This window comes from Clupea harengus, chromosome 7 (assembly GCF_900700415.2).
Source record: "Clupea harengus chromosome 7, Ch_v2.0.2, whole genome shotgun sequence".
NCBI lineage: Eukaryota > Metazoa > Chordata > Actinopteri > Clupeiformes > Clupeidae > Clupea > Clupea harengus.
In genome coordinates, this window is record NC_045158.1 from 20,352,046 (window position 1) to 20,414,545 (window position 62,500).

The window sequence follows — 62,500 nt, forward strand, 5'->3', positions numbered from 1 at the left end:
CACACCAGAGTATAATCAGCCAAGAACAGCGCCATTTCCTTGGATGCACTTTGATGCGTGTACAGTAATTGACAACAATCGACTCAAGCCAAGGTAGAGAGGCGACTGCTGTGCTTTTTTCTGTGGGTTGAACAATGACACTTCCCATGTGAAGTGTGTACTTTCAGCCGAGTGATAAAAGTCCTATGCTTTTGCCTTATTTCTGCCCCTTCCCCAATTCTGCCCCCATACGCTTACGTCCAAATTCATATTAATTTCTCTGCCAAACAGAATAACTAATTTTGAACAAGGTAAGCTGTCAGGTTTTTCAATTATATGTGTGCAAAGATGTACAGTTGTATAGCGTAGTTAAGTGTGCTAAACATTCATTAATTTATGTGTACAAGCTGATATGGAACAAACTAAACAAATTCAATTTCATAACGGATTTGTGTTGAAATCGATATATTAATTACTGTAGGAGACCTTTAGTGGCCAATGGCAATGGATGGCAATGGACTAAGTTGTACACAAAAAACAACATCTACTTCACTGATGAATATTTTTCAGAACAGGTAGTATGTTGAGCAAAGCAACTCTAGATTGCTAAAAAAAGTACTGTGATTTCAATATGCATGGGCCAGTCTAAAAACAAAAAAAAATGTGACTTGCTGGTGTAACTGATCAGAAATATGTTTTCCCAAATGAAACATTGGGCCTCATTCTCGAACGCAGTTAAGAAGAATTTAAGAGGAATTTAAGAGGAATTTAAGAGGAATTGGATTTAGGACAACATTCGGCATTCATGAAAGTTTTCTCATCTGGGATTTGCTCTGAACTTCAGAAGACTTTCCGAACTCGAAATAGCAGTCGTAACTCGGCCAGAGTTTTCTCAAATGCGATTCCTTAAAAAACCACAAGATGGCCCCGTTGGCCATCTTGTGGTTTTTTGAGGAATCGCATTTAAGAAAACTCTCCGTGTTAATGAATTTGTGAGAAATCGTTGGTGATTGCGTTCACATCAACTCTACAGATCCTCGGATTAAAGTATCATTAACAATTACGTTTCACATGTAGGCCTATAGTCATGATTCTACGAGGCACCGTGATGTCATAAAATAAATAAAAGGACTACACCGGAATGCTGCGCTGGTCTAGTGAGCGTCGTTTGGCACTGCCGTCTGTGCAAGTACGGCAATCCAGAATTTTCAAGTAGTTCCACGTTGGTGGAACGAACTGCCTAGCACTACCAGAGCAGGCGCGTCCCTCTCTACCTTTAAGAAGCTTTTGAAGACCCAACTCTTCAGAGAGCACCTCCCTTCCTAACTGGCACTTCCACTAGTGCTTAACTTGCACTTATAGCAGTTACATTCCTGCACTTCGTTTTTATTTCCTATTTCGTTTTTCTATTTCTTATGTAAAGTAGTATTTATTGTTACACTAGGTCTCTATTGCTCGTAGCTTGACTGTTCTATCCCTTGTACGTCGCTTTGGACAAAAGTGTCTGCTAAATGACTAAATGTAATGTACACGAAACCGCTTTGACATGACTCGTTTACGAGTTGCTTTCGTGTAGATTCGGTCGATTCCGACTGCACACGTCACTACGGTTGCGTGCCCTTATAAGGAGCTGGCAGGGCGTGTATGTATGCAAATTCAGGAGCACGAGAACGCGCTTTCAATTTAAGAAAACTCTTCCGGGGGAGCACAGCCCAGAAAACTTCTGCTGCGTAGGACCGCATTTTCAAGCGTGCATGAATTTGGCGGATGTCTTTTGCTTACGTTGTTTTTCCGAAGCCCGTAAGAAACATTTCAGAAGAAACTTCAGAAAATGTTCGAGAATGAGGGCCATTGTGTCTGATGTCTTTTCCATGAGAATACTTAAGCCATGACAGCAGAAAGAGATGTAGTTTTAGTGGCTTTGACAGATTATGGGTGTGCCAATGCGTCTTAACAAGTCACTCTCGGTAACTTCCTCTAATTATAAAATCACTCTCTGCGACTTTCGAAGCTTATCCCTAGAGACAAAAAGTTCCAGAAGCATTTGATGGTACTGAGGGGTACAGCCTGATGGCAGTGAATATATCAGCATTTTAATGAGTCCATAAATTTAGAACTAGGAGTCCTTCCTTCTGTTATCATCTTGACACCTAAATTTACCTTAAAGTGCAAAATGACCTGAACTATTTAAGTTTGTTCTGCTTTCTTAAACATCTCTGTGAACTCCTTTGGCAAGAGAGGACTGTTAAAAATGCAGAACTAATTGATTTCAGAGAAAGAAGAAATGGATTTGTAGGCCTAATGTAATTTAATTCCGATTATTCATTGCTCATTGTACTCTGAAACAGTGAGAGTACTGACCTTGCATAAGAGGAAAAGTTGGGGGGGGAAAAACCTGTGCATGGCATTTGTGAGTCAATTTTGAAGTAATATTGTTTCCAAAAATGTTTGTTGTTTAATGCATTTTGTCTATAACCGTTACCTGTCTTCAGGGTGCCAGGTTTGAATTAATAAGTCGCCTAAACAATGAATAACTGAGATGATGTTTGACAAGAGAATGGCTCTGTTTCCATTTTAGTATTTTGATAACTTCACTTCAGGGTTTATAGTGTTAGGAACTGGGAAACAGAACGGTGGGGTGTACATAGAGGCCAAGCTACTTGGGAAAAGCATGGGTAAGAGTATTGAGTGTGTTTGAAATCTGGTAGGATGGTGTTGGCCAAGCATAAACAGAAAACCTTGAGGGATGGTATTCTGAGAAAGGTTAGTTGTTGATAGGGGAGCAATTGGTTATTGTTTCTGACCAAAAAAGCATGATGTGTTATGTCAAAGAGCCTGGACAAAGCAACTGTCATGGGAGAAAAGGTGATTGATAGGGTGGTGGGTTCGGCTCTCTCACCAGGCCTGCGACTTCCTCCTGGACATGCTCTTGCGTAGCCACTTGGAGTGCGGCGTCAGGTGGTAGATGAGCTGCCGGCAGATTTTATCCGAGGACTTCAGAGTGTCCTGAGCATCCTGAGGGAGAAATCATGACGCATATTAAACCACACAAGCGCCCAGAACTCTGACATATTCTATGTTTCTTTTACCCTGGATACAATAGAATAGAAAACAGAATAGAAGGCTTTTACCCTGGATACAATAGAATAGAAAACAGAATACAAGAATAGAATAGAAGGCTTTGGCATCTATCCTCTGATCTTCAGCATCTAATGCAGTTCAATTTTCCTTCTAGAGACTTTGTGCCTACGGGTGATTTTGAATACACTGGCAGCTACACTGTGGTTCCTTTGTTGCCTTCAGCCATCTAAATGTATTGAAAGTCTCATCTGCGTCACCTATTCACAATCACAAAAGATAAAATAAATAAGATAATAAAAATAATAATCAGATAAATAAGATAATTAAAAAAAACATCAAAGTACGAGTGGTAAGAGAGTGTTTTGGGGCACATGGGGTTCATGATGGCTGTCACAGATTTGGTAGGGTCAACGTGGCCTTGTGTATTATGTTGCAAATAACTTTCTTTCTTTTTTTTCCTGTTTGCTGCCGGAAAAAAACTGAAAAAAAGACCACATGGTGTTGGCTGTTTCCAGGCTTTCTCTCTGAGTTTTAGCTTGAAGCCATCTGTTGGGTTGGGTGCCTCTGCAAAGCGGAGGAGAGACTGATGAAGAGGTTTAACTTATACAGAACCACTCTCTTCTTTCAGTCTTTCAGGCCTTAAATTATGCATGCCAAAATGAATAATCCAAGATGATGCCAGTGAGAGAGAGAACCTGGACACAGACCATGAGTCAGCAAAAATCCTTTCAGAGATCTACCTAATTATCTAAGACTAGCAATTACACAATCTGAAAAGCAGAACTTACTGCCTGTATATGGTAATTTCACCTGTATCATTTCATAATGCATATTATCTGCATATTATCTCTCTTTTGATCTATCTATCTATAAAACTTAATATGTCTCTGTCTGCTTCCCTGTCTGTCTTTCTGTCACTTGTCTATTTATCTTTCTGTCTGGCTATCCTTCTTCTGTCTTGTTATACAGACAGATAGCACACTAAAGTCAAAGTGGGATTATGAGAGGTGAAAAGGGGTTTTAATTTTTTCTTTACGTTGACAGGAGACATCTATCCCCATTAGTCATATTACTAAAGCGCCTAAAAACAATGGAGATCCGAAAACATTGATAATTCTCGGAGGACGTTTTCCTTTTTATTATTATCATTATTGTGTTCCAGTGTGTCGTGTGTGCCATTAAAAACCTAACAAAGGTCTTAATTATTAAAAACCAAATTTAGGGCTTATCTCTAAATCTTTCATGAATTATTACTGGGCAGATAATCACAAGGGGAAATCAAATGAGAGTGAACATGAAGCCAAGACGAGGCAACTCACACTCACACACACACACACACACACACACACACACATAAAGTAATACATACACACACACACACACACACACATGCAGTAATACATACACATACTCACTCACACACACACATGTGTTACCACAAAGAGCTACATTTGTGGGTGTGAGATGGAGGAAGCATGCTGCATTATCCTGAGATCACTCTTACACACACACACAGACACACAGACACAGACACAGACACAGACACAGACAAAGACACGGACACGGACACGGACACGGACACGGACACGGACACGGACACGGCCACGGACACGGACACAGACACAGACACAATACAGCATGTATAGGAGAGAAACCATTCACGGAGGTGGCTAACAAAGACACACAAACACACACACACACACATTGTATAAGCCCCATTTGAACCATTCAGGGAGGTGGCTAACAAAGACACACAAACACACACACACACATTGTATGAGCCCCATTTGAAACACCATAACACCATTCATAACCTCAACATGCAGGCCTATAATCAAAAAGGACATTTTTAATATATATGACATAACACACATCCACACAGAATACATTCAGAAACTGTCCTGATTCAATAATCAGAATACAGATACAGAATATTTGCATGATTTATTTTATTGTTATTTTACAAACAGACAAACAAACAACCAAACAGAAGAATAAAAGAAGAATAAAACCATAAAACCAGGGCAGCAACAGAGACAGAGGGGAGGAAGGGGGGGGGGGGTATGCAAGTGAATAATGCTGATTGATGACGGGCGCAGTCTCAACAAACTAGATAGTCATACAAATGAGAAGGACAGACAGGTAGGCCTGACAAATACAATGATGGATCTGGCAAATGGGCCAACAGACAGAATGACAGACAGATGCACAATGCAGAGAGATGATAGACAACAAGTAAAACACAAACACACAAACAAAAGAGGTCTGAATGAGAAAGACAGTGGCAAGAGAGAGAGGGAGAGGGAGACTGGAGGAAACAGACAGAGAATAAGAGAGCAAGACAGATGGAGAGGGAGAGGTTTGGACATGATGAATTATGTAGAGAAATGAAATGACGTGAATGTTTGGCCTACCTTCTTTGGGCACTGCATATCTCTGGCCAGACTTAGCAGCAACTCATGTGAGATGGGATCCACCAGATTGAGGAAGGCTGCATTCTTATATAAGATATCATTCAGGGATGTGCCCTCCAAACCCAGGTCCTGCCAAAACAAAAACACACACGCACACGCACACGCACACGCACACGCACACATACACATACACACACATTCAACAAGTGGCTTAGAATAGATCACTCAAAAGTTACTTCATTCACTGACATTGAAATAACAAAGGTTGTGACTTTTTTATCAGTGTGCACCACTGTGTTGGTTCCAATTCTTCAATATTATTCAGTGATATCTGAACAGTAAGAGCGTGAGAGAGAGAGAGTGAGAGAGAGAGAGAGAGAGAGAGAGAGAGAGAGAGAGAGAGAGAGAGAAAGAGCAATCGGCTTTGCATGGATAACTCAGTAATTATTTTATTCACCAACAGCTTGTCACTTCATTGTGAGGCTGCATCATGGTTTGTATCTGATTTTACAGTCCCCAGTCATGTGGCACTAATGACAAAACTTGGGCAAAGAGGCAGTGCTTAGCACCAAGACTTAAGTGTTACTACTCTGTTATATAACCCATAGACAAAGATGGTGTCCGCTTCAGTGGAATGTAGCGATGTCACGACAACCACAATAAATTCTTGTGTGACGGGAACTGGTCTTATAAAACCATTTTTCGATGTCCCTGGTTTATTAATATTCAAAAGGCTGAGGCTTTTATCCGAGGTGACTGACTTGCATATTCTGACTGGTACAGATCTTTGCACTTCAGTTCCAGCTGAGCGATGGGCTTTCATGTGCTTTGCTGCGGGCCGTGTTGCTACTGCTGCTGTTGCTCGGTGCTTGGGACTATCCACCCACACCTCATCTTCCTCCTCCTCCTCCTCCTCCTCTTCCTCTTCTCCAGCTCAGAAGCCCGGGACCTCCCCTTCACCACACAGGCTCTCATCGCAATGAAAAAAAATACGCACTCCCAGGGCTACTGAGTGCATGGCTCCCTGCTGATATAAATGGTTCATTTAGCATACAAGTATGGTGCTTACTGCATAGGGAACATTGGAGTTGTATAGGCGAGGACCACACAGAGGTGTTGTGCAGAAAGACTTCTGGGAAATTATTGTAGTAAGGCTTGAAACGTCCCTTTAGCCTTTCCTACATCACAAAGCAGTAAAATAAACTTTCAGGTAGATTTTACTGCTGCAAGCCATGAAGTGGATTTGATGCGTAGGGGTAGTCAAATCAGTGTTTGTGATGCCTTAGAACAAATTATTCATGCATATATAAGTATGGAGATATTGAATCTCGGGTAAACTTTTAGTCACCTCACTTGGGGAAACCCATGTATCGGCTTGGAAAGACAGTTGGCAGGAAGGAGAATAGACCCCACCAGGGCTGCTTTGGGCTAGCGACCCGTAGTAGTAGCATCTATGTTAAGTACAGCCAGGTAGATGCACTGAACTAAACTACAAAAGAACACACTAACAGAATACCCCTAGAGTCAGCGAGAGCAGGGGTGGAGGAGGACTCACAGGCAGACCACATGGCTTTGGACTTTGGCAGGTTTCGACTATGAGAAAGGGGTAAGAACATGGATATGGCCAATATGGGGGTTAAGGGTAAAGCTCTTTAGGTTTGTATATGTGGATGGAGGAAGGAAACTTCACTGAAAGGCTTGATGATCCACCAGGGAAAGGAAAAAAATGCCTAGAGGAAAGTACAGGGGTTTCACGTTGACCACAGGATATCAGTAAACCTGCTACAGCTGAAGGAGGACCTGGCACACTTGCACAGAATGGTGGACATCATGCCGCTGGTGAACAGCAAGGACAAATCAAGCAGACTAGGAAGGAAACATGCAGTGGACAGAAACCAAAGGTCTGAAGGCTAGGGGCTTCTGAAGTCAAAGTATGGAGTTGCAATAATGATGATTTTAAAGGAATTTTGGAAAGATTGAAGGGTACAGAGTAAATGCAATCGCATGGGTGAGGTCATCTATAGTTATGGCATGGAAAGATATAAAGTGTGTCAGAAAGCTAGAAAGGACAAGCAAGGTCAAGTCAAGTTAAGATAACAGGTTGAAATAGAATGGCTGATTTGAGAGAGGAGGCAGCTGAAGAAGCAATGAAAACGAGCAGATGCCTCCTCTCTAAAATCAGCCGTCAGAGAGAAGGTATTAGTGTGCTACAGACAGGGAATGAAGAGTAGACTGGCTACACCAAGGAGGGTGGAATGGAAGGAGAGGAATGCCATGACCAATTAAAAATATGTCTTCGTAATGTGGAAGGGAAGATCTTCTTTAGTGTGGTAGCAAGGAGGTTTGTCCCCTATTTTAAGGAAAATAGCTTGACAGATACTGTATGTCTGTGCATAAAGTAGGAATCCCAGCAACATAGTAACATGAGTCAGGCAGCAAGGCCAGAGAGCAGAAACCTCTGTGTGGTATTTTTGGACCTCACGCATTTTGAGGATATTCAGTTGTGCTGCAACACAAGTAACTACATCACATCCTGCCAGAGATTGGTATCATGGCTGGATGCACCATTGCACCGTTGGCTTTCACCATGGCACAATGGAGGTAATTATAAGGGCATGAGATGTTGGTGTTGAGAGGCTGCAGGACGGCACCCGGTTACCTCCCATCTGAGTTTATATGGACAACATGACGATACTTAAAACAACTGCTCCATGTACCCGTTGGCTGTTAGCCAGGTTGACGGACAATCTGAAATGGGCAAGGAAGAAATTTAAACCTAGCAAGTGTGTATCTATCAGTAAGGGAAAGCTGGTGGAAGAGTTTTCATATTGATGATGAGGTGATTCTTTCTATTGTAGAGAAATCAGCGAAGAGGGTAGGCATGTGGCACAATTCTCAACATAAGTTTGGGTTAGGGTTGGGTTGGGTTAGTTGGAAAGCCTGGGGTTAGGCTACATTTCTGGAGTAGAGGCAGATGATAACCAGCTATGTTCGCGAGCAAGTAGTGAAAACTAGACAAGCAGCATATATAGGTTGGCAGGATATACAAGACCAGTGAAGATAGCTGTTAGAGGCTTTGTAGCAAAATCAACCACAATGCTTCTGCTGGATTCTGGTTTTCGAGAATGGTCACTCAATGGAGCTTTTAAGGAGTTGTCTGAGGCTGCTGAAAAAGCAAGCCAGTGGTTATAGCTGAGGTGCTCACTGACTACTTGGGGACATGTGAATTAACCTGGGCCAGGTTTTCCCAAAAGCTTCACAACTTAACCCTCTGGGGACTAGGGGTATTTTCAGACACTCTGATGATTTTGTCTTGCTCTGGTATTTTTCAAAATGTAAGCAACTTTAAATAGTGGTTCCAAAGTCAACTGTATTTATTTATATTCAGGTAGTACATGAAAACAAATGTATGTGTGCTCTGGGGTAGTCACAGACAGCTAAGAGCTTCTTAACAGGGGCTTTCACAGGGTCACCAGCAGGACGTACAGGGAAATTGTATTCACTCTTAGTCACCTTTTCATTCTGAAAATCACCTTTTATGTTTAAAGAAAGAAGTTTAAAGAAAATGAATCTTTTCTAAGCTCAAAGGATTATGATTATGCAAAGTTATGAAATAATACAGTCGTTACTGATTCTATTTGTGTAAGCATTTTTTTGGAGGGGGGGGGGGGTTTGTTGTCTACTTTCAATAGGGCGTAAACCTAGTTCATAAGTTTGTGCAGAAAGTGGGGAACGATGTTCCATCAAAAAGAAAAAAGAGAACAAACATAATAATAAATAAGAGTTCGAAAAATAATAAATAAAAATGGATGGGGCGAGGAAAGCTGCGAACATGTAGCATACAAAACCTGTGCTGCGTCAAAATCAGCCCTAGGCCTATATTTTTTTACCAAATTAGGTGATATTTCAGTACTGTTAACGTGGTCAGCGTCCATTAGGTACAACTTAAGAGCAGGGCATGCAAATTCACGTTACGTAGTTGTTTGGGAGTGTGTAGGAAACGTACATTTGTAGAATCAGCCAAAGACAATATCCTTTACCTCTAAGATGCATCGTTATTGGGAAACCTGGCTGAGTATCAAGTGAAGAAGCCTGTTGTTTGGGTGCCTAAAGCGACCAGAGTTTTGTAGCCCATTTTATTCTCTTACCCTAATCAGGGTTTGTGATCCCAGGGGGTCCTCCAACCCCTAACCCCTTTCTTTATCCTAACCCTAGTTTGTAGGGGGTGCGTAGGGACACTAGACACCACTGTTGAACCTTCTGGCTGTGGCGGGCTGGGCCTAACTCAAACACTGACGAAGAAAGGTGCACACTTGACAACCCCAAGGAAATGCACATGAAGGCACCCTTGTTGTTGTTGTGGTTAATTATTAAGCATTGGTATGGTGGTTGTAGTGCACACTATTGTTGTAATACTTAGGGTAGGTTGTTGGGTATGAGTATTTGCATGTGACAGTGAGAGATTTGGTCTACGACTAATATCTTTTCCTGTGTATAACTAAAAAATGCATCTCTTTCATGTTATGAGGTTGTCTGGTCGTCTCTCTGGTTGTATCATTGTGTGTGTCTGTCTCTTGTTTGTGGACATACTATCTTGCGAGCACATGGATGTGCACACATGCATGAACAAAAATATAAGCTCAGTCGAATCCATGCATACGAACTCACACTCCCGCCAACACAATAATGGTGTCAATAACACCATTAACTAGATCCTTTCACAAGAGTCTAACACAAATAAAAAGTAAATGGCTCTCACACCCACACACACACATGCACAAACACACACACTTCCTGAACGTAGTGAGGGAAAAATAATTCATGTCTTCCTGTGACCTACATCCATCTGTGCTGACATCGCCATGGCAGCAGTTTCCGCGTGAATCACACGGAGACGACGCAATGTCAGAGGCAAGTCATTAGGATGCCCTAACCGCACACTTCCTCCCTGAGCAGGATTCAGCGTCTATTAAACATTTACTTTTTAATGGCTCTTTCATAGCACTCAACCTTGCACAACACTGTCTATGTGAGTGTTCATACATGACTGCATCGGCAAAACTAGCATTCGATGATCACTTGACCATGGTAGCCCTTCCTGATCATGCCTATTTAGACAAGCGCTCTCAAGCCCTTTGGTAGTTCCTGTTCCTTTCCTGGCATTATACAAGGCTTGTGAGGAAAATAAATCTCATGCATTAACTTCCATTCAAGCGCTGCCTGAAGGTACGAAACGACTTTTCTCCATTCTCCACGGCTCGTAATTTTCACCAGCGCCTTGACTCCGCTAAGCCTGGCTGAACACTAACAATAGATGTTTCTGGAATTGTGTTGGACACTGAATAAGTGTTTGCCCTGCCAGTGGACTCCCTAAATATCCCGTTCCTAGAGAAATGTGTAAATGTGTCTAAATAAAGGGAGACAAGCGTGTAGCCCTGTTACCGGGCTCAGGCAGAGTGTGTGTGTGTGTGTGTGTGTGTGTGTGTGTGTGTGTGTGTGTGTGTGTGTGTGTGTGTGTGTGTGTGTGTGTGTGTGTGTGTGTGTGTGTGTGTGTGTGTGTGTGTGTGTGTGTGTTTGCGTGCCTGTGTGTGTGTGTGTGTGTGGTGTAGCAGAAATCCCATGGGCCACCTGACGGTGTTGATTAAAAAGCCTGCTTCCCTCTCACCTCATACCTGTCAAATCCTCAAAGTAATTAGCTACAGTGAGAGAGGGGAGGTGGGGTGGTGGAGAGAGATGTAGAGAGTGAAAGTAAGAGAGGGAGACAAACAGAGAGAGAGAAAAAGAGAGAGAGAGAGCAAAAGAGAGACAGAAAGAGAGATTGCAGTGAATTAGGGAGAGAATGAAGCAGGTAAATCCAGATATAGAGCAAATTACTACTAGGATGAAAGCTTTGCAGCTTTTACAGCTTTGCCAGTATATCTTCCTCTAACTGTGGAACAAGATTCCCTAACCTCCTTTGAATCAAGGCAACAACACAATAAGCACCTTCAACAGGACCGTCCATGGCAACAGGTGATTGTGGTTGCCAGTGCTTATAGAATATTTTCTGGTAATTGCAGCAGAGAGCCCAACCTCTGATCAAATTCTGGATCTTTCCATTGAGCTTGAGGATCTGGGTTACATATAACGTAATTATTCCCCCATCTCCACAACGCAACCACCTGCTCACATCTCATTTTGGAAGTCGTCACCATACTCAAGAGAGTAGGTATACTCAGTCTGAAGCCCATCTGAGATGACAAGTCCGCCTTTTTTCCACTAGAGAAATCTGTTTGTCTCTTTTATCTGTATCATTTGATGATTTTGAGTTTGTTAATGCAATTTTTTTAAAGCTGATGCAAAACTCTAAAACTGCTGCTCTAGAACTGGTTTAAATGGAAAGAAACAGACGTATTTCACATAGGTGATGTTTGGGGAAAAAAGTAATTAAACATTTATTTTTCTTCTGTGACAATGTGCTTCTTCTGGCAGTGGGATTTTATTGTCATAAAAAAAAGCATCTTCCTGTGAAGTAAACCACAATCACATTCTTCTTTCATGAAACATGTGGGCAGTACGCCCTGCTTTCACAATATGGCCACTGCTAAAAGATGCATGCACAATGCCAAATCATTTCAATAAACACAGGCATAGCACATTTGAGCAATGCGGGCTTTCTGAGCTAACGTCTTTACAATCAGTCCTGTTGTTTTCACAGGGAGAAAAACTAACACTGTGAGTGAGAAAGGATCACTCTATTTCTGTTAAAGTGACAATTGCATCCTGTTCACTCTCTTGGTGTTATGAACATTGGGCGTACAATGCTGGTACGGTTCCACCTGGAGGGTTCATCACAGAAGCAAAAGCACAGGCTGAGGATGAACCAATGATATACTACCTCCTTTTTTCTCTCTAACTGTTTTCTTTCCTCTATCATCTTTCCTGGACCCTGACATCCAGACATTTGGGGCTATACCATGGAGTGCTTTACATTTACATTTCAAAATCCTAATAAGACGTGCAGAGACCATTTAAGGCTTTATTTTCTCTCACCTAATATCACTGGTGAAAAGCTGTAGTGCGGAACAGAATGACCAGGTAGTGACCTTTGCTTTGCTATACTGCTCCATCACTAAATAACATATGCAGGGCCCAGGGGCTTGGCAAGGGACTCCCGGAATGTCACGGCTGCCGATTTTCAAATATAAACTTTCAGGACTTTTTATGGTATCGGTTATTAGGCCATGCCAGTGGGGCGCGTCGTTCACAGCTGTCTGAAGGTTACATTGATTGACAGACTGACAGAACAGGACAGAATAGGAGGTGCAAAAGGTCTTCCCATTGTGGCTGTCTAAATGACAGACTGTCAGTAAAACATGTCACGTCAAGGGATGTCTTTATTGTGGTTGTCAGAAGTTAAGGCCCTCAGTCGTCTACCAATACTACAGATTTCTCTCTTTATTGTTAAGTTGTGATGCCAAACCACCTGAGTCATGCACTGGGTAGTCATACTACAGTAAGTGCTACACTTGTTTGCATGGTGGAGATCTTGCGTGTTGTTATATCTCAAGAGAGAACTTGTGATGCATGTAGCTGGTGGAATGACAAAAAAAAATTTGTTTTGGTACAGCTCACTTCAGATCACGTTTGTTGTAAAGGTTGGGTGTCGCAGAGAGACTTATCTCTTTGAATGGAATGGAATGCGGGGCAGCTGCGCTTACCTTCCTCAGTAATTTCAGCACGTCGGTTGCTTGGTCTAGCTTGCGTTCGCGGAGCAGTTTTTGGATCTCACGGATCCAGGTGACTCGTCGCACGTAGGGACTGTGGTTGGTTCGGCGCAGCATCCCCGGTAGCTTGTCCGACTTCAGCATCAGTGATGTAAACAAGAAGTCTCCGCTGCCACGACTTCCACTCCTATCGCTTTCTCCCGTGCTGTCGAGATGCTTGCGGCGCCTCCTTGAAAAATTCTCGTTGTCCAGACTGTTCTGTCTGCTCAGACGAGAACCCATGCTGAAGCTTCGGACAGACTAGCCTAAATGTTGCACTGGCGGGTCAATGTTTTGACTCCATGAGTAATGGCCATAATAATCACACCGTCATGTAATGTTATTTTTTTCTGCCCGATTTAACTTAAGCCCATCACTCGTGATCTACTCGGGAGTGCGCATGCAGCAGTACTATTGTCCAGCCTATACACAAACGTAAAATGATACAAAGACTGTCAGTGCTCCTATGTGGTGTAGATATCAGCCATGATGTGGTGTCAGTTTAACAAGCTGACATTTCCATCTTTTGGATATTCCTGAGATGTACTACTGTTAGGTGTGTCGATGCTGGAGGCTCGTCTCGGTTTGATATTCACTGCTTGTCTGTTGATGCTGTTTAGGTCTCCACAGCACCACGCGCCGCTTGCTAGACACGCACCCAATCACAGACATCCTCTACTGCGCGTGGACATGTGTGAACGCCCTATTCGTCTAGCATTTAAATGTTCAATATCTAATCGTTGTAGAACGCGATGGTGGAAGAAACCGCTTGACAGATCAATGTGCTTACTCAACAGTTCAAGACAAATTTAATTTGGAAATATTAACTTAAAGCAGACTGAAATACAACCTATAATACAGAAACCAACTCTCTTAAAATAAATATCTGTTAAAGAGGATTGAAAAGGAGATACCTGGCCGGTGACATAATGCACTGGCCATCTGTTGCACACCCATACTTGATAAAGTAACAGCCTTGACAGATAAGATCACTGAATGGAATGAAAATCCGTGGAAAAGAGTGTGCTCTGTGAGAAGAGAAAGCACTTATAACTGAAGGGGGTGGGAGAAGAGAGAGAAAGGGATATTTATAGCTCTGCACAATACGAACTGATGCATGAAAAAAATGAGGAAAACTCGGATGACACGCCTTACCAATATCTGGCAGAGTAAGAGTGTGGTATATGAATGCAACACTATACATCTGGATGGAAACGACGAAGTGCAGATGTCACATAATCAAATCTACGAATGTGCAATGTTCATTCAACACAGTTTACGTTTCGTTTAATTTAATCATCATATTTTGTCTTACAATAACGCGTACGCGGAAATCATGATTTACTTTATACTGACACTTACACTGACGTGGGCACAACCAACTAACACAATGAACTAATACCGACTGAAATCAGCGTAACACACAGATGAAAAGATAAACAGTCACAAACACTAACATCAGACACAAAAGCGATACATAAAGGGTACACAGCCTAATTGGTACATGTTTTTCGTTGGTTTAACACAGACAGAGGCCTATGGCTTTTAGTTATTGTGAGTTCACATTAGTTCAACGGGTGAAGATGTTATCTTGAAAGGGTAGGACGAACAGTCCTAAATAGACAGGTGAATGCTATGTTGCCGCTTATTGAAATAAAGTATTGTATTGAGGTCAGAACTAAACTAGATCATTAATAGTACATGGTATAACAAGTGGAGGGACGAACACCGTGTTTCTTTCCTTGTTCAAGAAGAACATGACTGAGGAACTGATAGAGCCATGGTTGTAATCTGCCACAATTAATTTATAGTGAAACTGTATTATTAATTTATTTATTTGGCTTGGTATGTATATATTTTGATATACATATTGCATATTATAGTCTGTGACAGGTGTCTTTAACTCCCTTTATATTGTCACTGACTTAATACACACCAAACAATAATTTCCCTCTAAATGCATGTTTTGAAGCTTGCTAGTGACGATAATGACTCTAATTTCACTGACTCAGCATACAGGGTGTGTAGAATAAAAACACAGAGCTGCCAGTGCTCACCCAAACAAACACTCATGCATGCACTTAACACGAAAGAGATAGTGGTGGAAACTTTGCAAAGGTAGAAATCAGATTTTGAGAAATTTCAAGAGCTTAAAAAATGTGACCTGCTGTTGTCCTATCCAAACCGTGATGACAGCTTTACAGAAAATGAATTTGCTCTGCAATCAGTTTAACTCTCCTGCAGCTTTAGTTTGTTGTCAAGCAAGATGCCAGCAGAATAAATGTGAACAATTTGTATGCAGAAAATTCAGGTTATTTGGATTATGATGTCACACACAATGTTACACACACAAACACACAATAGGATGAGATTGGCACAGTGAGAAAGGGAGAAAGGATAATTATAACAACTCTTGCCTCTCCTCTCTGTAGGAAAATGGTCAAGAAGTCCCTCGTTGCTGGGCTGGTGGTCTTACTGGTGGCTGCAGTGGGGTTTTTCTTGGGCGTTTATTTGGGGGTGGGGAACAAGCGGCCCACTGGTCCCACTGATCACTTCTACTCCAAGGCAGCAGTGGCCGCAGACGCGGGGAAGTGCTCGGAGATCGGGAGGTGAGGAAAAAGCCCTGGAACTTGTGTAGAGAGCAAGTAGGGTACCTGTATTTGGCTGGTGATTGAAAAGTAACATTTTACTAGGGTCTTGATTGCATTGTAATCTCAAATAGAAAGCAGTGCTTGAATGAAGACTGGTTGCATTGAATGGCATAGCCTTGTGAGGCATGACTTTTGAAAGAAACACTTTCAATGTTTATGATCAGTGCCAATTTAATGTTACATCTAAATGATTAATGTTGAAATAAAAGCTATAATTATCACATTTAACTGTCAGCGTTTATATCACAGTGACACTTGCTTCACATAAAAACATTTTATACTTCTGTTCGAACTGTGTAGAACCCATTGGTACCCTTGGGCTGTGAGAACCTCTTTTGTCAGAATGACTTCTCTGTATGTCCTTTGTATGTTCTATGTCATTTGTGGCCCACCCTAATGACTCTCTAGGAACCTATCTGTTACCCCTAATCCATTGCATTTGTTAATAATATTGCTTGTCAGGGACATCCTGAAGCGTAACGGCTCAGCGGTGGATGCCTCTATTGCTGCCCTGCTCTGTGTAGGACTTCTGAATGCACACAGCATGGGAATCGGAGGCGGGCTCTTCTTCACCATTTACAATGCATCCACAGGTGAGTCTGATTGGGGTCCAATCAATCAATCAGTTTAACCCTCACGTTGTGTTCTGGTTTAAAATGACAGTTTCAAACTTTCGTCTTTGATAAGAATCTTTTATTTAATTTTAAACTCCTGAGGTTTCATTACATCATTTTCCCTACATAAATAAATACATTATAGTAAGATTCATGAAGCCCTTTAAAGGCCTTCAAAATGAATATCCAAGACTGTAATGTTTTATGGGTTAAAATATACTTTAAAGTTGTCAGATGTCACATTAAATGCAGTCAATTGGTGTTGGTATTAATAGGAGTGTATTTTCCTAAATCACACCAAAGTGTTTTTATGTTATCTGTGAAATTACGGATTTTATTGTGTATATTTTCTGCCACTTTTAAATGTGTGTTGTTAATTGTGAAATACATTGTTAACTCCACAAATATGGTCACACTTTATTTGGATAGTCTGCAGAGACTTCACATATGGCTCTGTGAAATTCAAGTTCAGTCTTCCTAATTGTTCACTAAACATCACCTTTACCAAACCCAATCCCTAACCATAACCATAACCATACACTGCAGTTAACAGAGTTTCAACAGATAGTTTGGTTATAATCTGAGCATCTGTAGATAGTCTATAGTGACCCAAAAATACTAATAATTTGTCAATTTCCCTTATTTTGAATAAAACTTAGTGGTACTCATTAAAAGGAGGCTTAAAAACTAGAAATGATATACGTATAATTGTTAAAGATCTGTCATAAACCACAAGAAGTGTAATAATGTTGCAAAGACAACATGAGGGTTAACAACCAAACAATCAAATAAATACCCATGCATTCATTAATTCAATCAATCAATCAGCAAAATCTCTAAATGCCATTAAAAGAGTTTGGCATTGAGCGGTTACAGTAACATGGAATTACACTGTTGAAATTCAAATGACATAATGGATGATAAGTTCCTGTCTGTAGTTTGTTACAATGCCACGCTACTGCCGCGCAATGAGCCAGTGAAGAATATTGTCTCTCATAGGAAAGGTGGAGACCATTGATGCAAGGGAGACTGCACCCATGAATGCAACAGAGGACATGTTTGGTAACAACACCCAGCTGTCTCGCAAAGGTATGGCCTCCATATTGTTAGCCTGGAACGTGACTGACTGGGCTCTGAATGTGTCACCGCACTGATAACCAGCGGAGGACGGATGTGTGGCGATGTTAGTGTTGTAGTCTGCAGTCAGCTCAAGATAAGAGCAGGAATGATCTGCCAAAGAGGCCACTTCCTCTGCTCACTGATAAAGGATGTAATTTAAAGAGATTCTCCTATGATAATAGAAATCCATGAACTCACAAACTCTAAACTCCTCACCAGATATGTGGCGAAAGCCTTATACTTATAGGCCTGAAATAAAACTCTGTGCAAACTAAACACTGTGTTTTTTAAAATAGTTATTGGATTTACGGATTTTTTAAATACAAATCTTAATATGTGATTGATTGGATTTGCAGGCCATTTAAGCACTGCGGTAAGTTATATAAAACATATTATTTAGTATGTGCTTTTCAACTAAGTACATGCATGTGGTACTGTGTGATGCATGTGCATGCATGTGGTACTGTGTGATGCATGTGCATGCATGCGGTACTGTGTGATGCATGTGTATGTGCATGTAGATGCATGATGTGTGATGTCTGATGCCTTGTAGTCACATGTGAAAGTACCACATTGGAACTTAGCCAAGGTTTTGTTCAAATAAAATTGCTGCATACTACTGGATACTCAAAAATATGTCATGGCCAAATTACACACACACACACAGTCAGTGAAGCGGTGTGTATGGTGGGTCCTCTGTGGGCAGGTGGACTGTCCATCGCCATACCTGGAGAGATCCGGGGCTATGAGATGGCCCACCGGCGGCATGGCCGGCTGCCCTGGCGGGAGCTGTTTGAGCCAAGCATCATGTTGGCACGCTATGGCTTCCCTGTGGGCAAGGCCCTGGCCAACGCCATCAACAAGAACAGTGAATCCATTCTCAGTGATGTGGCCTTGTGGTAAGTCAGGCAAAATGGACCGACTGGTGTCTCATCACATTTTAAAAGACTAATAAGAAATGTAGAGGAAGAGTTGAAATGAACAAGATCAATGATGTTTTGTTCTCATGCATAAATGTGTCAATACATAGTGATAGCACACTTAAAATTTGCCACAATTGAAAGAAAATATTTAAAAATAGAAGTCAAAGTGATAGTGCTGGAGGTCACTGGGATAAAGATTTTTCCCTAGAGTGTTCACATTCAGTGATACTGAAAGAAACTGTAAAACTGATAAATAGTAAAGTATTTTTCTCACTATGTTCTGACATAATTCAAGGAAACTACTGGACTTGTGTCATTGACTCAGTCCATTACAGCGGACAAAGAAGGGACAGGTAGTTCTCAACACTGCCTTTTTTCTCTTCTCTCCACGTTCCAGCGAAGTGTTTTGTGACTCATCAAAAAACCTCCTGAAGGAAAATGATATTATTAAATTTCCAAAGCTCGCCGACACCTACGAAAGAATAGCTGAGGAGGGGCCCGATGTCTTCTACAACGGCTCGATGGCTCAGAGCATAGTGGATGACATCCAGGCAGCAGGTCAGTCTGTTCACTGTCCTTCTCAGACCTGTGATACTGAAGGACTGATGATTAAGGTTAAAAGCCTCCAGAAGTGGCTCTTGTAGTTTAGTAAACTGCAATGAAAAGCAGTGGTGCCTTGAGATTAAATCTTACTGGACTGTTATTATTACAGTAATATTTCACATTCTGACCCTACTGCTTATATAATAAAAGCAATGTTTTATATCTTGGAAATCAGACGCATTGCCCTCTCACAGTCTGCACTATGACACACTTGATTTGCATGTTTGCCAGTGACCTTTTCTATGTTCATTTTGTATCGACACAAGCGACCATTTCACTGATTGCAGTGAAATAAAACCAAGATCATGAGCTCAGTACCCAGGGAGCAGAAATACTGATAAAAATGTTTTGTAACTGCACTGTAAGTTTTGTTGCTCAAAAGTGCTGTCGACGTTGCTGCAAGTTGCTGACAGCATCTGCTAAATGACAGACTGTAAATGTGAGTTGCCAGTGTGGTTCTGAGTCTCGCTCGCCATCTCTAGGTGGGGTAATCACTCTGGAGGATCTGCTGGAGTACACACCGGTGCTGAATGAGAGTCCCCTGAGGCTAAACGTGGGCGAGTACACCATGCACGTTCCCGACGCCCCCTCCAGTGGGCCTGTGCTGGCCCTTATACTCAACATCGTAGATGGTGAGGAGAGGGGTGGGGTGGGGTGGGGTTCGGGGCATTCCCTGAGGTTCAACTCAGAAAGAGACGTGACATGACTGACAACTACTCATGTTTTTATTTCTTAATATGGTGTTGGTTTTGTGTTTGAAATTTGTTTTATTAATGTTTTCAATGTAGTCTTATGTGAAGTGTGCATCTTTATTAATGTGAACTGTTTAATGCTAGCCAATAAAAAAGGCTAAAATACCATTTTGACAGGAATGTTATGACTGGGCATGTAAAAATTAACTAAATAAAGTAAAGTAAATCAATGAATGAGCATGTTACCACATGTGTCGATGTTCTCTGTTATGATGGGACAATCATTTTAGTTTCAGTTGTTTGGTTGTCCTCCAGAGAATTGTACAGTTCATTTGGAAGGGCTAATATGGCATGGTCAGACTGGAAACTAAATGCCATAAAATGCAGATAACTTGCCGCGTCACAGATTGCAGGAAGCGACCACACATTGTGATGTTTCAGACTTTCAGACTGCGCTCATTTCTGGGAAATCATGCACACCAGATAATGCACTTCCATCTTCTCCTTCTGTCAGCATGCGGTTTTCATGCATTTCATGCGGCACCCTGCATCCTGCCTCTAAAACAAAACCCACCACTTAAGCGAGTATCCGAAGCTTGCTTTCAAATGCGTCATGATTTAATCAGGCAGCTTTGTTTGTTTGTTTGATCTTCCACTAATTGGGCTGAAATTGTGAAACGGATACATTGTAAGACACCTGCCCTCTTGTACCAGAATTGAATGTCAATCCCTATTTACCGTCCTGACATTCTCGCTCTCATTAATGTTGAGTTTGAGTGCGGAACACAATTGAGCTCATGTATTTGAGAGATCAAACACCACAAAACAAACATGTCTAGGCGTTTGAAGAAGAAAAGAAACAAATATTGAATCAGAACCCCTGAAATGGGTTTTAAAGCACTTGTGCTTCCCAAAAGCATGATTGTGCTATGACCATCGCTGCCAAGAGAGTTAGTCAAAATAGTAGTTTCTCTATCCGTTAACAATGGTTATAGAACAACACTTTTTGAGAAAGGCAGCTGTTTTTAGACTATTTTTTATATTTTCAATGGAATTTAACTAAATTGCATTGACCTACAGGCTACAACTTCTCAGATATGAGTGTTTCCACATCTGAGAAGAAAACTCTAACTTACCACCGCATTGTGGAGGCCTTCCGTTTTGCCTATGCCAAAAGAAGCAGGCTTGGAGATCCACGCTACCTCAATATCACTGACGTGAGTCGAATCTTAACTCTCCACTGTATACATTCAATTCAATTCAATTCAATTCAATTCAATTAACGCCAAAACAATAAAATTGTCTTAAGGCGCTTTACAGAGCCCAGGGCCTGAACCCCCTTAGAGCAAGCATAATAGCGACATGCATCTACAGGCAATATAAAGGACCCATTGAAATCGGTCTCGACTTCCTTTCTTCCCCCTCCAAAACAAAACTTTCATTACACAATGTTCACTTGAAGTGACATTTGATGATTGTATCCTTATTTAGTTAATTCTACCAGAGTAATGTATACATTTAGATCACTTCACGTCTACTTCACCTCTGTGTCAAATGTGTTATATGTAGTACGTGTATATAATGATTTTCTCGGGGGTCGCGGAGGAAGTAAAGTGCCCTTTATACATTGAAGTATACCTTTAAGTTTCATGTCATGTCCATGTAGTGTTCACTCTGACATTACTCATCCATCTCCCACCATATATTTACCTCTCAACAATACCTCTCTGCCTCTCTCTCCTCTGAAGCCAACGTTGCTGTCATTTTCTGCTTATTTGTCTGTTGTTGTTCTTTCTCCTTCCCACTTCTCTCTCTCTCTCTCTCTCTCTCTCTCTCTCTCGCTCTTTCTCTCTCTCTCTCACTCACTCATTCTTTCTCTCTTTTTCTTTCTCTTTTCCCCCTCACATCCTTCCCTTATTTTGTTTCCTCAGCTTATCCATAACATGACCTCAGACTACTTTGCAGACGGGATCAGGAACAAAATCACAGATGACACCACTCACCCCGACAGCTACTATGAGCCTGAATACTTTGTCCCTGACAACCATGGGACAGCCCACCTCTCTGTCATTGCTGAGGATGGGAGTGCTGTAGCAGCCACCAGCACCATCAACCTATAGTAAGGAAACCCCCAAGTCTAGCTGTATTCGTGTTTACATCGTATACGTACGTGTCCTCATGACATGACATATGTAAGAAAGAAAAAATATTATGATCTTCTTAAGTAGGTAGGATACACATTATGACTATATTTTCCTACACCTGACCCAAACTTAATCATAACCACTCACAATCAATACAATTTGAAAGGCTAATGTAAATTGTGTTAATTTTTTGTGTTTAATTTTACAACTATGCAATAAGTTAGTGGAGTGTTAGTCTTGGTTCATAATTGTGCCAAGTTATGGTTATTGATCATTACAAGCATGGAATTTTCTGAAATAGTTGCTCCATCCTATTAAAGGGTTATTTTCAAGTGAAAATAATAGTGAGATTCATATTCAAAAAATATTGTCAAACCTAGTCACAAACACTGATACCTATTCAATACAATATTTCCCCATTTTATCACAGGGATATCTCACGTAATATCAAACTGATATTACTCTTTCATTATCCTGAATCTCTCTCTGGTGGAAACCACATGCTATTGTAAATAACATGTTGAATATTTCACCCAGCTTTGGCTCCAAGGTTATGTCCCGCTCGACTGGCATCATCTTCAACGATGAGATGGATGACTTCAGCTCTCCGTACATGACAAACGGCTTTGGTGTGCCTCCCTCTCCCAGTAACTTCATTCAGCCAGGTACACATCACACAGTGACCTACTAACACAATAGCGAAGGAGCCAGGAATCCTGAACCTCAAATGACTGTGCCGTGCTCCCATGCTCACATTCTGAGACTCCTGGGAGATATAGTTTAATCCATTTTAAGCCGGCCTCACATTCTGCGCCTGAGGTAAACTGGACCGGGAAGAAGCTGAGGACACCGGTTAATTCTGAAAAAGAGATTTCCTCCTGATTAGCACTGCTTGTAACACTAGGGTTGTGTGTGGCTTGCTGTTTATTTATCTCCTCGGACTAATCCGTGTTTACGCAAAGTGTCCTTCCTCTCTTTTGTTTCGATCCAGGCAAAAGGCCTTTGTCTTCAATGTGTCCCACAATCATCTTTGACAAATACAACAGAGTCAAAATGGTGGTCGGAGCTTCTGGTGGGACAAAGATCACCACAGCAACAGCCCTGGTAACCATGGATGTGTGCACAGATATTGAGAGGCAAACTCTTCCTTCGAATATCTCATGCACACTCATACTTGACTCTTGCCAATCAGTCTGTGTTTTCTTCACTGTCTGCTCTATATCGGTATAGGTTTGATTTGATTTGATGTGATTAAAGTTTGATTTGATTTATATCGGTATAGGTGACACAATCTTTTAGATATTGAGAGAAACAAAATTAGATATTCAAATAAAGTATGATCTGTTGTGGAATCCTGTACTCAATTAGTTGATTAGTTGACTTCTGATCTGTGCAATTATTTTACGAAAAGCTTAATATTTATTGACATTCATTACAGACATGTTTTGTATAATTCATCAAAACATGTATAACTTTTACATTAATATTCCATGTGAGTTGAATGACTTCTCTGGATAGTAGGCATGCAACTTGAAGAATGATGTGTTATGTGTTGATATCCCATCCGTCCCTCCAAAATAACGACAATATTATGCTTTATTGCCTGTGGTTGCAAGGTTTGGAAACCCTTTCATTAAAAACGAATTTGTGGTATATGGCACTGATGTGTCTGTTCTTGTTGTTTCCCCGCAGGTAATTCTGAACTCTTTGTTTTTTAACTATGACCTGAAAAAATCGGTTACCGAGCCAAGAGTTCACAATCAGCTCAACCCCAATATGACAGTTGTGGAGCAGAACTTTGAGAAGGTAAGACATTCCAAGAAGACTGTTAATGGTTAGTGGTTCACCCTCACAAACACAAACAAAACAAACAAGTTTCAACATGTTCTGACACCAGACACAAGTGCGAGAGAATGCCCTATTATCATTCAAAATCTGCATTTCAGAAACTTGATAACACGTGAAAACTAAACAGATAAGTGCAAGCCAGGGGTTACACTGTGATTTCTGTGTGTGTGTGTGTGTGTGTGTGTGTGTGTGTGTGTGTGTGTGTGTGTGTGTGTGTGTGTGTGTGTGTGTGTGTGTGGGTGGGGGGGGGGGTATGGTTGCCATGGATGCACATGCGTGTGTGTGTGTGTGTGTGTGCATTAAATTAATTTCACATACAAAGAATCATAAACAATTTACAGATGTTAAAGAGTAGAACTATGATTGCTTTGACAAACTGAACATAAAATATAACAAGGTCTGATCTGCGCTGACAACCCTTGTGTGTGTGGCGGTGTGCAAAATGACCAGCTGATGACAGTAAAACCTTCTTTAAGTGCACTCTCCTGTGCGTCAGTGTCAAATATTGGAAAGGTAATGTTAGGCTACCACTAAAAGAAGAGAGAATATCAATATGAATGAATTAGTATGCAAGGTCTAGTCTTTCTGAAAATTACACTAATGATATTATAGCTAGGAAATGATCAAACTAGCTTGCATTACCTAGCCATGGCATAATTTGAGTTGCTCTCATATTATGCTCAAACCACGCTAGCTAGCTCGACTGTATAACTTCAACTTGTGCTGCACTTGCCAGCTAGCTTAATGTTACAGTTAGCTAAAGTCTTGTTAAAAAGCATTTAGTTAATTAAACACGTGTTATTCACGCAGAATATCGGACCAATTCAGTTATGAAACAAAATGAGTCTCTGTATCCATATCTGACCTATTTCTCTCCCTACCTTACCATCCATTTATCCATGCCATCTGCGCCGTCGGTTGATCTGCAAGGTGGCTTTTGGGGAAACCCATTGACAGTACAAAGAGAGAAAGCCTGTGAAACTTCTAATATTGACAAGTTGCTCTATACTCTATTTATACAGCTGCAATTAGTCTAGAGTTATTAGACCTAATGGTACAAGTGAAAACATGTTTAAGCCAGCGTTTGAATTATTAAGGCAGAGAATTGTAAAATACATTGTTGAGGACGGATGTGTTGAGATTGTGACGTCGGCGCCGGAGATATGGCTGCCGTAGCTCAGTGTCCTCCTCAACTCTACACTTTTTTACCCTTTTTCTCCATTCTCCAGTATTTACTTTATTTATTCTCTAAGTTGAACGGACATTGAGCACAAAGAATTTCATTACTGATAAATGCTGTATATGATAATAAACTTGAACTTGAACTTGAACTTGAGTGAGGACCTTGAAGAGTGAATGTGCCAGGGCAGAGACCCGGCCCAATGTACTTGGTGCTCATACACTCACACTGACTTTTGTACTGCAGAGTGTTCTTGATGGACTGGCCCAGAAGAACCATGTTACCGAGTTGCTCAGGACCCCGGGGGCAGTGGTCCAGGCGGTGGTGCGGCAGGGAGACCGGATCTGTGCCGAGTCCGACCCGAGGAAAGGTGGCTATCCGGCCGGGTACTGATTCGGTACTCCTCCCCTCCTTGTCACTTTTTCCCTGTGGAGCTTACCATCACAAGGCCTTGTCCTGCATCTCAGCAGAGGAGAAGAAAGAAAGAAAAATGTACACAACACTGGAATTTGGGCCAGAGTCGAGATTACCAAACACCTTCAGGAGAGGATGATGAATCAGCCTTTTTTACTCTTCATCTCCATCAGCAAGCCTTCTCATCATTTAAACCTAACTTGTTTTGCTCCAAATGTTGGGAAATCAGTGATGGTCTTTGCAGGAATAAGCTGTTCTTCTTTGTATTTATTAATTTATTTTCAATTTATTTTGTTTTGTTTTTATTTTTTCCTCCTATATTGATAAATATTTATCAATAACTTTAGTGACATGTATTTATGACATTGTGTTTTGAAAAGAGGTGAAGTACTGGATGAACTGAGAGTGGAGTAGTGAACGTCCTCCGTGACTGACGTGGTAGGAAGACCCTTGTTTGTCTTTGTGGGTGAATGTGACGATCAACATAGAACCGCGATGTGACCCTCAACATTAAATCATTGTGAGACAGCATCAGTACATTTAGAGTACACAAACAAGAAAACAGTACAGACTATTTATTACCTGCCTCCTTGAAACTACAAGATGTTCTTGCAGAACTTTCAAAATGGTTTGAATTATTAACTATTCATTATTCATGGTTTATCCACAGTTAAATGTTGAATAAGTGAATTACTGTAAATGGTTTGCACAGAAGTTAATGTTCAAAATAGGGCTCTTCGCTGTTTTTGAATACATACACATATTTTTTGTACAGATTCTGGGTTTTTAATGAAAACAAATGCAACTTTTCTGTTTTGAGTTTGAATTTCTTCTCACTTGGACACCTCACCCCCCCCCCCCCCCCAGTTCCACTTGCGAAATATAACGGACCTCTGTTACTTCATTTAATATGGCTTGCAAATGGGACCATAAAACCATAGTTGCCGAATCTACCGAAGTAACAACAAGCTACTCACAGGAAATCACAGGACAAATGTACAGTCTTGACACAACACATAGTGACCCATTAAACCTCCAGCTACTGAGGTAGATAGGTCTGTTGTGGTGCATAGCCCCATGTTGTGGTCATGTGATAACAGGGATCTAGAGGACTATTGCTGTTGTTGTGTCTTCAACCTGAGGCCAATAATGTCTTTTTAGCTGATATCGTACATTTCTATGGCACACTTGTTAACTCCACCATGGTAATTAATAACCACCCAGTTTTTGGAAGGCAACTTGTGTCCCTCCAATGTCTGTTAGGTTTATCTGTCGGAAAAGCCTCAATACCTTATATCTGCAACAACACGTTTTCATCAGATGAAAATCACCTGTTTCAGACCAATCCCCAATCTGGTGCGGGTCTATGAGCTATCATATCAGTCCCAGAGCCATCTGAGCATACCCTGTATATGAGTATCTTTATGACCACATCTTTCACTTTACTTTTCAGAACCAAACTATGAACAGTGGCAGCATATGGTACGGAGAGTCCAATTTAGTTGTATTCTTGTGTGCATTGCAGTTTGAGAAACATCCTGTGTCAACAGATCCGTTTTTTTTCTAGGGGGTGGGGGTGAGGGTGGGGGGTTGAGTGTGGGCAATAAGGGGGACTTATTTAACCCCCCACCCCCATGTGACTGCCTCTGTCATGAAACATATGTGAAAGAGTTTTAAACTCTCGAGAAGTGTGGTTAGACTGACATCAACGATGTCCCTCCTCGAAAACACTTTGTTTACAATCCCAAATCAGAAAAAGTTGGGACGGTATGTTAAAACTCAAATTTAAACTGAAAAAGGTGATTTGTAAATTCTCTTTGACCTGTATTACATTGAAAACAATACAACAGCACATTATTTGATGTTTTACCACATGAATTTTATTGTTTTTTCAAAATAAACACTTAATTCAATTTCGATTCTTGCAACGTATTTCAAAAAAAGTTGGGACAGTGAAGCATTTATCACTTTGTAATGTTGCCATTCCTTTTCACAACACTTTAAAAGATGTTTAGGGACTGAAGACACCAAGTGAGGAAGCGTTTCAGGTGTGACTTTGTCCCATTCTTCCTGCAAACAAGTCTTAAGGTGTGTAACGGTACGGGGGTCTTCGTTGTCGCATTTTGCTCTCTATTCTCTAAGTCAGGACTGTAGGCAGGCCAGTCCAGCACCCGCACACTTCTTCCTCAGCCATGCCTTTGAAATGTGTGCATAATGTGGTTTTGCATTGTCTTGTTGAAATATGCATGGGCTTCCCTGGAAAGGATGTCGTCTTGAAGGCAGCATATGTTGCTCCAAAATCTCTACGTACTTTTCGGCATTAATGGTACCATCATAGAAGTGTAAGTAACCTTTGCCAAGGGCACTGACACAACCCCATACCACGATAGACCCTTGCTGTTGGACTTGTTGCTGGTAACAGTCTGGATGGTCCTTTTCTTCTTTGGTCCGGAGCACATGGCTTCCAAAAAAGACCTGAAATACTGATTCATCTGACCACAATACACGTTTCCACTACCTCCCAGATGCCTCCGAGCCCAGAGAAGTCAACGGCGCTTCTGGACACGGTTAACATAAGGCTTCCTTTTGGCACAGTAAAGTTTTAACTGGCATTTGTGGATGCAACTACGTATTGCAAAGGTTTGCCAAAGTAATCCTGAGTCCATGTGGTTATATCACTTATAGATGAATGGATGAATGACGGTTCTTGATGCAGTGCTGTCTGAGGGGTCAGAGATCATGGTTATTGAGCTTAGGCTTACGCACTTGTCCTTTACGCACTGAAATTCCTCCAGATTACTTGAATCTTTTAATTATGTTATTCGCCGTGGAGGTAAAAATATCCAAATCCATTCCTATCTTTCTTTGAGAAACATTGTTTTTACACATCTCAATTATTTGCTCACGCAAACTTGCGATCCTCGGCCTATCTTTGCTCCTAAAGGACTAGGCCTTTCCTGGATGCTGATTTTGTACCAAATCATGATTACAATGACCTGATGACATCACTTGTTTCAAATCACATCATTATTTAATTATTCTACCTCATTACTACCCCTAAATTGCCCCCGTCCCAACTTTTTTTGGAATGTGTTGCAGGCCTGAATGGCAGGAATGGATGTATATTTACAAATCAAATGAAGTTGACCAGACAAAACATGAAATAGCTTGTGTTCATACTGTCTGCAACGAAATACAAGTCAAGGTCAATTTATAAATCACTGCTTTCTTTTTTTATTCGCATTTTCCATACCGTCCATACTTTTTCTGATTTGGGGTTGTAAATGTGGGATTGGGTGTTTATTAGTCTTGCACGCTAATATACTCCTCCACTTTCCTCTTGGCTGGGAAACCCTTCAAGTCCACAGGCTGTCTACCAAGGCAGCTACACAACTGACACTTGTATCCTTTTTTCCCCTGTAGGAAGTACAACACGTGTTGACTCCAATAGGTAATCTGAGATATTAGCTGTCATGATATATTATGATTGGCTAGAACTATGTTTATAATGCATGCAACGTTTCATGGCAGAGGGCATTGTTACAGAAGTTTCCGTGTTGAATATCGAGTAAGATAGGGGCGGTTCAGTAAATGTATAGTATTTGGGGAAAATACATTTGCAGATATATTTTTTTAAACATGCATTGTCTTTATGCTATGCTTGTTGCCATGCTTGTTATTAAACATTTTGAGACAAATCTATTTGTGTGTCCATATATTACAACAAGTGCAAATCATTTTAAATGTGTTTCAAACATTATGGTAATGCGTTGCTTTGATTTCATAGTTATATTTATATTTTTTCAAAACTGTATAAATTCATTTTTAGTCACTAAATGTAAGCAAGAATAACTACAATTGGAAATTGTTTTTGTGTTCCCTGCACATAAATAGGAGTTAGGGAAACGAGCATGAGGCTGAAGCGAATCTGGCGCTTTGGAATGATTCACCCCTTTACCATACAGAACAGAGAAACCAGTCAGTGCTTCAGTGCTTAATCAAATTGAAAATTGTTTCATTACAATGTTTGCCTTTCTTCCTAAAATGAATCTAGGTAAACAGGCTGCCAATGACAGTGTTGTGTTTACTTGCAGGGGCGGACTGGGGGAAAAAAGTGGCCCGGGAGTTACTGTCAGACCGGCCCACTCAATACACGCTGCGCGGCCCACTCAGTACACGGCGCGCTGCCCACTCAATACACTGCGCGTTGCCCATTCAATGCATTGCACGTATAGACCAGTCAGTGGCCTACTTGGAAAAATACCCATACACTTAACATTATTTTGGATGATTACAAAGAAATTACATCATATATGTTTTTTTTTAATAACATTTGGATCCACCAATTTGCCTGGGTGGACACATGGAATAAAATGATACTGGCTATTGTAACACTCCAAGGTAGGTATAGGTTGCTAGATGAATAGGCTTAACTCTGGGCTAGTATCAGATGGTTATACGTATAACTACAGAACATTAAGGAATGAATATTCACACAATAAAGAAACTGGAATCAGAGGGTAGAATTAGTATGAACTATATTGTAGAAATGAACAGAATAGAACATACGATGGGGTGTGAACATCAGTGGTATCAGTAGTATTGCATGCTGTGTGTGTGATTGTGTGTGTGTGTAGGGGTGTTGAAGGTGCATAACAAAACAATAAGTTAAGTAACAGAACCTAAACCAACTCTGCTGGCCCGGGCGCATTATAGTCACATGATAATAAAAAACAATATCATTATACTCATGTGTTAGTATGACCTCACTATCTAATCTAGATAACATATTAACATTGTTTATGTTAGTGTTGTGTGTAACACAGTGATTTTAGCATAACAAGCTAGCTGGTTAGAAATGATAAGATTGCCCTCTTTACAACTTCCACCATGGATAGCTTGCTCATCGATTGTAAACAAGTGACAACGGCTAACGTGTTAAAGTAGATCATCTCGATGATGACAATAGCGCCAGCTTGCTTATTTTACCAGATCATAACGGTCTCAATTTTGGACATTTATCTACCTAACGTTAGCTAGGCTAGTTGGTAGTGAACGTTACCTCATCTGTGAAAAGCAAGCTAACATTGGCCAAGTCAACGTCACAATTTACCTTGTATCACTGTCACTGTCACGCGAAATAACAGTCATAAATGGCCCAGAGTTTTCCTAAATGCAATTCCTCAAAACTACCAGATGCCCCACGGGCCGCTCCGTGTTAAGAAGGGCTGACGGCACACGTCACTACGGTTGCGTGCCCTGGCGGGTCGTATATGCAAATCCAGGTGCGTTTAATTTAAGAATCCTCATCCTCAATCCGCACAGCTGAGAACACTTCGGCTGTGTAAGAACCCATTTTCAGGTGTTCATTAATAAGGTGGAGATCGTTTCTTACGTTGAATTTCTGAAGTCCGTAGGAACACATTTCAGAAGACACTTCAGAACATTTTCGAAAAATAGGCACCATGAGTGTGAATACAGATCGCGAGGAGGAGTATAAAAATCAGTCAGTGATTTTCAGAATCTTGTCAATAGAGGAACTTATACGTGTTCTGAGAACTATGGCAAATAGTTGTAAGTGCCGGCGGTGAAAGTGGGAGGGCCGGTTGATTATAGACGTGGGCCGGCTTTTGGACCATCCCAACCTCGTCGGCCCATCGGGGATTCCCCCGGTATCCCCGATGGCCAGTCCGCCCCTGTTTACTTGTGTAATCCATGTGCCTTTCTGAGATACTGCAGTGTGTGTTTGTGTGTGTGTCTGTCTGTCTGTGTGTGTGGGGGGGGTATCTGGATATGTGGTACGTTTGTGAGTTTTCTTATTGAGATAACAAATGTATTCAGGTAAGTTTTGTTTGGTAACACTTGCTATGAAGCCTGCCTTTATAGCGCCCTACATTATAAGGGCCTTAATAATGACTTATAAAGTAGCTATAAGTCATTGTAGCAATCATTATAACTATGTATAATGTCTTCACAATGATTCATAACCACCGTTATGATACATTATATCAGTTCATTATAAATGGTTATAATATGTGATCATTTATCTGTGTGTCGGTAACACTTTCTATAAAGCCTGCCTTTATAAGGCCCTATAAGGGCATTAATAATGCCTTTAAAAAGTAGCTATAAGTCATTGTAGCACTCATTAGGAGTTATACATAGATATAATGGGCATCAGCGAAGCTCATTGGACCGGACAAGGGAAACTACAGCTCCCGGGGGGAGAGACCATAATCTAATCTGGAAGAGAAGATGTCATTCACAGAGGAGGGATAGGCATACTAACGTCGAAGAGCGCTACAAGAGCCCTGATGGATTGGACCCCGATCAATGAAAGGATATTTCAAACTCAATATCATTCCAGGCACATTAAACTGACCATGGTGCACATTTACGCACCCACAGAAAACGATGATGAACAGGTAAAAAATGAGTTCTAAACAAGACTGCAAGATGTACTGGATAAGTGCAACACACATGATATGCTGATAGTCAATGGAGACATGAACGCGAAGGTCGGTGAGGACAACTGGGACTATGAAAGAGTGATGGGCAAACGTGGTTTAGGAAGGTGGAATGATAATGGGGAAAGACTTTGTGAAATGAGTGACATGAATGAGTTAGTGATAACTGGAACACTATTTCCACGTAGAAAGATACATAAGACTACATGGACATCACCGGCATAGGCGGAGATCCCGGGGGGGACGTGTCCCCCCCTACCATAAAGTTGTCCCCCCCAACAATCATTGAAAAAAAAAAAAAAATAGATTTTTTTGAATTTTTTTTTTTAAATAAAAATACGACGACACAAGCGGTGCTAATTATAGACGTAAAAAAATGTGTTTTTTAAGTGTTGAAAAATCATGTTCCCCCTATTCCTCAAAGTGGGTTGGTTCACATGCTGTTTCCAACGGGCAGGGCTACCGGCAGCTCCGTGTTTCAGTTAATCAGCCCAGTAGCACACGGTCAGATTGGCAGGCTGTTTCCTCCTCTCTCCCCTGTCGCTGCCGCTATGATACAAGATATGTAAAGAGATCTACCTCATTCTCGAACGCAGTAAGAACATGTAAAGAAGAAGTTTTTTTTCTAAACTCCATTTACGAAGTTCCAATCCGATATGCACAAGTATACATAAGTGTATTAATGGTTTGGCATGACAACGTGAACGTTTGCCGATAACACACGCATGCCGGTAATTAACACAGTTAAGATAGCTAGCCAGACAGTCTAGGACACTGTCCTGTCAGGGCAGGTTCATGCTAGTTAATAAACGTAGGTCTACATCTCAGTGCCTCTCCAGATTTGTTAAATTATCTTAAGTTAAATTAATGTCATCTTTTTCTGCGGTTCATGAACTATGCTGGTATTGTACTATGGAATGACAGTGGCGCAGGAGGTAGAGAAGTTGTATTGTAATCAAAAGGTTGCTAGTTTGATTCCCTGACGAGCTGTTTTATAACTTATTTTGAGCATCAAGTTCTCTTGAACTTTGGACATTATTTGTCTGTGAATAGATATTTCGTGTTAGAACATTTAATGCTGTTTAGATAATTCTAAAAGAGAATTCGGTATTTAGCAGTTTATGCTAGCTCTCGTGAAAGCAATTTTTTCATGTCCCCCCCCCCCGGAATTACACTCTGAAATTTGACCATGTATTGTCCCCCCCTACAATGAAATGGGATCTCCGCCCCTGATCACCGGACGGGACGACCAGAAACCAGATAGACCATATCCTTATTAGTACGCGATTCAGGAATTCAGTGAAAGACACCCGAGTATTTAGGTCTGCTGACATCGGAAGTGATCATCAGTTAAGACTAAGAAGCCAACCAAAGGATAAAGACAGAGTTAGGTACGATACCGCAAAGTAGAAAAATGAAAACACCAGTAAAGTTTTTAACATCGCCCTGAAAAACAGGTATCAAGTACTAGAAGAAGAAGAAGAGACAGGATCAGTTGAAGACGAAGACATAGAGCGCAAATTCAATGTAATGGAAAATACAGAAGCTGCAGAAACGGTGCTTGGCAGAACCCAGAAGAAGAAGAAACCATGGATCCGCAACATACGTATGGTGGGGGCTTATAGAAGAGAGGGAAGCGATACTGGGAACTCGATCAGAAAGAGTGAAGACGCAGTTTAGGAAGAAGTATGCTGACAAGAATAGAGAAGATAGCCAACACATGAGAACCTTATACGGATTAACAAAGACACTATGTAATGAGAGATCCAGGCGGAGTGTTGTGGTTTTAGACAAGGATGGAAACCTTATAAGTGGCAAAGAGGAAGTACAGAGAAGATGGAGCGAACTTTTCAAAGAAGTTCTTAATAGGGAAGAACTAGCAAATCCAAGTACTGTCAATGACGAGAATGGCTTTGAATTTGAGGACATAATTGAAGATATTGCATCTAACGATACGAGAAGTTAAAACTTCATACTACGGAACCTAATTGAGCAAGTGAACGAGTGGCAAGCGACATTATATCTAGGCTTTGTAGACTTTGAGAAAGCTTTCGACTCCATCCATCGTGAGAGTCTGTGGATAATAAGAAGAAAGTGCGGGATACCAAAGAAGATCGTGAGGATGGTAAAGCTTTTCTGCGATGGCTTGACCAGTCGGCGATCAAGGTTTTTCACCATCAAGACCGGAGTCAAGCAGGGATGCAACACGTCAGGATTCTTATTTTTGATTGTAATGAACTGGGTTATGAGAAGAGCGGTTGGCAGCGGCAAGAATGGCATCAGATGGAAAGTTTAAACTTGATGATTTAAACTTTGAAGATGATATGACGCTGCTCTGAGCGCAGAGGTGAGATGGCGGAGATGGAAGATGATCGGACACATACTCAGACAGGATCGAGACAACCATAATAACACGATGACTTGGGAACCAGAAGGGAAGAGGAGGAGAGGAACACCGAAAACCACACGGAGGTGTACAGTGGAGAAGGAGTGGATAGAAGCGGGTTGGAATTCATGGAACGAGGCACGAGGGATTGCAGCGGATAGGAAGAGACAAAGTAAATCTGTGGAGGCCTTTTGTGCCATGAGACGCGCAGGAGACAGATGAGATGAGAAACAATTTGACAATCTTGCATGCCACATAACTTCCTTGAGAACTAAGTAATGTTATGTATCCAATGATGATGATCATACACATTTCACCAAACCATTACCTAATGCTGCCTTTGTGGAAAAAGTTTTAATTGACCCAAATTGACAACATGCAGTACGTAATTTGGCATGTGTTCTGTACATTTCAATGGTGAAAATATGACTGAGCACATAATTGTTTTATATGGTGTCATTGTGTTACTGCTGAGCTGGCACATCCACTCTGGCTTGGTGGCCTATGTGGATTTAGACAAATTTTTTGCCTTTGAAAAAAAATGTTATCAATCCTCATCGGTCACATGTAAACAATCAAGGTGTGATTGACATGCAATTTAGGAAGCGTTCTAAAAGTACCACGTCACTGAAAGTGATGAAGCATGGTTGGCCCATGATGATAACTGGTTTAACTCATTTGTATGTCGTGGCCAGAGGTGTAAAGTAACGAATTACTTTTACTCACGTTACTGTAATTGAGTAGTTTTTTTGTGTACTTTGTAATTTTTAAGTAGTTTTTTTAATCGGTAATTTTACTTTTACTTAAGTAGATTTTGACTGAAGTATTGTACTTCGCTACTGTAGGGGTACACCCAGAGTGTGGACATATTTCTGTATGCTGCCCCTGCGATTACGTTGGGACGTCAATCATAAGTTCCACAACATATAGCACCACAGAACTTGGCCGTAGGTTCAGCCAATCAGTGCCTGGAAAGGTGGTGCACTGGCTAATGGAGAGAGAGGAGGGGGCGGGACAAGCGGCAGACGGAGAATGACGAGAGAGAAGATGGCGGCGCCCGTAGAGCTCCCACGTTATTGTGAGTGAATAACAGCAATATAAGTCAGTTAATTGTAAGTTTAGCTCTAAGTTTATTAAGTTTGTTAGTGTCCGTGTTACGGAATAATTACGGTTGGAGTGAAGAAGGAGTCTACACCACCAGCACTGAAGATCACCCGGTGTCGCTGTCAAAAAAGTATAGCACGTTGTAGTGTGAGGCGGAATGTCCTCGCTAGTTAGTGAAGTGTTAAACATTTAGAAACAAGCTCGTCGCCAACGTCGGAGACTTCACCAGGCCAGGGAACTTGGACAGCTAGCCGTTTCGCCACTACAGCCCTTGATGTGCCCGCAGCTCACTTGCCCTCTCTCTCTCCCTCTCCCACGCCACTGACAGACGGTGTGGTTGCGTGAGTATTACCCTGCCACATGTGACTCCATATTGTCAACGAGCAGCAAAGTGTCCGGGACGGTAATGTCCGATTTGGGAACAGTTCAATACACTTTGAGGACCGTGGCTCGACCATTTTGAACTGAACGTGCAAAACAGTGAACTGCAGTGAACATCATACTGAATGTGGAAAACATTGGACTTTGATTGTGAAATATGTTTATTGTGCAAAACGATCTTCTGTTATGGGTTTGAATGATGTAATTGTATGTCTTTGCATTTAATTTAGTTATTAACACAGTGGATTCAGTGTATGTTGGCACGGGGCATTGGTATTTTGTGTTCTGGTTATTGTGCCTTTTTTTTAGTTAGACGAACTCACCGGTGAGTAGGACAGGTGTGTCTGTTAGAGTATTGTCATGAGCAGGGTGGGAAGTGTTTCAGTGTGAAATAATTGTTCTAAACTAATTAAATAATACATTTAATCTAACTTTTTCCTATGGTTAGTTCCACCTGTTACATATTGGCGTCCGCGAACAGGATACATACCTAGTTACACAACCCCCTCTGTTAATCCCAGTCCTGTGTAGTCATTAGTCAGTGCCATTCCTTGGTAGGGTCTCAGTCCTCAGGCTAAGTAATCATGGATGTGTTGAAGGAGCAATTTGAAGAGCTGCAACAGAAATTTGCAGAGCAGTCAACACACGTGAAGGAACAGATGGTTCTACTGGAGCAGGCTAGAAGTGACCAGAGGGAGGCGCTGGCGTTGGCAAAGCAGGTCATAGAGCAGAAAACCCCAACCACAGTATTCATACAAAGGGACAGGAAATGCCCAGACTTCAGCGGCTCTCAAAGTCAAGGTGAGATGTGTATTGAGGAATGGATTGCAGCACTTAAATCACACTTTGTAGTATGCAAAATCCCAGACGAAGACAAAGTTGAATTAGTCAAGCAACATTTAAAGGGGGAGGCAAAAGTAACGTTGAAATTGATGGTTGAAGATGAAACGACTGACATTGCTAATGTTCTCAAGATTCTGAGAGAGGTATATGGAGACAAGGCCCCAGTGGGCATCAGGCTAAGGGAATTCTATGATAGAAAACAAATGGCAGGTGAGAGGATACGGGCATATGGATATGACCTTCAAGAGAAACTTCGCCGTTTGAAGCGTCGTGATTCCAAGTGCATCTCTGACCCTGACTCCATGCTAAAAGAACAGTTTGTGCTAGGTCTCAGAGATGATAACCTTAGAAGGGAAATGAAAAGACAGGCAAAAGAGCAGCCAACACAGATATTTAATTTGCTGATGCAGGCTGCCATTGATTGGTCAGAGGAAGAGGAGACCTCTCAAGCCACTCGTGACAAAAGCCACACTCGTGGTGCTGTTAGCAGTGTAGTTACAGAAGAGACACCTCCAGCCTTGTCTTTACAGGCGTTACATGAATCCATCCAGAAATTAGCTGCAAGACAAGAAGAGCTCTACAGAGTGGTACAGGGGTCTGAAATGCGAAACACCGCCAAGGGTAGGCAGCAAAGACTTCCTCAGAGAGATGAGACTGGGCAATTGATTTGCTACAACTGTGGGGAACCTGGACACATAAGTCGGGAGTGTAGAAAAGGTCAGGGAAGGCGGCGTCAGGCAACTGCTTTTGTGTCTGATGTGACCAGTGAAGACCATGACGGTCAGGCAGAAGGAACAGTCAGTACAGCTAGAGTAGGCCCCATCACGCCCACATCCGTACCTGTGACCGAGCACAGGGCCACACCCATGGGCGCCTTTGGCAACTGTTTCACAGTCGATGTCATTATAGATGGTGTGAAAACATGCTGTTTGCTGGACACTGGCTCTGAGGTCACCACAATGTCTGAAGGCCATTTCAAGAAACACTTCACGGGGAAGGTGCTATCTCCAGCCAAATGGGTAAAGCTAACGGCCGCAAATGGGCTGGACATCCCTGTCCTCGGGTGCCTCTACACTGATGTTGAATGCTTCGGAAAGAGGCTGACTGGAAAATGCGTGTTTGTGCTGCGGGACGATGCAACCAGTGGAAAGGGGCCTGGCGAAGTTCCAGGAATACTGGGGATGAATGTCCTTGCTGATCTGCGCAGCCTGTTTAATGATATGCAAGGGGTCCAGACGATGAATAGACACAAGCAGTCGGCTGGGGTGGGGAGCCTACGCCGTGTCTTCGTAAAGATGGCAAAGGAAGAGCAATATGTGGGCCCTAGGGGTCAGATGGGTTATGTCAGAGTGGCTGGCCGTCAAGCAGTTATGGTGCCTCCACGCAGCGAAGTAGTCATTGAGGGTCGCTGCAGGGTCCCTCCAAAAATGCACTGTCAGGTACTAGTTGAGGCTTCGCCAACCAGCAGCATGCCTCATGGACTGTTAGTTGCCAATGTGCTGACTCATGCAGTAGAGGGAAAAGTGTCTGTTAGGCTGCTCAACACACGAGACGAACCTGTTATGCTGCCCCCCAGGTCGAGAGTAGCAGAGTTGAGTAAGCCACAGAAAGTACTACCCAAGGACACCCTGATGTTTGAAGAAACCAACGGAGAAGTTCATGTCCAAGCTTTAGAGGGTGCGGTTGCTCGTGACAGAGGATGGCCTGAATCTCTGGCTGTTCCCGTCCAGGCTAACGTACAGGGGCTCTCACCCCCTGAAATTTGTGAATTGAACCAGCTTCTCCAGAAACATCGTGACGTGTTCTCCCAAGGGGATGGAGATTATGGGTACACTACCACAGTAACACACAGAGTCCCAACGGGTGATGCCCATCCCATCAAACAACGACACCGTAGGATTCCACCTCATGTGTTCCAAGAGGTTAAGCGCCATGTGCAAGACCTTGTAGCTCAAGGCATCTTGAAAGAGAGTTGCAGCCCATGGGCTTCCCCGGCAGTCATTGTTATGAAAAAAGACGGGTCAGTCCGGTTCTGCTGTGACTATCGGAAGTTAAATAGTGTGACCCATAGAGATGCATATCCACTCCCTAGGGTGGAAGAATCCCTGGATGCTTTGGGCCAGGCACGCTTATTTTCTTCGCTAGATCTTACTTCAGGTTATTTCCAGGTGGCAGTTGAGGAGAAAGACCAGGAGAAGACAGCAGTGACGACGCCTTTTGGACTGTTCCAGTGGACTCGTATGCCTTTTGGGCTGTGCAATGCCCCAGCAAGCTTTCAACGCCTCATGGAATCAGTCCTGGGCGATTTAGCTTTCGATGTTCTGCTTGTCTACTTAGACGATGTGTTAGTATTCTCCAAGGACTTCACCAGCCACCTGGAAAGGTTGGATTTGGTGTTTAGGCGTCTCCGGAACCATGGCCTCAAGTTGAATCCGAAGAAGTGTTTCCTCCTTAGACCAGAGGTTAAGTTCCTTGGGCACGTTGTGTCAGCAGCAGGGGTCCAGGTAGACATGGAGAAAGTCAGTGTCCTAGAGAATTGGCCCACTCCCCGTTCTGTTAGAGATGTGAGACAGGTGGTAGGGTTCATGTCCTATTACCGCCGCTTCGTCCCCCAGTTCGCACAAGTGGCTAGGCCCTTACATGCCCTGATGGGTACCTTTAAAAAAGGGGACAATCGAGCGCAGCAGCAGTCTTTCTCATGGAGCGAAGCATGTCAAATAGCTTTTGATAAGCTTAGAGCTTGTTTGATTTCTCCTCCCGTGCTTGCTTACCCCGACTACCGAATTCCTTTCATAGTCACAACTGATGGAAGTCGCCAGGGGCTTGGAGCCGTGCTAAGCCAACGCCAGGATGGCATTGAGCGGGTGATAGCATATGCAAGTCGGGGCCTACGGGGTTCGGAGAGGAATGATAAGAATTATAGCGCATTTAAATTAGAGCTCCTCGCGCTGAAATGGGCCGTCACAGAGAAGTTCCGCGACTTGCTAATGTATGCGAAATTCACCGTTGTCACGGATCATAACCCTCTCCGGCATTTGGAGACCGCTAACCTCGGGGCCGTTGAACAGAGGTGGGTGGCCCAGTTAGCAGAATTCAACTTCGAGGTCCACTATAAGCCAGGGAAGTCTAACCAGAACGCAGATGTGCTATCCCGCCTACCTGTGACCATCGAACCAGAGACCGAAGACACTGGTAAAGACTTCCTGGTGATCAGAGAAGACGAAGTGAGAGCTAGCTTGTGGCCTGCCCGTAAAGACCAGTTGAAGGAAGCAGGAAAGGTCCAGGTTGTGCAGGCCGCCCGAAGAACCAGAGTTTGTGGTTATAGTTGGGAAGAGGTCCGGGAACTCCAGATGAAGGACCAGGATCTGGGACCCGTACTGGGAGCTGTGAAGATGGGTATGAGGCCTAACAAGCAACAGTTGCAAGGCATGAGCTTGTCACAGCGGAAAGTCTGTGGACAGTGGGAACGTTTGAGAATCCAACAGGGGGTGCTGGTCAGAGACCTGCAAGATCCACGTGACGGGGTGAAAATCTGTCAGCTGATGGTGCCCACGTCGCTACAGCAACCCATTTATGAGTCTCACCATGACCATGGTGGTCACTTTAGTGTGAAGGGTACTTTGGCCAAGTTGAAGAGGGGCTACTATTGGTCTTCAATGTCCAAGGACGTCCAGGTATGGGTGCAGAAGTGCAAAAGGTGCATCCTAGCTAAAGACGTATTCCCGAAGACACAGGCCTCAATGGTCTGCAGCAATGTTACGGTTCCTTTAGAGGTCCTGGCCATGGACTACACCTTGCTAGAGCCATCTGCTGGTGGATATGAAAACGTCCTAGTCCTCACGGATATGTTCACACGATTTACCGTGGCCGTGCCCACCAAAGACCAGACAGCTCGGACCACAGCCGCTGCTCTAGTCAAACATTGGTTCGCCTGCTATGGGTGCCCCGCCCGACTTCATAGCGACCAAGGTCGCAATTTCGAGGCTGGCGTGATAAAGGAGTTGTGTCATATATATGGCATTGCCAAAAGCAGAACAACGCCCTACCATCCGCAGGGAAACGCTCAGTGCGAAAGATTCAATCGCACTATGCACGACATGCTGCGGTCTCTCCCAGCTAACAAGAAGAGAAACTGGAAGGAGCACTTGCCTGAATTGGTGATGGCCTACAATAGCCACGTTCATTCATCTACAGGTTACTCTCCGTTTTATTTGCTTTTTGGAAGAGACGCGCGACTGCCCAGAGATATTCTTGGGGGAATGGATTTCGACGACAGTGGGGCAGAGAATCTGGATGACTGGGTGTTAAATCATCATCAGAGACTGAAAATGGCGGCGGATGCAGCAAGGGCAGCGACGCAAGATGCCTCCAAGCGACGCAAAAGGCTGTATGATCGGCGGGCACGTGGCGCACTTATCCGGCCTGGAGACAGAGTTCTGCTGAGGAACCATAAACCACGTGGCAGGAATAAGATCCAGGACAAGTGGGAACCAGACCCCTATCTTGTCATCGCACAGAACCATCCAGACATGCCTGTGTATACTGTCAAGCCTGAGGCTGGTGGCCCTACCAAGGTGGTACATAGGGATCAAATGAAACCCTGTGTCTTTGAGACCCCTATACCAGCCAACCCCACACGAGAGCGTAGACCCACATCCCATGATTCAGAGTCTGATGCCTATGACTTAGTGTGTATTCCCCGTAGCTATCCCCACACACGACACGCTTGCAATACATACTCCCATCATAGCTCCCAAGACGACACCGCTGACACTGATGGGGAGGAAGTTAGGAGTAGGCAGAGCGAACAGGGTGGGATTCCAAGCACTGGGGAGGGCAGGTCACATGGAGGCGTACAGTCAGACGAAGCAGATATATCTGGGGATGATAGTGAGGCTATTCAGAGGCCCGCCAGACCCCAGAGAAGCACCAGAGGTCAGCTCCCTAGCAGGTTTAAAGATTTTGTACCCAAATGAGTGTTCAAATGTTTGTTTTGTGTATGGGTAATGATTTCATGTAATGTGTGTGATGTTGAAGTTGTGTTTATATGCTGAAAGTTATGTGTGTACTTCTGTTATTGTTGTAAAAAAACAAAAAAAAGAGAGCATGGACTCTTGGACTCTCATGGACTACCAAGGGACCCCAACTTGTGGAGAGGTCTGTGATGTGGCAGGGTTTGAAAGGGGGGAATGTAGGGGTACACCCAGAGTGTGGACATATTTCTGTATGCCGCCCCTGCGATTACGTTGGGACGTCAATCATAAGTTCCACAACATATAGCACCACAGAACTTGGCCGTAGGTTCAGCCAATCAGTGCCTGGAAAGGTGGTGCACTGGCTAATGGAGAGAGAGGAGGGGGCGGGACAAGCGGCAGACGGAGAATGACGAGAGAGAAGATGGCGGCGCCCGTAGAGCTCCCACGTTATTGTGAGTGAATAACAGCAATATAAGTCAGTTAATTGTAAGTTTAGCTCTAAGTTTATTAAGTTTGTTAGTGTCCGTGTTACGGAATAATTACGGTTGGAGTGAAGAAGGAGTCTACACCACCAGCACTGAAGATCACCCGGTGTCGCTGTCAAAAAGTATAGCACGTTGTAGTGTGAGGCGGAATGTCCTCGCTAGTTAGTGAAGTGTTAAACATTTAGAAACAAGCTCGTCGCCAACGTCGGAGACTTCACCAGGCCAGGGAACTTGGACAGCTAGCCGTTTCGCCACTACAGCCCTTGATGTGCCCGCAGCTCACTTGCCCTCTCTCTCTCCCTCTCCCACGCCACTGACAGACGGTGTGGTTGCGTGAGTATTACCCTGCCACATGTGACTCCATATTGTCAACGAGCAGCAAAGTGTCCGGGACGGTAATGTCCGATTTGGGAACAGTTCAATACACTTTGAGGACCGTGGCTCGACCATTTTGAACTGAACGTGCAAAACAGTGAACTGCAGTGAACATCATACTGAATGTGGAAAACATTGGACTTTGATTGTGAAATATGTTTATTGTGCAAAACGATCTTCTGTTATGGGTTTGAATGATGTAATTGTATGTCTTTGCATTTAATTTAGTTATTAACACAGTGGATTCAGTGTATGTTGGCACGGGGCATTGGTATTTTGTGTTCTGGTTATTGTGCCTTTTTTTTAGTTAGACGAACTCACCGGTGAGTAGGACAGTGTGTCTGTTAGAGTATTGTCATGAGCAGGGTGGGAAGTGTTTCAGTGTGAAATAATTGTTCTAAACTAATTAAATAATACATTTAATCTAACTTTTTCCTATGGTTAGTTCCACCTGTTACACTACATTGGAAATTACATCCGTTACTGAGTAAAAAAAAAAACATAGTTCAAGGCAGGAATCGCGCACCACAATGCTCACTGCAGTGGTGGATGCTGCATAGAGTGGATGATGGAGTCGATGCAAGGCGCCAGTACGGTGCCGAGTCACGAGAGATAGATATGGAGGAAGATGATAGTGCGGACTACCAACAAGCTGCGGACCACCAACAAGCTGAAGCACCGAACTTTCCGCCAGTTGAAATTAAAGAAGATGAAGAAAACCCGTGGCCACATCTCAGCAAGCAGTTTGCCTTCCAACGTAAAAGAGGCAACAGCTATATGCTGTGTAAACTGTGCCTAATCCGTCAGTCAGAACTTTCTGCTTATACAAATTCATCTTCAAATCTGCGCAAGCATGTGTTGGTAAGTACAGTATTTGTCCCTTTCCATTAGTAGTTCAGACAGCGTTTTTGTCATTTAGTTAGCTTTGCTCCATTAAGCAAAATATGCGTTTCATGGCACTAGTAGGTAGTAGCCTAATTTTGGCTAGCACTTGCAACCGACCTGAGTATGCTAACGTCGACAGCGGTCATCCAATAGACTAATAATACCATTCCTGTCTTCCATTCGTTTCAGGTCATAGAATTATTATGTTCAGTCTCTCATATTGTGTTAAAAACTGCAGATCAGTCATCAGCAATGAAATACACCACATAAACTGATATTAGGCTAATCATTTGGCTGCCTCCCATGCCTTGAAACAGAACAATGTGAATGCGCACACCATCGTTTTCAGATAGTTGGACAAGTCAATGTATATGTCGTTATCTGCAATTTATCACGATGTTTAGTCAGATATTGATAACGATAAGTGGTGGCTTTGCAACGTGCACGTCTTTCATGTTCATGCTAAGGGGTCCCGGTTAGCAAGAATTGAGGATTATGAATTGTGATGCATGTAGAAATAGAAAATAATGCTATAATTCTGTATACTGTAGGTCTGTCATCTCAAGTAGCTATTTATAGCTATTTCTGTGTTATGATGCACTCTTGAATCTTGATGGCAGCTCAATACTTAATTGTCAGAAATGTTGTTTGTCATTCTACAGGTCTAGTCTATGTCAGACAACACCTTGACCGGATGTTGGAGGCTGGAGCAAGTTGGACAACATTCATCAGATGAAGATGATTTATTTTCCTCAATGAAGTCCAGAAGGTCAGAAGGTACAGGGGAGTTAGAAGGGTACCTAGCCTGTGTCTCAGTCAATATGGATCTGCTGAACGCCTTTCAGAATATCAAAAAACTGTCCCTGAAACTCAATACTGGCCTACCTGCCTCGGCCGCCTGCGAGCGACTCTTCAGCTGTGCTGGATTGCTGTTCAATGCAAAGCTAGCCCGGATGAACTCTACTCATCTTGAAAATCAGCTGCTGCTCAAACTCAACAAGAAGTTTGTAGACTAATGCTCTAAAGGTGGACACAAGTAAAGTAACCAAAGTTTAAGTGGGGCAGCGGTATTTTAACTTTTTATTTTAGCTGTCATGTCTTGACATGTCCTCCCAAAAGTTCTTAAATGTTGTGTTGACATGTTTAATGTTTGACATGTTTAATGTCATTGCACTTATATTTCTAAAGATTCTCCTTTAATAAAAAATAACTAGTTTTTGTATTGGATTTATGACCCCTTGTCCTTTTTTGCACTATATAGGAGCGGCCCCCATCAAGTTGTTGAAAGTAACTAAGTAACTTTTACTTAAAGTACATTTTAAATGAACTACTTTTTACTTTTACTTGAGTAGATTTTTAGATGGGTAATTTTACTTGTACTTAAGTAAAATTTCATCAAAGTAATTGTACTTTTACTTGAGTACAACATTTCAGTACTTTTTACACCTCTGGTCGTGGCTTACACAATGAATATATACCTAGATGTTTTGGGGGGTAAGACTAAAACAGCAGACAACTGTACATAGCCCTTATATGAATAAATGTGCAAAAGCATTTGTAAAATGTTCAAAAGCATGAGAAATTGCTGTGCACAAGTAACTAGATGAGGTAACGGTTGAACAAACAGTTTTGAGAATTTTAATTCTGATCTGAGAAATGTACCAAAGAGAAATATGTCAGAAATACTCATGTTATTACAGAGTTTCAAAAAAATATATAAACCTTCATTACTTGTAAAAGTAGACATTCATTAATTACTTATATTAATACAGCATGATAATGAATAAATTACAATAGATATTGGTTGACATACATAATGTGTTACATATAATTTGTCACATTCATCACATGCTCATGTTTAATAGTAAGCCATTGGAAATGTTGGCCTCACACAAAGTCTTTCCTCAGATACTGACAAAGTCCCATTATGAGGATACTTTTTCACGAAGAGAAAAGCCCACTCACAAATTCACAGCACTATGCCCAAGAATATGCGTTAAGTTCTACCCACACACGCATACACGGGCGAGAGCAGGGGCAAGAGAGTGACAGTTCCACTCTCCAGAAATCCATGACTGGAGAAAACAGCTTGCAGCTAAGCCTGCGGGGGTGACTCATGTGCTAAATCCTGTTCTCCAGGCTTCTCGCAGACACATGGCTTGATTGTGTGTGAGTGTGTGTGTGTGAGAGAGTGTGTGTGTTTGTGCGCGTGTGCGCCTGCAGCTATGCTTGAGACAGGAATGGCACTGAATGCCGAGTGAGCACCTGTGTGAGCAGAAGAGTGTGTGTGTGTGTGTTAGTGTGGTGGTGCCGAAGGGGGGTGGGGGGGATGGAACGCAGGTGGCAGACTGTGTTGATTTACTGCCTGGCTGTCAATCAGATTCTCACAACTCATTACACATTTCTAGCAGACATACACACACAGACACAGAGAAGATGAGGCCCCTTCCACATGGCCCAAGGGTTAAGAGTCCAGTTTGCACCCCCTGCTCCACCCATGGCGAGTCGTGTCTCCTCTCTCTAAAATTGGAAGGACCAGTGCTTTGAGCCTAAACATAGACATGACTCAGCACACCATCCTCAAGTACAAAAAGACTTTTTCACACCCACAAATTACACAATTTATAAATCTTCATAAAAACTAGTTAAAATAAAAGTTGTTTGCACAACTCACAATGATAGATTGTCACATTAACTGTGTCTACATATTTGCAACAAGGCATTTCAGCTACATTTTAAATACAGATCTGGAGAGGCATAATTACAGGCTTTCACACACCTACCCTTTCCTCCAAACATCCATGTTTCAGTCTCATGGCCTTATATCAAATGTTATAAAATAATGATAATAAAATCAAAATCGTGGTTATCATTTCTTTCATCATATCATAATAGTACATTGGTCAAAACTCAGACAAATGATTGACCAAATTTTGGTTGCATTCTATGCTTGCGAAGACCCAATTCCACCATGGAGAAGGATCTTTTCTCGGCATTTACTTAGCAGTGGGTTATAGATTAGCATCCAGATTTGACAGAAACCTATTATTTCTTCCCCACGGTGAAGGCACCAGTGTTGCTTAAATGCTTCCGTTAAGCAACCTCTCACACGAACAAAACTAAGAATAAGAGCATTCACCTCAGTGAGTTCGGAGGCATCAACAGGTGGAACTGAAAGCGATGGAATAATGTGCGCCACTTCTGACCACGATTCCTTGAGGTACATTCTTGTACATTCATGTGCTTTAGAAAACAAAGTCCAGACAAATTTTTTGTGAAGACTTGTTTTTAGAGTGGTAGCCGGTCAGGTTATTCTTCAGCGAGAGGTCAGAGGACAATAGTGGTTTGACTTGTGCGTTAAATCCCAGAAGTCTCCTTGTTTTGTTTTCTTGGTTGATAAATGACCTCTCTTTACGAGAATATGTAGGTCATTACTGTTTTTCTTTAGTAATCCGCCAGTGTATTGAGGAAAATTAATATCCAGCAGCTTTTCCTAGTTTCCGCTCGTCTGACACAGCAGTGATGCATCCATCCTTTTTAGACACAGCATTAATCACGTTGTAAAACATCTTCCTCTGCTCCACTACGTGACCCAAAGCTTTAAGGTTCTCCTCAACACCCTGTCAAGGAGAAGATGGAACATCAGGAACATAATTTCATTTATAGTTAGTGCCTACCACTGGTAAATTAGCAATTAAATGTTACTGTTGAACTACCAAAGAACAATAAACATATTAACCAAAATAAAGTATGGGGATAAACATTATTAATGCTTTAGGGTGGAGATAACCTTAAAGCCTTAAGAAAGTATATCCTCATCATCCTGTCTAGGAGAAGACAGACATCATTTCATTCACTGTGTCCACAAACGAGAATTTCAGAGCTAGTGTTCACCAATGGTAAATCACTAAATTATTCTGTTGAACCACCACAGACCAGAGAACAATATTAAGCAAAAAATGTGTGTAAGTATTTTAAACTTGAAGGGGTCACAATCTAAGAACTATCACTACAATGCCTGCTTCATTAATTTCAAGACAAGAAGGCTCATTCATTTAGTCATCACTGTTCTTATTGTGGAAGGAAAGGTTCTCTTTTGTGTGGTAGCAAGGCACATAGTTTGATAGATATTTCCATGCAGATAGCAGGAATACCAGGTTTTTCTGGTTTGGAACATAGTATCATGATTTGGCATCAAATTCATGCAGCAAGGACAGAAGGTAGAGATGAGAAGATTTTTAGCATTAGTCAAGGAATATTTTCAGCCATTCAGCTGTGCTTTAACACAAGTAACTACACCACATCCTGATAGCATTTGGAGACTGGTATCATGGGTGGATGAACCATTTCATCGTTGCCTTTCACCATAGCAATTTAAGTAATTATAAGGACATCTAAATGGGTTGTTGATGGTGAAAGACTGCAGAACGCCACCCAGTTTCACCTGGTTACACGTGACATGGCGACACTGACAACAACTGCTCATTGTACCCATCGGCTGTTGTCTGAGATGGGCAAGGATGAAAGTGAAATCTAGCAAAAAGTGATTCTATCAATAAGGCAAAACTGGTTGAAGAGAGTTTTTATATTGATTTATACTGAGTTTAGGCAGGTGGTACAGTTCCACATTGAGTGACCAAAAACAAAGGTTTCAGAGCTTAGAGATTGAATTGTTAAGGCAATCACTATTGATAAGACCCTCTTGCCTGCCTCATTTCCACCTACTCATATCAATAATTTATAATCACATCACAGCAGGACCTGCTGCTGACCCTGTCTACCAGCCCACAGACAGAAGTCACTGTCAACACCTGAGTGCACTACATGTGTATACACATTAATGAAGATTGATTCAGCATAATTCAGCAAGACACCTGATTCAATTCTATAATATCGTCGTATGTGCAACATGTATAGCTTAATTCTTTGCTATGTTTTGTTTTAGTGAAGGTACACTGGATTTGAAATTACGAGAACAGAACTTTGATGAGGTTTCCTGAGAATAGTCCACTTTGTTTCACAATGTTTTGGATATACTGAGAGTTTTCAAAAAGGGGAAGCACAGTCAGTCACTTACTGTGTCGATGAGCAATGAGCCCGAGAGATCCATAAGAATGTGTAATTACCTTGTCAAAATTTGGCTCAAAGTTCAGTGCATTTTTGGAGTCAACAAACACCACAGGAGCAGAAATGGCATCCTTTAGGCTCTTCCCCATCCAGAGATGGTTCATTATCGTCTGGACAGCACAGGAGTGAGACAGAGACATATAATGTAAACATTACTCTAGATATACAACAAAACAACAATCTCATAATCTTATAGTACAAATGAAAGCTAACAACTTTACGTACGGTCTAGTACTACAAATGACAACTACAGGTTATGGTCCTAAGAGCTTAGTTCCACTTCCACCACAGCCCATGACTTCAGGTATGAGGTTATTACGTTAGTCTTACCATACAGCGGTAATATGGCAGTGTTAAAGGAGTACTCACCAGAGCCATACCGGTGATGATCATGCTACCCCCCGATCCCCCTACTACCATGGTGTGCTTCTTAGATTTGGAGTACAGGATGGCTGGAGACATAGAGGAGGGGGGCTGTTCCCCTATGAGGAAGGCACACAGACTAATGACAACAGCTAAAGGACAACACACAACATATCTGCAAACTAGTGACAAAAAAAAAGTAAGTGTAGGCCAGAGCATATCATTTTTCATTTAATATCATTCATTGTGTTTTTCCACCACTCTATACTGTATGCACAGACACACACACACACACACACACATCCTTGTACACATATGCCTTTCAATTACCAGGTTGAGTAAAACTTTAATAGAAGTTTGAGTATCAAAACAATGCTGAGCTGGAGATTTTTTTGTGTGTGTAAAAGTCAAGAAGGAAACATCTCAGTGGGGTGAGTCAGACTTTCAGCTCATTACCTGCCTGAATGCTGCTGGCTTTCCCACAGAAATCCGACAGCTCGTTATTCAGGATGATGCCAGTTTTGGGAGAGAAGACTCTGGACCCAAATCTGAATAGATGCAGACAAAGGCATAAAAATTTAAGTTTGCTTGAGTTACAGAACATGGGCATCGCTTATTCTTTGTTCTGAAGTATTGCTCATGCAGTTTCAGCAGCATGAATAATGTACATTCCAGGGAATAAAATGCATAAAAAGAAAATGACTGGCATTTTGGGTTATGTGCCACAGCTAACCATCAGCTCTAATGACTGCTACTGTGTCACAGAGAGACACAGGAATAATTACTATGCCTATAACTGATTGCACAATAAAGCTTTTTGACCAATAAAAGTTGTTTCCTATTTGTTGGAAACAACAGTTGAACTGTGCCGCTTTGCTGTTAGCCAACGTGGCCCCATAAGAGATTGACATTATTGATTTGCTGCCAGCTAAAGTTTTTGCATTCCAGACTAGCTGTTGGTGTGCTGTTGTTAAATACCTTACCATGCTTGTGTAATTGACTCTATTCATTTAGTCTCTATAAATGATTACACATAGGTTTGCTGCTGATATATGGATGACATTTCTGATCTGGCATGGGTGGCTGCTTTGACTCACATGTGGTTGATGGTGCTGGTGATGGACACAGCCATGCCATCCTCCGCCAGCACTGAAACATGAGTGGTACCCATGCTGTCCAGAGATGGAGTCACATTGTAGTACTGGGCATCATGGGTCTGGCTGTCTTGAATCATTGCTCTTGTTCTCTCGGCAAACTCTTCCTGGGTTGCTGCCAATGCTTCCTGTGCATTGAAATTGGAACGGATTTATTGCTTGTATTTATAACATATTTCATGGTTCAAACGATCAGTACATTTTGCACAACTAATATCTGAACTTTCAATATACTTGTTAACTAGGTCGAACTCTCACCTGTCAACTAACTCGGCAAAGAACAACATTTTGACCTCAACCTGACCCCAATCCTGACTACAAATCCATTTACAGTAGGCCTATTCATTGGAAAGAATCACAATTGACTTCGATGACTGTTTACAGTTTTTGTCTCATCTTGTAAACTGATGTCTTGATATGATTCATAAGAAGTGTTCCAAGAGTTGGAGAAACAATGATGGAAGGGAAGCCATTCCCACTGCAATAGCAGACAAACCAAGTGCATGAATAAATGTCTCTTCTTCCTGTAATGCTGGTTTACATGACCAGACTCGTTGTGCTGGGATTTCATACTACTTACTAAGAACATAAAGATGCAATCTGAAGCTTTAGTTGACAAAAACATACAGATGTTTAGATACATGATCTGCTTGCAGATACTTTCAGACAATGACGTGATTCTGGTATGATAAAAAAAAGACACTGCACATTTTCTGCACATAGTGTGTCTGTTATAGTGATTCATATGCAGTTCTGTATGGATTTCATGCACTGAAATGTGCAAATTAATCCATTTTTAAAAACTGAATCACAAAAATAAAGATTGACATAGTGCAGAGGTTGATACAGGTAGACATTCTCATCTTTTTTTCCCTTCAGGATGGCTGGCCACTATGGCTGGGCTAGACAGTGTTTGATCTTTTAACAAAGAGAACATACCGGTTCATATTGCATATGCTTTGCATAAGTTTCACCTTTCCTGCGGCTTTGTGTTCTAAATTCCCCCTGTAAGAGGAAACTATAACAGGAAACATGAGAGTTTCTGACATACAAATAAACACAATATATCCTCCTCCTGCTGCAAATATTTTCCAACCTCCAAACACATAATTTACATTCTCCTGTCTCTTCCTTCCTGTAGAGGTACAGTACAAAACATATGTGGCTAAATAGTCATCCCTGACTGGAACAAACTATTACACACTGATGGAGAGGGAGTGTTAATGCATTACTGGCAAACACCTTAACCCCTTAATTGCAGTAATCACTTAGCACTAGAAGGGAATGATGGAGAAATGCAGTCTCATGGTTGCTCCACAATGGAGTCTGATGTTGATACTGAAGAGTCACTGCGCTCCAGAGGTACAGATGGAGCACAGTTAGAGTGCAGTAGGGTGAGGGTGAAATATCATCATTATGCTATTACACTGTGCGAGTAGAAGTGACCCCCTGGACTACAGGCAAAGAAGAAAACCCCCATGATTGAGGTAGCTTTTTTTCTTTTTCGAAAACCGATCAACAACTACAGGGACAATACTTTACATAAATTCTTACACTTAGTAGAAATGTTGTAGATGTTCAGTGAAGTGTTCTAAAACTGCACAGGAGAGTGTATATTTTGTAAATGAAATTGTACGCACCTTGGAAGATCTGAATCTTGGATCACTGAGGAACCTCCTCAGTGCATTGGCAAATTTGGATGTCTCCACGTAGCGCTGAAACGTAAGAGTCTTCTGCTGCCCTTCAAGAGATGCTGGTGTCGGTTTGTAACCTGTGCGGGTTGCAATCACCGACAGTTTTTAATGCGGTCCTGTTTTATTTATGAACCTTTTAATGACATAAATTATCACAGCACACAAAACAGCCTGTCACATGAGGCCTCCAGATGTCTTTCAGGTTTCATGGGTCTGATTGATGCCATTTTTAATTGTTCTATTAGCTTCTATTGATTAAACTAAACTCATTAACGAAAAGAAAAGAAGGATCCCGCCACCGAAAGTCTCCTTGATCTTCATTGGTTGATCACTCCAAATTCAGTCAATCGGAAGCTTTGATTATCTGACGAGTTCAATCAAATGTGCTACAACAATGGAGTGTTTGGAGGTCATTGTACTCAATGGCAAAACTGTCTCAGAGTGCAATAATGAGGGTCTGTGTGTATCTCTGGACTTGCTCACCTCGCATGGTGTTCAGTATAAAGCTCAGAACAGCACCTCCAGCTGGTGGTGGTGGGATATACATGTCGTAGTCTCCCAGCGGCACTTTCCAAGCGTCCAACACCTGGACACTGAACAAGCTCAAATCCTCCAGGGACAACTTCCCACCTGGTATTCAACATCAAATGACATCAGGGAAGTCTGTAAGCAATTATGGTCTATGGATAAAGTTCTGTAGGTTTAAATAAATTATGTTTGGGAATGTTGTGTGGAGCAGCTCACCCACAAAAGCACAAATCCTCCTAAAAAAAAAAAAAAAAAAAAAAAATGTATGATTGGAAGCATGTTCACCTGCTTCCTGGATGTCACTGATCAAGTCTCTTGCTATGTCCCCCGTGTAGAATGCATCCGCCCCTTTTTCTGCAATGATCTCCAGAGTATCCGCCAGTTTCTCAAATCGCAGCGTGTCTCCTTCCTTCAGCAGGTTCCCGTCTCTGTCAACAAATAAGTTCCTATTTCAAGAAAAAAGGAAAAAAAAAACACAGGTTATTATTTGTTAGATTAGAAACTCTGTTCAACAAATTAATAACAATAAATGTAAAGGCAGGGTGTAGTGTTTGTATATATACAGTGGGGCAAAAAAGTATTTAGTCAGCCACCAACTGTGCAAGTTCTCCCACTTAAAAGATGAGAGAGGCCTGTAATTTGCATCATAGGTATACCTCAACTATGAGAGACAAATTGAGAAAAAAAAAATCTAGAAAATCACATTATAGGATTTTTAATGAATTAATTGGTAAATTCCTCGGTAAAATAAGTATTTGGTCACCTACAAACAAGCAAGATTTCTGGCTCTCACAGACCTGTAACTTCTTCTTTAAGAGGCTCCTCTGTCCTCCACTCGTTACCTGTATTAATGGCACCTGTTTGAACTAGTTATCAGTATAAAAGACACCTGTCCACAACCACAAACAGTCACACTCCAAACTCCACTATGGCCAAGACCAAAGAGCTGTCAAAGGACACCAGAAACAAAATTGTAGACCTGCACCAGGCTGGGAAGACTGAATCTGCAATAGGTAAGCAGCTTGGTGTGAAGAAATCAACTGTGGGAGCAATTATTAGAAAATGGAAGACATACAAGACCACTGATAGTCTCCCTCGATCTGGGGCTCCACGCAAGATCTCACCCCGTGGGGTCAAAATGATCACAAGAACGGTGAAAGAAAATCCCAGAACCACACGGGGGGACCTAGTGAATGACCTGCAGAGAGCTGGGACCAAAGTAACAAAGGCTACCATCAGTAACACACTACGCCGCCAGGGACTCAAATCCTGCAGTGCCATACGTGTCCCCCTGCTTAAGCCAGTACATGTCCAGGCCCGTCTGAAGTTTGCTAGAGAGCATTTGGATGATCCAGAAGAGGATTGGGAGAATGTCATATGGTCATATGAAACCAAAATAGAACTTTTTGGTAAAAACTCAACTCGTCGTGTTTGGAGGAGAAAGAATGCCGAGTTGCATCCAAAGAACACCATACCTACTGTGAAGCATGGGGGTGGAAACATCATGCTTTGGGGCTGTTTTTCTGCAAGGGGACCAGGACGACTGATCCGTGTAAAGGAAAGAAAGAATGGGGCCATGTATCGTGAGATTTTGAGTGAAAACCTCCTTCCATCAGCAAGGGCATTGAAGATGAAACGTGGCTGGGTCTTTCAGCATGACAATGATCCTAAACACATCGCCCGGGCAACGAAGGAGTGGCTTCGTAAGAAGCATTTCAAGGTCCTGGAGTGGCCTAGCCAGTCTCCAGATCTCAACCCCATAGAAAATCTGTGGAGGGAGTTGAAAGTCCGTGTTGCCCAGCCACAGCCCCAAAACATCACTGCTCTAGAGGAGATCTGCATGGAGGAATGGGCCAAAATACCAGCAACAGTGTATGAAAAGCTTGTTAAGACTTACAGAAAACATTTGACCTCTGTCATTGCCAACAAAGGGTATATAACAAAGTATTGAGATTAACTTTTGTTATTGACCAAATACTTATTTTCCATCATAATTTGCAAATAAATTCTTTAAAAATCAGACAATGTGATTTTCTGGATTTTTTTTTCTCATTTTGTCTCTCATAGTTGAGGTATACCTATGATGAAAATGACAGGCCTCTCTCATCTTTTTAAGTGGGAGAACTTGCACAATTGGTGGCTGACTAAATACTTTTTTGCCCCACTGTATATATGTATGTATATATATGTGTGTGTGTGTGTGAGAATGCGCCCACAGAATGACATGGCCAAAAGGGAAGATTGCTAACACATGATCACAGCCATGAGAGAGAAAGAAGAAACAGATCCCACACTGTGTGAATCTCACCGTACTGGCAGTGTCTTGTCCTTGTCTAACACCGTTAAGAAGCGAGCCAGAACAGGGGGAAGAGGGAAGCCCTCCCTGGCCATCTTGATGGTGGGCTCAAAAAGACTGGCCCAGGGCAGCCTCCCATAGCGCCTGTGGGCCTCCTCATAGCCCCGGATCTCTCCAGGAACTCCAATCCAATCGTTCCCTTGAAGAAGGAGAAAGAATAAACAATCACCACATACAAGATGATCCTAGGCCACATATAGCAACACAACCACTGTTTTGTGAACACATCTTGGACCTACATAGTAAACTTATATCAGTCAGTCATTCTGAGTGTAGTCTACACTCCCACCCCTCAGCCCAGGCAGTAAGGCTTCTGCTTTGGATGAACTGTGTGTGATTATCAAAGGTCTGGAGAATGTACACCCGGAGGCAGCCTTCATTGTAGTAAGAGATTTCAACAGAACCAACATGAAGAAGGTCCTGCCTAAATACCATCAGCACAGTGACGTCAAGTTTGCTGAGGACACAACCATTGTGGGCCTCATCACTGACAGCGACGAGTCAGCCTACAGAGAGGAGGTTGATACCCTGACAACATGGTGTCAGGATCATAACCTCTCTCTCAACGTCAGCAAGACTAAGGAGATGATTGTGGACTATAGTAGGCAGCAGGAGGAGGAGCATGCACCCCTACACATCAACAGATCCGAAGTGGAAAGGGTCAGCTGCTTCAGGTTCCTCGGGGTGCATATCAGCGATGATCTCTTCTGGTCTGCTCTCACAGACAAGGTGCTCAAAGTGGCCCGGAAACGCCTCTTCTTCTTGGAGACTGAAGAAGTTTGGCATGGACTCAAGTCATCCTCACAAACTTCTGCAGATGCACGATAGAGAGCATTGTGACTGGCTACATCACAGTGTGGTATGGGAGCTGCACAGCCAGGGACCGCAAGGTCCTCACAGTGAGGTCAGGTCTGCAGAGTTCATCATCGACAGGGGGCTCCCAGCCCTGCAGGACACCTACCACACACGATGCCTCAGAAAAGCTTGCAGGATTTTAAAAGACTGTTACCACCCATCCTACAGACTCTGTTGCTATCTGGCAGGCGATACCGGAGCATCCGCTCTCGAACACATAGAATGGCTTCTCAATGGACAGGGATTCACTTTCGCCACTTTATTGACTTGCCACTTCACACATGACACTTTTAACTACTGTTTGAACTATATGTTTAGTATATGTTTAGTATATTGTATTGTATATTTAGTATATTAAGTATAGTTAGTATATTTATAGTTTTCTACGTTAGTATAGGTTTATTATATATTTATTGTATGTTCGGTTGTTGTGCAGTGTCTTGTCAAAAATTATTTCAGTGCCCAGTCTGACTCTGCTGTTCTGTGCATCTGACAATGAAAGACTTGAAATTCTAAAACTGTGCATATACTGTTTGTATGGTAACAATTACTTCAAAGTTTAAAAAACATGAATTGAAAAGTAAGCAATTACAGATGCAAAATTTCACAACAGAGCTCAGATATAATATCTAAATGCCAATGCCGCACAAATCATGTCGCACAAATCTCGCTTTCAATTTGATGGATATCAATAAATATTCTCTCTCTCTCTCGCTCTCTCTCTCTCTCCCCCCTTCTGACCGTCATTCGGATGTAACATTGTGGGCACATTCTTAAAGGAGTGAGTGAGCGTGTGTGGTCTGCCAGATGGGTAGCTTCCTGTTTACATGACTATGTTGCCTGTGAGAGAGACAGGGATGTGTGTATGTGTGCATGTGTGTGTGACCTTAGAGAGAGGAAGAAAATGCATGGCACTCTGATTAGGTAATTAGTCACTCATTTCTTCAACATACTTCAATGTAACTTCAACAAAGTTTAGTGGGTCATTCCTGATTTTCTTTGCATGATTCCCATCTTTCAGACTTACCGGACATTAGCTGGAAGGACTTTGGGCACATCGTCATCAGTTTACTGTTGAAACCTTTAGGAACAGTCTCACGAGAATTAATGATTTTCACTTTTCCTGCAACAAAAAAAGAAATGGTTTCAGACTTAATTCAGGCTTAAGCTATTCAGAGTACATTTCCAACTGTTGGAATCTACTAAGCCTCTTAAGCGTAAAGTATTGTTCTGCGGACACGGTCTGCTCAAGGTGCACGCACTGTCCGTGCAACACCAACATGTTGTGTCCAAACTTTGTGATTGAGCTTATGAACTGAGAGACGTCTCCGCAAGAGATAAGCTACTACCCTTTGGAGACACCCATGCGCACGAAGCCGTGTCCGCAGAAGCATATTGAGCCCTTACCGTCCTTTTCACGGATGGTAAAGATTGAACCTCCACCGATGCCCATACTCTGCGGGTGAATGATGGACGTGCACACCAGGGTAGCAATAGCGCCATCTACCGCCGAGCCGCCCCGCCTCAGTGTGTCCCTGCGTATCGTGGAGGTTGAGGGAGCAGAACAGTGCACGTATCAGAAGTGTACGCCTGTGTACATAATAATCTCTTATTATTTCACCTGATTTTCTTTAAGTCTAAAACAATAACAGCAACTACCACTGTGTACCTCACCCGTGCCATTAATTTAATGCGAGGTTACCTGCTTCCATAAATAATTACGTCTCTTCACCGAAGGGTTTTTCCACAGAGGACACTTAACGTCGCCTTTCTTTCTTTTGAAAATGTTGTAATGGCTCAATCGTTCATTCTGACTGGTTCTACTGCCTAACTAACACATAGCACGTACAAATAAAAGTTGATTAATAGAAGTTGAAGAATCAAATTATCCTAATTGCCCAAGCCATGACACCACAACGCCGAAAGAGAATTTTAAGCTGCTTATATGTTCAATGGGAGCTACTGTACAATGGACATAAGCGCACTTCACCTAATTATATCCATCTTGATAAGCTGCTCATAACATAGCAAGGCGAAATTATTTGATCATAATTGTGGAAGGCATACTGTAATTCCCACCAAACCGATAGGCTACGGTTGAAATGTATTGGTTTCATTGCTGTAGAAAAGTCTGTAAATGTGCGGTCATATTTGTCCTCAAAGAAACAAAGAGTTTAACTAAGGCTTGAAACAACTTGTAGGCTATTCTGCGTCTTATGACTTCGTGTTAGCGTGAATTGGAGTTATCAGTGGGAGGTCATCTCAGTTCTTAAAAATGTCATTCAATCGTATACACTTACCGCCCGATCTTCGAACACATCTCCGAGTCGGCCGCCACCGCAGCTTTTCCAAAATCCTCGTCTGAACATCCTTGGTGAGTCAAGAGAGCCACGCACAAAACGCCGATAATAACTATGCTGTTTAACACCAAGCATAAGCACATGCACAACTTCAACGTAGGCTTTGCCATTTGGTCAGGATGCGCTTCTGGAGTGTTTCCTCGTCAAAACGCAGTCGCCTGTCCCGACAGTGAAGATTGTCAAACTCCTCCCTGATAGTTTGCTACAGTTATATCCACGCCGCCCCAGAGCATTGTCAGAGTAAAGGTAAACTGGTGGCTATGCAATACTTTGAGGAGCAAACAACGTGGGCGGGGAACATTGAGGATTATGGTCAGTAGGTTTGAACGCCAAGTACATTTGACTGTGGCATGGGTAAAAAGGAAGGGGCTGACTAATTCATTTCGGAATTGGGAGCCCAAAAAGAACACAGGTGTGCCCCATCAACCTATTCTCAAAACCTATTCTAACCCATACAAATATCAACTTAGGTCATAGCGTTTATTGTATATGTTACGTCCTTTATTGGGTGCTGCTCAGATTTCAGATAAGAAATATTAAAACATGATAGACATAATAAATAGCTTAAACCATGCGGTCAATAATTAGTAGTATCAACCATGTCCAAGTGTTTCCCTATGCAAGGGGGCATATTTGATAGACCTTCCTTCAGTCTCCTTTCTGAGTCAATCAATAATCCACTTTCAAACCTCAAAACCTAAGGGGAAGAATCAATGTGTTGCATAATTGTTAAAGGGAAATAGCAACTGGATCATTTAGAACACAAACTTGTTGGCTTTGTCCCCACAGGACCTCCACAAACTACTGCCCGTAATTAGAGTTTGTTATTAGGTTTGCATATTTTGTTGTGTTTACCATGTTGGTGACAAAATGCCCATGTGAAGTTTGCAGAGGGGTGGCAGCTCAAGGATGAACATATGTTACATAAGTGATAATATATGCAGCTGTGTTTCCAGTGCCAATTACCTTGTTTCTTAAAGCAACACTATTTTGAGGTATGGTTTTGTAGGCAATTAGTTTTGGTACCTTCCTCAAAATCCTTTTGATAGCATATGGTCATGTGAAGGACAGATAAACACCTGTGTCTTTCCCACTAGCCATTCAGGATATGCCCTATGTAGTTCTGTGAACCGGGCTGGAATACCGTGTAAAAATGGAAGAAAAACGTTCACAGCATGACAAAAGACACCATTCACGTTCGCACTGACAAAGTTGTAAGCCAGTGCCTCAGAAACCTGTTTAATCCCCTTAATATGAGGTTTAATACAGACGGCTATCTTAATTCAACCAAATAGTTTTGCTGGTTGTATTTGGCAGCAGAGGACAGACCTACGTGCCTTTGCACACCAAACACAGCTTTGATGGCAATATCTTCTGACTGACACACTCGTCCAAACTCATACAGACCTATTTTAAGATATTTTCTGATTTTATTTTGGAACATACTTTGACAAAAAGTAACAATATGTGCTACTATAAGAGACTGGAAAGACTACACACACTTTGTTGCAAGTCATTAATTAGCTAACACGTTTTAGAAACCTATACAGGTAGCACAATTGTCTTAAGAAAGCAAGCAAGCAAAACAACTTCCATGCAAATTATAGTCCACCAGTTTATCGATGACAAAAGTTGGTAGTTTAGTATTGACCAACAGGTAGATTGCCATGATAATCATGCCTTTAGTCCATTTTGTTTAGTGAGTGCCGCTCTCTCGCAAAGCATCACGGGATCTTGGGCTCTTCCTTATTCAATTACAGTTGTTGCCATTATCACTTGTTACATTGTGCACGTGTAATCGTGACTAAATTTCTTAGGAATGGTACTTTGCTATGTTACTAAAATAGGCTAAATGTAGCCTATAGAAACAGTTTAGCCAGCAAGCATTACGTGTGGTTCAGCAGTTAATATGGGTTTACACTAATATCGAAAGGCAGACCTGTGTACTCCGCTGTTAAAATCAGTCCTTGATCTTCGTGTTGCACTGCGGCGCTTACTAGCCGATTGCAGTATGTGGGCAGCAACACAGGTAGGTGGAAAGGACATGACTGACAGTGTGTGAGTCCTAGCAATACGGATGGCATAAGGTCCGCACTATAGCTGTATGAGTATAACTTATTTTGTGTTGAATCGACCACAGGTTGCCTAGCTATCCAGTTTTGTTATTTATCTGGCATTGGGTATTATTTATATTATTATTATTACGTGTACTAAATCTAACGGTATACAACAAGGTAATCTGAGTTATGTAATATCCCACACCGTAATGTTGTGAGATTAAAATGAGCGTGGGCCGCAGATCTCGAAGCATCTGTCGTATTTTTCGATTGTGTCATCGACACAATGGACGACGAATGACAGCGTCTCAGAGACTGCGAGAGAGCTGCGTGCCCCAGCGGAAAGGAAGGATGTGTTGAGGTAAAGCCAATGAGATCAACGAAGTAACTATTTGTCCTCGTTATTCAAAGTCGATCTGTTCGGTGAGGCAGTTTTGGACGCATTGTGTGATTTTATGCTAACGCGTCCACGTACAGGGTATGACAAGGGTTCTGCAGTCGTGGTTTTCCGCCGTGGTCTTTTGGGTGAGATGGCCGCACAGGCGTGGAAGTTGGTTTGTGTTTAAACGTTGCTAGGCAGTATTAGGGAGGCGCATATAACGGTTGTCGTTTTGTTGCTATTGAATTTTAAATCAATTTGGACTGTAAAGTTCGCTTGAAAGCAGTAATTTCTCTGTTGACATTTGGCGTATGTTCCTGGGAACTAGACGTCACTCCATCGATTAGCCATTCCCTCTATGGCCGCGTAGCGATTTGCGTTCATTAACCCACATTTAGTGTTTACCTTCCTGAGTTTAGCGTTCGGTTTCAGACAGTAAAATGTAGCCCATAGGGGTCCACTAGGTTTGTTGATGTGCAGAGCGCCCGGACGTCGGCGTCTGTGCGTGGGAGTTCCCCTGCCGTGTCTATGTATTTGTCCATGTTGGCTAACTGCTTTGATTACCCACCTCTACGTGATCGTCTAGCCTTGCTGTGTGCGTCTATTTCCCACGAAGTGGGTTTGGGTCATTTGATGTTGATTTAGTTGTGCATATTTGCAATTTTTTTTTGTTTGGTGTGTGTGTTCATATGTGTTAGTTTGGGTTTAAACGGCAGCACTGATAATCGGGTGACTCATGATTTTGTACTGTGCAGTGCGGAGGAGGCAACTGATTTCCAAATGTATTCCCTGGAAGTGCTGCAGTCCTTGTCTCAGTCACAGATTTCAACTGCTGTGTATGTTGAGTGTCAAAGGAGAGGGGAGGGGGAGTGTTAGTGTGTGGGTGAGTATCAGTGGGAGCATGTGTGTCTGTGTGGGTGGTGTGTGGAGAGGTGTGAGTGTGTGTGTGTGCGTAGGTCACTTCATATGTATCTCTCTCTTCCTTATTCAGTACATCATGAGGGCTCTCTTGTGTGCGTTTTCCCTTATACCTCTTTCTTTCTCCCCCGCTCACTCATTCTTTCTCTCTTCCTCCTACTCAACTCTGTATTTCTGTTTCTCACCTTCATCCCTTTGCCCCCCCACACACACCCTACATCTCTTTCTCTCACTCCCTCCCACCTCTCTCTCTCTCTCTCTCTCTCTCTTTCTAACTCTCTCTAACATCTTTCTCCTTGTCTCTCTCTCATGCAGAATTTGATGCCCCGCGGTCAGCTGTCCCTGCACATTTGTCTAAATGGACAGAAAGGGAACAGTTGAAGTGCCCCAGTAGTATCCTGCCTGGCAATCCAGACCCTCCTAAACTCTCACTTTCCGGTGCGTCCTGTCCCGCCGGTGGTTCACATTCTCCTTTTGTTCGGCTGAAACCGTCGAGGACATTCCTCCTCATCTGCTTCTGTTTGCCATCAAACCTCTTCTGTTATGTGCAGCCACACCTTGTATGGCTGTATGGTATAAATAGTTCATGTGTAATATGGACGAGTTTGACTGTCCACGTTCCGTTGAAGAGCTCTGTTGGAGAACACTCTGAAACTGGACCCAGCAGTAACACTCTCTACCCGAGGTCACTGTGCTTCCCACTGTTAGGGAAGATTGGATTGTCTGGAAGCTCCTCGTCTTCCTTCTATATGGTTATATCACACAAGAGGGTTCTTCGCCTGTGTGGTCTGAAAGCACAGGAGAGCTCAAGGTAGGCTTTACCACTACCAGCCCAGTCACCAGAAGAGGAGAGATGAGGACAGCGTCAGACTGAAGTCCCGTCCTGGGGGATAGGACACTGCGGCAACCCTCTCCGCTCATCTTTGCCTGCCTGCCTGTGTGTGTGTGTGTGTGTGTGTGTGTGTGTGTGTGTGTGTGTGTGTGTGCCTGAGTGCTGTAGAGCCAGCCAAAAATATGAATTGTAGACATACAGAACTGCATGTGTGTGTGTGACTGAGGGTGTGTGTGTGTGTGTGTGTGTGTGTGTATATGTCTGTGTGTGTGAATTGTCTATTCATTCTCTGTGAAAATGGACTGGTCACTGGAGAAGATGCGTGAGCTTGTAGCCGGCGGCATGCAGTCGATGCGCGAGTGCGAGTCCAGCGTGGTGGGCACTGCCCTGTGTGTGGTACTGCTCTTCGTGTGGTACTGCTACCGTGTTGGGCGCGAGCAGAGCATACCCGGCCTGCGTGGCAGCTACGGTGTGGCCGAGACCAGGCGCGGCAGCCTGGCCGTGCCGGGCACCGGCTCCCTCATGCCCTCGGATGGAGTTGGAGGCCTGGGCAGGTCTAAGGGACGCC

At 42.4% G+C, this 62,500-nt stretch overlaps 5 protein-coding genes across 8 annotated transcripts in view; 3 read left to right on the forward strand and 2 right to left on the reverse strand.

The window, feature by feature from the left end:
• lrrc75ba (leucine rich repeat containing 75Ba) overlaps positions 1–14,304 on the reverse strand; it is a 28,136-nt gene extending 13,832 nt beyond the window's left edge. Inside the window, exons 1-3 of the mRNA XM_031570789.2 lie at positions 13,175–14,304; positions 5,475–5,603; positions 2,879–2,994 (exon numbers count right to left, since the gene is read on the reverse strand). Coding sequence (XP_031426649.1) covers positions 2,879–2,994; positions 5,475–5,603; positions 13,175–13,462 — 533 coding nt within the window. The 5' untranslated portion in view covers positions 13,463–14,304. The remainder of the gene's footprint in view (positions 1–2,878; positions 2,995–5,474; positions 5,604–13,174) is intronic.
• A 1,351-nt stretch (positions 14,305–15,655) lies between these two features.
• ggt1a (gamma-glutamyltransferase 1a) lies at positions 15,656–26,257 on the forward strand. Its single transcript, XM_012817743.3, has 12 exons — positions 15,656–15,828; positions 16,333–16,463; positions 17,484–17,573; positions 18,310–18,502; positions 18,924–19,084; positions 19,612–19,761; positions 20,902–21,038; positions 21,753–21,940; positions 22,503–22,630; positions 22,957–23,069; positions 23,658–23,771; positions 25,240–26,257. The coding sequence occupies exons 1-12, from the start codon at positions 15,656–15,658 to the stop codon at positions 25,384–25,386; spliced, it is 1,725 nt and encodes a 574-aa protein (XP_012673197.1). The 3' UTR covers positions 25,387–26,257.
• Positions 26,258–35,152: 8,895 nt separating this feature from the next.
• Positions 35,153–42,852, forward strand: cuzd1.1 (CUB and zona pellucida-like domains 1, tandem duplicate 1). The gene has a single exon (XM_042708298.1). The coding sequence runs from the start codon at positions 36,330–36,332 to the stop codon at positions 41,562–41,564; it is 5,235 nt and encodes a 1,744-aa protein (XP_042564232.1). The 5' UTR covers positions 35,153–36,329; the 3' UTR covers positions 41,565–42,852.
• Positions 42,853–44,918: 2,066 nt separating this feature from the next.
• ggt5a (gamma-glutamyltransferase 5a) lies at positions 44,919–58,063 on the reverse strand. Its single transcript, XM_012817745.3, has 12 exons — positions 57,687–58,063; positions 56,794–56,921; positions 56,414–56,509; positions 54,484–54,670; positions 52,461–52,621; positions 52,131–52,277; positions 51,594–51,724; positions 49,897–50,081; positions 49,256–49,347; positions 48,806–48,918; positions 48,436–48,546; positions 44,919–46,929 (listed from the first exon to the last, which is right to left on the reverse strand). Exons 1-12 carry the CDS (start codon positions 57,854–57,856, stop codon positions 46,783–46,785), a joined length of 1,668 nt encoding a protein of 555 aa, XP_012673199.2. The 5' UTR covers positions 57,857–58,063; the 3' UTR covers positions 44,919–46,782.
• Positions 58,064–59,469: 1,406 nt separating this feature from the next.
• asphd2 (aspartate beta-hydroxylase domain containing 2) overlaps positions 59,470–62,500 on the forward strand; it is a 5,974-nt gene continuing 2,943 nt past the window's right edge. The window contains exons 1-3 of one of the 4 annotated variants that reach the window (XM_031570792.2): positions 59,470–59,775; positions 60,046–60,164; positions 61,416–62,500. The exon at positions 61,416–62,500 is cut by the window's right edge and continues 669 nt beyond it. In XM_031570792.2, coding sequence (XP_031426652.1) covers positions 62,230–62,500 — 271 coding nt within the window. In that variant the 5' untranslated portion in view covers positions 59,470–59,775; positions 60,046–60,164; positions 61,416–62,229. Of the gene's footprint in view, positions 60,165–60,184; positions 61,066–61,415 lie in introns of those variants that run through there. The other 3 variants (XM_012817744.3, XM_031570793.2, XM_031570791.2) reach the window with 3 other exon arrangements.

Excerpts from the sequence above, each read along its gene's own strand:
- ggt1a (XM_012817743.3), top strand. The coding sequence starts at position 15,656 with ATGGTCAAGAAGTCCCTCGTTGCTGGGCTGGTGGTCTTACTGGTGGCT. Across the intron at positions 18,503-18,923 it reads CTCAGTGATGTGGCCTTGTG|CGAAGTGTTTTGTGACTCAT; the intron begins GTAAGTCAGGCA and ends TCCACGTTCCAG. Across the intron at positions 21,039-21,752 it reads GCTACCTCAATATCACTGAC|CTTATCCATAACATGACCTC; the intron begins GTGAGTCGAATC and ends TTGTTTCCTCAG.
- cuzd1.1 (XM_042708298.1), top strand. The coding sequence starts at position 36,330 with ATGGATGTGTTGAAGGAGCAATTTGAAGAGCTGCAACAGAAATTTGCA.
- ggt5a (XM_012817745.3), bottom strand. The coding sequence starts at position 57,856 with ATGGCAAAGCCTACGTTGAAGTTGTGCATGTGCTTATGCTTGGTGTTA. Across the intron at positions 51,725-52,130 it reads TATACTGAACACCATGCGAG|GTTACAAACCGACACCAGCA; the intron begins GTGAGCAAGTCC and ends CAACCCGCACAG. Across the intron at positions 48,547-48,805 it reads TCATCACCGGTATGGCTCTG|ACGATAATGAACCATCTCTG; the intron begins GTGAGTACTCCT and ends TGTGCTGTCCAG.